The sequence below is a fragment of the Chenopodium album genome, chromosome 8 (genome assembly GCF_948465745.1).
Source record: "Chenopodium album chromosome 8, dcCheAlbu1.1, whole genome shotgun sequence".
Classification (NCBI taxonomy): domain Eukaryota; kingdom Viridiplantae; phylum Streptophyta; class Magnoliopsida; order Caryophyllales; family Amaranthaceae; genus Chenopodium; species Chenopodium album.
The window spans coordinates 26770259-26842347 of record NC_137841.1 but is presented as its reverse complement, the minus strand read 5'-3'; the positions used below and the strand labels follow the sequence as shown (position 1 = coordinate 26842347).

The 72089-nt window shown below is 33.1% G+C and overlaps 2 protein-coding genes across 2 annotated transcripts; both read right to left on the bottom strand.

Moving 5' to 3' along the window:
* Positions 1–21481: 21481 nt before the first annotated feature.
* On the bottom strand, positions 21482–33595 carry LOC145555978 (structural maintenance of chromosomes protein 4-like). The gene is made up of 28 exons (XM_081617679.1): positions 33288–33595; positions 33106–33195; positions 32839–32940; positions 32566–32742; positions 32314–32444; positions 31885–31963; positions 31625–31782; positions 31467–31542; positions 31204–31332; positions 30990–31134; positions 30172–30302; positions 29045–29197; positions 28747–28936; positions 28396–28529; positions 26900–27058; positions 25168–25476; positions 24897–25073; positions 24641–24724; positions 24344–24553; positions 24156–24245; positions 23953–24074; positions 23713–23868; positions 23524–23631; positions 23377–23437; positions 22443–22577; positions 22256–22343; positions 22074–22146; positions 21482–21985 (listed from the first exon to the last, which is right to left on the bottom strand). Exons 1-28 carry the CDS (start codon positions 33453–33455, stop codon positions 21865–21867), a joined length of 3756 nt encoding a protein of 1251 aa, XP_081473805.1. The 5' UTR covers positions 33456–33595; the 3' UTR covers positions 21482–21864.
* Positions 33596–46340: 12745 nt separating this feature from the next.
* Positions 46341–51755, bottom strand: LOC145555977 (uncharacterized). Its single transcript, XM_081617678.1, has 2 exons — positions 51257–51755; positions 46341–47312 (listed from the first exon to the last, which is right to left on the bottom strand). The coding sequence occupies exons 1-2, from the start codon at positions 51753–51755 to the stop codon at positions 46435–46437; spliced, it is 1377 nt and encodes a 458-aa protein (XP_081473804.1). The 3' UTR covers positions 46341–46434.
* Positions 51756–72089: the final 20334 nt, after the last annotated feature.

The window sequence follows — 72089 nt, the reverse complement described above, 5'->3', positions numbered from 1 at the left end:
ATGCATGTTAAAGGGAATTGGTACTTGCAATCATGCTTGATAAGATAATTAACAACCTTGTTTAGGGTTAATTGTGATTATAATTCAAGTGATCGCCAATAATAGTTTATTTGTGCATTAAATTCAACCAACATAGATTAAACAGGTTTAGGGTTAATCTATTGATTGTATGTTAATCAGAAACCGCACATGAATACGAGCAGAATAAAGTAGAGGCCCATTATTAGGGCAGATTCAATCTCTTTTAGGTTGGATTTGTACCATCATCCCCGGACCCTTATTTGGTTCATGACCTTATGGAGTTGACGATCTCTTGGATCGTTAAGGGGTGTAACCTTCATCCTATGAACGGTTTACAAGTTCCTTAAAAACTTGTTGGCGACTCTTTTGCTCTATCTTCTTCCCTTTTGCACGCCACCGTACTTTAGTGTATGATCACAGTGGGGTTCAAGCTAGTGGGATTTTAAAGGCTTGAAATTATTCCCTACACAAGCCTGAAGAATATAATGGATATCTTGGAATACTCTTTGAAAAGGTTTACGGTAGAGAAAGACGATGATCTAAAGGCTACACCAAAGGAAAGCTAGTCTACGATCCAACTTGATTTCAAGAGTAGAGGAAATGTCTAAAAGATTACACCTACAATGCTAATAATGGACAGAGCATGGAAAAAGCGATTATTAGAGGCTATAATTTTGGAAAGAGGAAATAAGCTGATTAACGCGATATGTGCTTAATGAGAAATTAGAAGCAATTTTGTAGGTGTAGTAGGGAATATTTCAAACACCAACTTTGAGTCCCACTGTGATCATGCACTTAAGCATGGTAGGTCCAAGGGGAAGGAACCTAGAGCAAAAGAGTTTCCAACAAGTTTTAGGAAGTTGTAAACCGTCCACATGTGTGATGATTACACCTCATTCACGATCATAGAGATCCTAACTCCATGGTGGTCCGGAACCATGACTGGATATTCGGGGATGATGGTACGAATCCAACCTAAAAGAGATTGAACTCGCCTTTGATGTCTTGTATCTCTTTCTATCAAAACAAAACACATGTTATTAAACTTCAAGAAAGATTAAATAAATCAATGCAAACAATAATTGAAATATAGATTTGGGACCAAACCCTTATAACTATCAACCCTTCACAACGAGGGTGAAGGAAACTACGAGTTTGGCAGGAGTATTTGAATCTCATGAATGAGGTATAGTGTTTGTTTAGAAAATTATCAACGGATATGTGTTTAGGATGCGTGGGATGTGTTTAGGCTAAGGCTAGGCCAGAAGCCAAGAAAAGAGAGTGAAAGAAAGAATAAGCTTCAGCTTAGAGAGAGAAGATGATGATTGTTGGTGATCAAGCTTGTTTATGATTGAAAACAGGGTGATATGACCTCTATTTGTAACAAAAAAAAGAGGGTCAAAGAATCAAGAAAAGATCTGAATTCAAATCGAAACAAAACTCTTGCGATAGGCAGTAGTTTTTGCGGTTTTTGTTTTTATCATAACTTTTGATCCAGAAATCGGAATAAAATAAATAATATGTTGTTGGAAAGATATTGAAGTCTACTTTCTTACCCAATTATAATAAGATAAAAATAACTTTTAGAATAAAATATATGTTCGAAATAGTGGAACGGTATCAGTTTTGAATAGTGTTTGGTATTTCATTCATATCTTTTTCGTTATAGCTCGGAATTGAGATTATCATATATCATTGGAAAGATAATGCCAAGGGCTATCCAGCCATTAAAGATTTGGATAAAATTATTAGGCACGAAAATAATATCTGAGCATCTTTCAATTCAAACGGAATTAGGATTTTCAAAAAGAGGAGTTTTATTCAATGCCAAATCTTTGATCTTTATCTTTTGAAAAGGATATATTAGAACCTTTTATAAACTTCTATATGTTCCTAATGAATCCTAATGAATCATAATTGGTTTAGGATTGAGATTAAGGTAATGGACCCGCTACATGATCCTTGGGTCGTAAGTAAGGTGGGCCTAGGTTCATTTTGGGCTTGCTTTAGTATTTTGGCCATAACTTATTTGTTATAAGTCGGATTTGCAGTAGTTAATGGCTGAGGTCAACCTCATCCAGTACTGGCTGAGGTCACTGCTATTATAATAAAAATAAACATTTTTAATTGAATATGTTTTACAATAATTTTGTATTTCTCTATAATCAAATGTTCATTCTTATAAAATAAATGTTCATTTTCATGTCGTATAATGTTCATTCTTATAAAAATAAATGTTTATTTTATTTTTTAATTTATACAAATTTTTATATTTGTCCAGTTGTATAAAATGTTCATTTTTATAATAAAGGATGTTCAATTAAATTTAGCATTTTGTTCATTATTAAAAACAATATATTGTCGATTTATTTAATTGGTATTAAATCATATAGATCTTTTTTTAAACTAAAAGGGGTACTTAAATTAAATTAATAGAAAACCTAATACATCTTAGTTCCAAGGTTTAGCTAAAGACAAGTAGAGTATCTCTGATTATGTCCTACCAATCACAAATTATCCAAAAGCTCAAGAAAACTAGCAATAATTTAAACCAACAGACATTATATGCTAAATCATCACTCCATAAGAAAAAGATAATATAGAAAAACCAATAACCAGGCTAACGCCACTATTATGTATGAGGTCTCCTTCATAGACATCTCTTGCGGCTTGAGGTTTTCAAGAACAGTTCAATTGCAAGATATTCATTCAAGAGTATAGAACAAATCAAGGTATTTAACTTGAAAAAAAAAATTGATGAACAAACAATAACATCTTAATTTTTATTTACAATTGAAATGTTTGGTTATATAATATTAAAGGTACATTCTTTTTGCCAGTTTATATATAGTCTCTTTATATTACTCTTACATTTTAAATGTTCATTTTTATATAATGCAATGTTCAGAAATAAATGTTATTTTTTTTTGTAAATGTTTTTTTTCTAGTAAATGTTCATTTGCTGGTCGCGACCTCAACTTGCGCTGGTTGAGCGCGATCTCAACTAAAACTTGCATCGGATTTGGGTTATAATACATCGTTAGAAAGCTCTTTTCAAACCCCATCCAATTAAATAATAATTTGAACAGGATTATGGAACAAAATTATTAGATTTGGACGTTATTAAGGTTTGGACACGAAATGAATGATTTTAAAAGACACAAAATGAATGATTTTGGGTTTAAGGGCACGAAATGAATGATTTGGCTTAAAACATTTTAGGTAAGGTTAGGAGTGGTCAACGTTTAAGGAAAATTCACAAGACTCTTCAACTCTTCATCGAATTCGATAATCAAAGACGTTAAAGGTACTCATCACTTGGTTTATTTTGAGGGAGACACAATCAGGTGTCTATAGAAGCCCCCACTTTGACTGAGTTTGGAGAAATTTAGGTTTTGAAAACGCTAGTCAAAGTATATCGGTAGGGACGGAGAATGATTCATAACGTTTTGCGATCCTAAATCATTCTTTATACGCGGATACTTGTAGAAAAACATTAGTTCTACATATAAATAGTCAAGAAGCGAGTATCTAGGGGTGATGACACTCTACTTTAGGAAAAGTTGTCAACAAAACTCTTGAATGATGAGCGACAATCCGATTCAGGTAAAGTTGTCAATGCCACGTAACAATCCATCCTAGGAAATGTTGTCATGATGAAACGACAATCCGCATCTCGAAAAATAAATCAAATTTGGCAAAAGTTACATGTCAATGCTGCGCAACAATCAGTCATAAGAACTTTGCTACGATTGACAATCCATGCCTAGGAACATAACTCTTGAAAGAAATCCACCTTGGAATTTTTCCAATGTTATGCGACAATCCTTTTAGGAAAATATTGCCACAATTGACAATCCACGTCTTGGAACATTTGCAAAAAAAAAGAGTCGATCGAAAATCCGTCTCAAGAAAATTTTCCACTACTAAAATGAATGACAATCCACGTTGGGGAACCTTTGCCGAAATATTAAGGTTAAATAAAGACCTACAAAAATCCTTTGGAAAATTTTTCCATAGGGAACTGGGTGTATGACAATCCAATCTCAGAAAAATTGCAAAGGATTTGATGAATGTATGACAATCCGAACTTTGAAAAATTTGCCAAACGGAAAAGGATTGCGACAATCCACTCTTGGAAACATTGCCAGAGGTGACAATCCAATCTTGGAAAAATTGTCAGTAAAAGAAGATGCGTGACAATCCACTCTTGGAAACATAGATAAAGGAGATGACAATCCAATCTTGGAAAAATTACCAGATGAAGAAGGTGCTCGACAATCCACACTTGGAAACATTGTCAAATTGAGATGACAATCCAATCTTGGAAAAATTGACGTATAGGCGATATGCTTGAGCCCTGGAAAAAAAAGATCAAATTTTGTCAAAGGACCTTGACAGTTGGTTGGCTTGAGGTTGACTTAAGGCTTGGTGTTATTGGACTTATTGTGTAAGACATGATGTACTTAGATCGTCTTGATATGTAACTCAACGTACTCAAATCAACTCGATGTGTATGCTGTGTGTACGACTTGCATGTATAGAGTGTTGACTCAACTTGACTTAGTGACACGACATGACTCAATGTACATGACTCGTATATGCATTGTGTTGTGATTGTGCTCATGTAATTCGAAAATGCAGACAACCAAAAATATTATGTCATTTTTGTGGAGGGTACCGACCTTCTCCCAAAAAGAAATACGTGAAAATGAATGAAGGTAGAGTGTCGGTGAAAAATGAAAAATCAAAACTTCCTCACAAGGAAAAGAGAAGAAAATAATGAATCAAGTTATGGTGCATGTTGAATGAGCTTAATTTAGTTCATACGTTGATGTTGTATCTCATGGTGCAAGGATTGTAGCATCCTAGGCTATCTCGATTGATGACTTGATAATGAAAGTATTTGGTAACTTAGGCGCAAAGGCTAAATGCTTCATACTTTGTGATGCAATGTCGATTATGAGTGATGAATTATTCTAAGATGACAAGGCATGCTCCAAGATTGTATCAAAATTTCATGACATAGGGTTCCTAAGGTAAGGATTATTTGGATATGTATTTATGACGTGTGTGAAAGTGACACTAAGGTTAGGCCGTAAAGGCTAAGGTTGTGGAAAAGAAATTCTAGAAGAGTCAAATTATGGTGACTCTTAGGCTGGGTAGGCTAATGATGTAGGGATCAAGCTCCCAAGTCTAGCTCTAAATGGATAGGGATGAATATTAGAGATCTCTTCCTACGAAATCAGGTCAAACGTAGCTCTAGCCGAACCGCGCACAAGTATGTGTATACCTCAAGGAGGTGTTTTAAGGGTTGTAATGGGTTTAGGCTAAAGCCCCCAATGTTTTTAATCTTGCATTTGAATCTTTGTATTTGTATGCTTGAGGTTTTCCCACTTTTGAACTCTCTTTTATTTGTTTTTTGCATTTGACATTTGTATTTGAATTTTCTTTTGTATAAGTGTGGGCAATCCCGATCATGCGGTTTATCACTCATTTGGCATTCATGTTTCTCGGGCACAGTACCGAGCACTCGATAAGAGACACAATCTGAGACGTGTTCATATCAAAGACATGTTCATATCAAAGACATTGGAACACTTGCCCTTTTGCTCACTTCTATTGCTTTCAAACTTTTAAAATTTTCTTTGGTAAAAATCACTCAAACTTTTGTATTTGGTTTTGAAAATTGCATAAGTTGCACACCATCCCATCCCAAGGTTAGGTAAATGTGGGTGGAAAGAATGAAAGGTCTATTGTTAGACAAGACTCAAAGTGGTTCATCAAGAAAGGATTGTATATTTGAAAGGGGTGAAGGTGATATAATATGGCTTCAAGGGGTGCCTCAAATCATTAGCATACCTTGTACTTAGTTTAGCGTTTTTTTAAATGTAATGTAATGCAATGATCATGTAAAAAAAATGCTCATTTTATTAAAATGGAAAGGATAAAATCAAACTCTAATAAATCTAATGAAAATGAAAGGTGCCTATGCTAAACTTATTAAGGGGAAGGGAAACCAAAAATAAGAGAAGAAATCATGAAATCTTGTCATTGAAGCTTACCTTTTGCTTTGTGCTTATCATCACTTAGTCTTCTTGCCAGCTGGAGGGAATGAAAGTTTGTTTGCATCTATGAGGTTTTGTAACCTATAACATTCATTTGTTGAATAACCATTGCCTCAATGGTACTTGAAATATGATTTGGGATTCCATCTTAAAGATCGCTTTTCTGGCGTTGGATCTTCAGTCGGACCAATAGGTTTTATTAAACCTTGACCATAGAGACGATCAAAAGCGACATCATAAGGTATTCCAATATGTTTAAATTCGCTTTAGGGTTTCTAGAATTTTGAAGTGTCTTTATCAAGGGCCTAAATTTCATCATTGATGTTGTTAATATAGTTGCTATGGGAAGAAGCAAAAGAAATATTGTCGTTCTTCCTACCCTTGCCATTGTTTTCATTGTGACTAGCCTTCAAGAGGTCATTTTTTATGTTAATGTCTATGTCATAAACAACTTTGAAAGTGCTTAAAGGTTGAAATTTTAAATGTTTTTTATATTTGTCTTGAATATTTTTTATGAACATCCTCACGAATTCCTTCTCTTTTGGGACAGTGATCATCTTGGTAAAAACTTTCTTCGTTCTACTATAGAATTTGGTGAAGCCTTCATTGTCTTTTTGCCTCAAGATTTCGAGTTCTTTATAGTAAGTTTCAACTTGAATATTACACTTGTATCTATCAATGAAATCATGTGTGATACCATCCCAAGTAGTAGTTTTCTCGAGGTCCATATAGAAGTACCATTGTTGGCACACTAAAGAAAGAGAGAAAAGTGGGGGGAAGGCCTTCTTATTAACCCCCTTGATTCCCATGATTGTTTGAAAAGCTCTTAGGTGAAAATAGATATTGTTTGTAGCCTTGAATTTAGGTATGTCATTGGCATCGAACTTGTGCAGAAGAAGTTGACTCGAGTGGTGAGTTCCTTGAGCATATCAGCAAGTCCATTGAAAGCTTGTTTAAGTTGGTCAACTTCTTCTTGACTGGCAATTATTTTGAACTTTCTTCTTTTGAATCGGTCTATCAAAGAGTAGTATTTGTATAAAGGTGTTTTCCTTGATTAACCGCCCTTCTCTCCTTAACCAAACGCTGTAAAATTAAACAATTGACTCTCGTTGTCAACTACTATACCCAAACTTGATTCAACATTCATAGAGGAAATATCAAAGTGTATGAGGGGAATGATGTGTATGGGGAAAGCATATGAGACGAAAGTGTGTGAATAGGGAAAGTGTAAGAAGGAAAGTGTGAGACATGTAATGTATGGAAAGGCGATGTAGATGAAAAGATATGGAAGAATTCAAAAATAGAATAGACCCTCACCTCCATTAACGGAAAGTACGAATCATGCAAAAAAGTTTCAGTTGTAGATGTGGGTGAAGAAGAGAAAAATAGTGGAGAATGCAGGGTGTGTCTTGTGTGGTTCACATGAAGAAAATCCGGAACATCTATTTTGGGATTGTGACTTGGTTAGAAAAGTGTGGTTCGTGGCCCATTAGGAATCCCAGGTAGAGGAAAATCCTCCAACTGATGCCTGGACAAAAAAATCTGTTGCAGTACCTCATAAACTACAAAGAGATCAACACTTTTGACAATTGCTACTTTTTAGGCAATCTAGGTTCATAGAAATGACTTTTTCAGGGAGGGGGCGATACCAAGCCTGAAGAATATAATGGCAATCTTGGAATACTCTCTGAAAAGGGTTACGGTGAAGAAAGACGATGATCTAAAGGGTACACCAAAGGAAAGCAAGTCTACGATCCAACTTGAGTTCAGGAGTAGAGGAAATGTACTAAAGATTATACCTACAATTCTAATAATGGACAGAGCATGGAAAAAACAATGATTAGAGGCTATAATTTTGAAAAGAGGAGATAAGCTGATTAACGCGATAAGCGCTTCATGCAAAATTAGAAGCAATTTTGTAGGTATCAGCAAAGCAGTAAGGTATAATTCTAATGTGGAAGTGTGGCAATGAAGTAATCACAACAATCAAGAATCCAGCAAGTTCATCCTAAGAGCTTAGGAATCTAGCTTTGAACATTAATGAGTTTATTAGTGAGTTTGTCTTCTTTTTTTTTTCTTTTTTTTGGCATCTATAATGTCCTTGGAGTCAAGTGGAAATTTCTCATAACCTATAAGTCAAAGCTAAGAGGAAGCAGTTCCAGAGTTTATTCTTGTTTACTTATCCGAATATAAAACAAATTAATCGTTATAATTTTATTTCTTCTTTTCACTGCTAGAGGTGTTAAAACACCATTGCCTCTGAAAAACAATCACCAATGTTGTAATTTTTTTTTTATCCACAACCAATAATCAATGAAAATATATTAACTATATAAAAGTCTAAACTTAAGACATTATTTCTTATGAACAAGTCATTCGTCTTTTGCCCTTATTGCATCACTTTTACACATGTGCCCTTGCTTTACCACTTGTGAAAAGGATGTCCTCTAGAGATGGAAATGAATGCTTATTGGCCATGTCACGAAAAAAAGTGTCAATGTTTTAATAATCATTAGAGTAGTTAAGGTTCATACATATAAAAGTGTTTTTGATACTTGTAGGCGTCGTTTAAAGTGCGCCTACATTAAGCATGTTGTGAATATGCTTGGAACTCATAGGAAGTGGGAATTAACATTATACAATTAGGGACAAGGAATGTAGGGAGCCACCAACAAGTTTTTAAGGAACTTGTAAACCGTTCACGGATCATTTAAGGCAACCACGTTAAGGGACTATAATGTAACAGCGATTGACCCGTGAAGGTTACACCCCCATTCATAATACATGAGAATACTAACTCCATATGGTTTGGAACCACGAAAGGATGATCGGGGGTGATGGTACAATGTAAGTCATGGAGTCAAATGCATTCGCCTATATTGGCCTCTACTCGATTCTTATTAGGGGTGTCCATAATTCGGATTAAAACCGAAATACAATCCAATCCAAACCGAATTATCAATTCGAATTGAATCCGAACTTTAAATCGGATTGGATCGGATTGAGATTTTTTGAAAATTCGGATTTTCGGATTGGATCGGATTGACCCTAATTGGATCCGATCCAAACCGAAAATCGAATTGTAATATTAAGCTGGTATAAATTTGAATTTCTTTGTCTTTTGAAGTTTAGCTCAAATACTTGCTATGACATAAAATAAATTAGGGGGACTTTGTATTAATTAACTAATGACTTGATGTTGAACTACTTATTTTAATCATGATTTTGAAGACTTTTATTTATATTATAGCTTTATTTTTATAATCGTATTAGGCGCTAAAAAATGTCTTATAATTCGGATTTACGATCGAATTCAAATAACCGAATTTTAATTCGGATTAGATCGGATTGGATTGGGAGAGAAATTCGGATCGGATCGGATCGGAAAATTGAAAACCGAATTATAGTTCGGATTGGATCGGATTTGGACTAAATCCAAACCGAAAACCGAACGGACACCCCTAATTCTTATTATGAAAAGTATTTCCTGCGATCTCAAAGACACACAAACAAATATTAGATTTGCTCCAAACTATAATTATGCTAAATTGGTTGAATATATTAATGCACACATAATTCTAAAATATTCGTGGTCACTTGATTAAACAATAAGATTTAAAAGGAACCTAAACTAGTCGTCCAAATTATCTTATTAGGTATGATTTCAAATTACAGGTTCCCTTTAAACATGCAATATGGTGATCAACAATAAACAATAGAAAAAACATCAAAATTGGAAGCAATTTAACAATAATATCGTTAGTCAAATCAAATCATAATAATAACCCTAATCATGATACTAGCAATAACGAATAAAAACAAGAGTACTTTAGTGATTAATTACTCACTTTTCGCTTTTCCTTGAATAGCTACATCATGAATAAATTACTAGTTACTTCAATAAAAATATAAATCAAATTGAAATTAAATTAAATAAAAGTAGAGTTGATTTGCTCCAAACACTTAGTTAACTCTTTCACACCTTGGTTTAAGGACGGAACCTCAAGTCAAGTATAGACTCCTTGGAGTGTTTAAGGGAAGTGTTGTGGAAGAATAGGGTAAGCTAGTGTTTAGGCTAGGGCATAGAAGAGAAAAAAGAGAATGATTTCATTATCCGAACTGAAAAAATCAGCAGGTTATTTATAGAGGAAATGAATAGGAGATTCCACGAAACCCTAGAAGTGATAAGTGCCGCGAAAAAACCCTAATTGAGCACCCCTTCACGGTTTGTGTACTGTGACACGGTATTGGGCACCGTCACGCGGTATTGTTCACCGTGGTACGGTATAGCGCACCGTGACATGGTGTACACTTTTGCCTTAAAAACGTCCAAATTCATTTTTTAAACCTAATTCTTAATAATTAAGTACGGTTTTTTCAGGAGTCTTTTCAGAGTTTCAAGCTTATTTAAGTTTATTATTTATTAATCGGGCTCAATTGATAATAATACAAAATGAATTAAAAAGGTTCGGGCCAAAATATGAATTAGACTATGCTTTGACTAAACATTATGACTAGTCTGTTGACTATATTGTGAGCTTTGTTTGATTGAACATGTACTTTAAGCACTCCCGGGATTAAATACACGACATGTCCAATAACGGCGGTGAAATGTTGTTCATCATCGGGTTTGGTTTTAGAGAGACATTTTTAGATGTCTACAATATTCCGCGAGCCAAAATAAATTTACTACATGATCACATATTCTCACTTATTATCTAAGTGTAATTATTAATACAGTTATGTAACTGAAATATCGAACAACATTTGGGGTTCATAAATATAAAGTTACATAACAAATAAATTTATCGTTTAAAAGTATAAAGTAAAATATTTCACATTATGGGAAAATTCTTCCCGGCTTATTGTGTTCATCGTCAGAAGCACAAATTTAACATTAGGGGGGGCACCATCTTTTTTTTTTAAGTAACCAAATATCTTTTTATTTTTATTTTTTATTTATAACACTTTAAATTTATTATTAGACAATATATAAAAAAAAATTAACGTGATTGGAACCTCATTTCCTAAACTAACTGGGTTGTCAAACATATGCTAACATAACAAGCAAAATTAATTTTTATAAGGAATTGGCCTACACCAGCCTTCCTTGATTCTGCCCCGTACAACGTTTTTAATCTAGTTGTTGGCTTCCTTTGTTGGTGGTTGTCAATTCTTCCTCCACCTTCGAAAATGTAAAATGAAAACTTCATTTAACCAACTATTAATAGACATATACATTCACGATCTTAAATTTGGTTTATGAGCAAGGGATTTCATACTTTTCCTTATGTTGCTTATTATTTTGTAAGATCTTAATGTTGTTTATGAGCAAGTGATTTAATATTGTATGTAATCTTTAAGCGTAAGTCTTGAATATCACACCAAAAACCTAGATACTTGGTACTCCCTCCGTTTCTTAATTAGATGTCTACTTCTGAAATTACACGGGAGTTAAGGAACTTGGAGCATCCTTTAAATCCATGATTTAGGAGCACAAATGGAATATAAAGACCTTTATTGCTGCCTTTGGATAAAATAAAATAGAATGAAATTAAATGCTTGCACATGTCAGCAATCCTTTAAGAAAAAAAGAACCAATGACATTTGTTTCTGAAAAATAAAAGGATCAATCAAATTCATCTAATATGCTCCACATTGATTGCAATTGTTCAAATGGGAGAATGAAAAAGAGATAGAATAAAATGTTTCTGTACAATAATAAAATATTTCTGTACAACCACTAAATGCCAAAAAAAAATTGAGTCAGATCACACTCATTTGAGAACAATTTGGGGTGATTTTCGAGAATAAATTTGGATAATATGGATAATTTGGTAAAATAAATCAGTTACTATAGAAGGAAATACTCATCTAATTTTGAAATCCTTAAAAAGGAAACTGGACATCTAATTAAGGTATTAAGGACGTATAAATTATCATTTAAAAACTAAATTTAAATCATCTTGTTTTACGTAATATGATGTGATTATCACATGTTTGTAATTTTTATCAAAACACTTTGTTTATATTTATATGAGGTAATTAGTAAAATATAATATAGTCTGATTAATTTCTTACAAAAAAATAAAAAAAAATTTAAGGTTGAGTTAAATTTAATTTTTTCAATGCGCAATAAATGTTTGATATTAGTGATTGGAAATATCAACTCTAATGATAAATTTTAAACGTTTTGAGTTAATCAAATTAGAGTTTAATATTGTTAATTCAATTCACATGAAAATGACTTAAAAGTGTTAGTATTATATACTTATTTCATTATCTACCTATAAACTAAGACTCGATAAGTCTAAAATTAAATTAACTGAAAATTAACATGATTTATTATATGTAATTTATTAATTTGTAATGATTTCATGTAATTTGTTATTGCACATATATTCCACATTTATGTGTATATTATTTGACACATATAACTATATATATGTATTTTCAATGCAAAACCACACAATCAATATAATTAAGTAAGATTTTACGATTCTATTTTGACTAATATATATATTTGGAGTTGACATCTTAATAAGATTTTATAATTCAATTATTGTATTCAACATATATATTGATAATGTTAATGCTATTTGTATGCATGTAACAAAATGAATAGCATATATTTCACTTGAATATATATCTTATAAATAAACCTTAAATTAATTGTTTAATATGCAATTTTTGGCTTCATATAATAAAATTATACATTATTTATGTTAATGTGAGTATAGTGAAAAATAATATAGCAAACTTTCTGAATTATTTATTCGGAAATATTCAACCCTATTTCTTCGGTGCGTAAAGAAATGTTGGAACGTCACATTAATCCGGATGTTGTTGACGAGATATCAACTGAGAATTATGATGATAAAATTCATGCACTAAAAAAGTGTCATTCTCCCTCTAGCCACTTTATCACTTCTCTTTCCCACTTTTTCTCATGAATATTTTGTTTTTATAACTTTTCACACACTCATGGGCTTAAAAAAAACCACACCACTTTCTCTCATATACGTGGCAGCGTCATATTGGGTGTGTTGACTATTCTCATTTAGCTATACGCTTCAACTACTCATTTTTTCAAAAATAAAAAATAAAATAAAACCCAAATATCAAGTTTTTCCTTTTTTTTTATTTTAGTTGCATGACCCCATTAACTACAACAAATTACTTTGTAATTGCTATGGGCATTTGAAAACTTCCTCATATAGGCTTTTTTTTACAAGCTCATGAATGGAAAGCCATTATTTCAATTTTTACCATAAAGTTTATGAGTGAGAGTGCACATAGTTCCTCTCTATTGCAATAAAATTAAAAAAAGTTAGCATTCAGAATTGAAACAAATAAATTATCGGTATTGGTAATTACAAGTGAAGCCTATAATTTTGAAAGGGTTAAAGTAAATCATTACATACAATACTGGTGATGGTTGAGAAGATATTGATAGAGTCATTATTCTATATTTTCACCACACTACTTTGAATAAGTTGGCTTTTTTATTTTGCAATTTCACTGCTAGAAAAGTGTTTGAAACATGGTGAATGTCAATTTTGAATGTTTACTTACTAATTTTTTTACTACGTATATTCTTATGAGTTTGATTGCAGTAATACCTATTTGTGATTATAGGTATCGTTTATTTCAAAGTTGATTCATGCTTAATCAATGTGTCCATATGGGTCAAAATCAAAAACAGATTTTTTTTTTCGAGTCAGCTCGGGTCAATTTTTGACACCTCTATATGTGATAGTCATTGCAAAAAAAAAAATGTATCTATGTTTCTAGGAATCTTCATGGCTTTCAACCATTAGTGGGGATGGTCTAACGCGAATCCAAGCCAAAGTAACGGGTAAATGTAAGCTTCGCTTATTAATTAATAAGAGATGTATCTTAAGAGGATATATTAGAAATTTCAACCAACTAATTAGGTTTAATATTGTAATTTGGCTAAGAAATTGAAGAACTGAAAAAGGAGGCTAGAGCTTTACTACGATTATAATAGAGGATGAACAACTTCAATGGAGTAGTTAGAAGCTCACGAATATCTTCAATTGAGAAGGATGACAACACTTCCTTTTGGGGTTAACCTACCCTTTTTTTCTCTACTTTTTGCTTAGGATTTTCGTTTAATTCGCCGCCAGAAACATGGTGGTGAAAAGATGGTTCGAGATCTACTTCAATGGAGGAACAATGTATGAAAAAATGGCGGAGGAGACCAGCTTCAATGGTGATTCACAAAGTAGGACAACAAAGTTGAAGGGAGGGGAAGAAGAATAGGAAAAAAAAATTACAAAATATAGCAAAAAAAATTAAATAAAACAATTTGTTTTATTTTCAATTGTGTAGTTTTAAGAAACAATTTTGTTTATCAATAAGAGAAATTGAGGCTGCCGCAAAGTAACATTGATCCAATTATCGTTGTAAATGGAACATAGAGTGAACGAAAATGACGAAGCCTTTAAAGTAGCATGTGAATCATTTATCCATAAGTAGAAACAATCAAATCGCATATTCAAGCTAAGGTTACACAGATAATCAATGCAAGTGCTTGTCCAGAGCATGTAATCTCAAAACTTCAAGGCATCTTGGGAAACATTAGGACATTCTTCACTACTTTAATCGAAAAAAATAGCAATTTGCTGAAATCAGATTCACACCATCAAGCCGCACCACTCTACATCATCGTATTCCAGCATCAACTCACATTGGGTTCCGTGTCAGGGTCTCCTACACAACACTAACAAAGACTAGTACACACGTCATCAAGTCACCACTCTACACTCGTTTGTTCCAACACCAAGTTATGTTGGGTTATGTGTAAAGTTCTCCCACACAACACTCGCTTGTTCCAACACCAAGTTATGTTGGGTTATGTGTAAAGTTCTCCCACACAACTAACACTACCAAATATTGGTACAGAGGTATCAAATGCATTTTTGCTAAAGATTTTTTTGCTAACTTTGGGAACCAAACGCCTTTATGATTTGTTTCATGAAAAAACCGAATTCGCGAGCAAATAAGCAATCAAATACTTTATTAAATTTGCAAAACTATATGGAACGAGTAAGAATGGGAGTGAAGGGAACTAAGGGATCAAATTGAAAATGACTATAAAAAATTTGTAAAACCGTAAAAGATGAGATAATGTCGTAGAAAAAAAGATGCATTGTCAATTTATCATGTAATTCTTATTTATACAGCCACATGAGTATTCTTAGAGATACACATTTAATCAACCAACTATATTAGAATTTAACTTTACTATTCAAAGACCTATAACTTGTAATTATATTCTAATAGCCATGCATCAAAAACGTTTTTTACTGATTACTTTTTACTAAATAGGGAGCGCGGGCATAGCACGTGCACCTACGACTAGATACAAAAAAGCACATCTTCGACCATCATGGCTTGGTTTGTTGTAAGAAAAGAAGGAAGATATGAAGTAGATAAATTTTTGGTGGGGCATGAATGGGATGGAAAGAACTCCATATGGTAGGATTTTATCTGTAATATTGTTAATTCTTAATACCTACACACACCCCCCCTAGGAAAACTTGCCTAACCCCCCCCCCCCCCTAAACTAAATTACCATTATAGCCCTTCTAGATACCTTCTCTTTCCATTTACTGCATTTTTCTTCATCCTCCATTTTCTCCATTTTTCTTCATCCTCCATTTTCTCCGTCATATATATTTGGAAATTGCACAATAATGAAAAAAAATCTTTAAATTTGTTACAATAATCAACAACAATGTCTGATATACAAGATGAAATTGCACTATCGAAAGAAAAATGTCAAAAAAAAAATAATTGTAAGTTTATTTGTTCATTATTATTATTTTTGTTTTACGATTAAACCCTAAATTTTTTTATTTTTTTTATGATTTTTGTTTATCATAACTAATTAAGTGCAAAATACAAAATATTGTTAAAAAAGATAAACAAAGTAGTAATATGAAATTTCAATAGTAATTCATGATTTCTTATTATTTTTATTATAATAATAATTTCTTATAATTATAGTAGAATGATGTTGGTATACTCTATTGTAAGTTGAATTAACTTGTGGTGTGTGTTATTAGATTATAAAATTGAATGATTTTCGTAAAAATTGCTTAAAGGTAAATTTATTCCCTATATACATCGGTTTAAAAACTTATTCTCACGATGTTGTCCACGTGGGATTGGATCGATAGAGCTTCTTAACTTTTTTCTGTTTCAACATAGAACCGTTAACAGTGATAGCGGTTCTATACATTAAAATTGCTATCATCGTTAGCGGTTCTAATAGAAAAGAGGAAGTGGAAAAGAAATTATATTGTGATGTTATTTAATTATTGGAACCACTAACAATGTTAGCGATTTTAATGTATAGAACCGCTATCACCGTTAGCGGTTCTATGTTTAAATAGAAAAAAAATTACGAAGCTCTAACCAATCTTACGTGGACAATATTGTGGGAATAAGTTTTTAAACCGATGCATATGGGAAATAAATTTAAATTTGAGCAATTTTTAGGGAAATTGTTCTTATAAAATTACTGGACAAAAAAATAAAGAGAGTTTAATTGATGTAATGTTATAGAAAATTTGATTTATTTCGTAGGATTAGAAATGTATATTTAGTTTGTAGCGATTTTTTTTTAAATGTTCATTTTATTTTGATAATGTTCATTTATATATTAGTATATGTTATATGGTCAATCACATATTAATTGATAATCATTAGAATTCTTCTCAAATTAAATATAATAAGAAATTTCAAATGGACTCCATGTTCATTTGTAGTAGGATTAATATTAAGAATTTAATTGCCAAAAAAAATTTAAATAATAATAACTGAAAATAAAGACAAATTATCAATTTGATTTATGAAATTGAAGAATCAATGTTCAATTAATATTACTTATTTAAAAAATTGTCATTAGACGAATTTTGGCTAATGTAAATGTAAATGTTCGTTTTAGATGGAAAAAAGATCACTTTAGATGGAATTCATGTTCACTTTTATCATTTTCAAATTAAAATATATTTATTCTCTTTGCGTTATATGTTCATTCTCAACGTGAAAGATGTTCATTTACATTCTAATATAATATTTATTTTTATATCTAAACATATTCATTTAATAATTTTATACCTTTTCATTCTTTTCTTTTTTTTCTTTTTTTCTTTTTTTTTTATGCGAATGAGGGAAAAACCCAAACAAAGAAAATAAAACACAACACCACCACCATCCGTGGCAAGGCCACCCCAACTAATTCCTCCCAAAGAGTGAGCTTTATTTCGATGGGGGGTCATCGAAATAGACCACTCTCTCTTGAAGGCTAACCCCCAAATTAGCAAGCTAAGCTTATCTGCCACTCTATTCTCCTCCCTATAACAATGGACAAAAGAAAAAGAAAAAAACAGATTACAAAGACGACGACAATTATTGGCGATGTGCATACATTCTCCATGTTGCTGATTTGCATTGTAAATAGATTCCACGCAAGCTTTGTTATCCATCGGAATAATGAGCTTCCTAATGCCTTATTTATTTGCCATTTGCAGGCCTTATATTTTCTCATTCTCACATTAAGGGTCCGCCTGGATTGAGGGGTATTGGGCTGTTAAATTAATGGGGCAATGAGTACGGACTTAATGAGCCCGCCTGGAATGAGGTTAATTAATTAGCTCAGTAAAAGTTCCTCCCATTTAAGGGTTAATACATTACCCACACCCCCTAGGGTAACAAGACTAACAACTCACCTAGGAAAGCCCAACCTATGTTTCATCTCTCTCTTCCACCTGTAATTGTCAGGGCGTTTATCACTTCCATGGAAGTTTACTCCAACCTTCTTTCCTTCACATTAATCTGCATGCAAATTTAAAAATCTAAGTAAATTATAAAATTGTTCATTATTCTTTAATTAGACATTTGACTTTATTTTTAATTTCAATTATACTTCTTTTTTTTATGAAAATATTCAATCATTATCTGATCTTTGACTTGATATCATAGCGTTTTTTTTCCTTCTAGTTTTCGTTTTTGTATTTTTTTTTTCAATGATAAAATAATATCTTAAATCCAATTTTTTTCTTGGATCTTAAATTCAATTTTGATATTATTTAATTTATGAGATATTTTTTGTAAATATATTAAATTATTGTAATTTTATATATTTTATTTTTTCAAAAAAATGATTTGTTGTATGATTTGGGATGAAATTCAATTTTTTTCCACTGTATAATTCTAGCGATTTTAATGTTTTTTCGGTAAAAAAATATAATAAAAAATTTCTTTAATATTTTTTGAGCAAAGTGAATTACGATTGATTTATTACCCTCCTGCCAAACATATGAAAAAATAGATTTCCAAAATATTTCCCCCTTAATCAGATTCTTGGTAATGTGTTCCCATTAAAATCTACCCCTATAATTTTTACACCATATCTAGGCGGGCCCAAACAAATTTATTTCAATTTTTAATACAGCCTGTGTAGGGAATAATTTCAAGCTTTTAAATCCCACTAGCTTGAACCCCACTGTGATCATACACTAAAGTACGGTGGCGTCCAAAAGAGAAGAAGATAGAGCAAAAGAGTCGCCAACAAGTTTTTAAGGAACTTGTAAACCGTTCACGAGGTGAAGGTTACACCTCTTAACGATCCAAGAGATCGTCAACTCCATAAGGTCTAGAACCAAATAAGGGTTCGGGGATGAAGGTACAAATCCAACCTAAAAGAGATTGAACCTGCCCTAATAATAGGCCTCTACTTTATTCTGATCGTATTCATGTGCGATTTCTGACTAACATGCAATCATTAGGATTAACCCTAAACCTGTTTATTCTATGTTGGTTGAATTTAATGCACAAATAAAACTATTATTGGCGATCACTTGAATTTATAATCAAATTAACCTAAACAAGATTATTAATTATCTTATTAAGCGTGATTACAAGTACCAAATTCCCTTTAAACATGCATAAAAAGTGTGATCAAGCAATAAATAAATATCAAGCAACATAATAAATAATCATGACAATAATTATAATTATAATAACTATAATCATCATAAATAAAATAATCATCATACATTATAACAATTATCATCATGTTAATATTAAAGCATAATAATAGCAAGGTCCTAGGCATGATACTAACAAGATTAATAACAAACCCTAGCATGTCACTAAGCAATAAAAATCAAATCTTTAACCCTAACATGATACTAACAATCATAAATATTAGGAAGAACATAGGAAGCATCGTAACAATCATATTTAATATTAAAATTACCCTAGACATGATACTAGGAATATCATAATAACAATATAAACATGATTTCTATATCATAATATCAATTAATCAATTAAAGTACTTACTTTGATGCCTCGTACCTCTTTCTAGTAACAAAATACACACGTTAGTAACTTCAAGGAAAATAATAAACAAACAATCAAATTAAATAATTGAAAGAGAGATTTGGGACCAAACCCTTAGAAATTAAACCTTTCACGTCTAGGGCGAAGGCAACTTCGAATATGACTAGGTGTTTCTAGATCTTGCGAATGCGGAATTTTGTATGAAAAGCAAAGTTTAGAAAAAGAGAGAGAGAGAGAGAGAGAGAGAGAGAGAGAGAATAATCGAGAAAATCTTGATGAGAGTTGGTGAATGATTAAGAGAGAATTAGATAATTAATGATTGCGAATGAAAACTGATTGTAGGTGAGAATTCGTGAGAATTGGTGAATGTAGATGATTGAAAACGGAGTTTTTAATACGTTATTTATAGAGAAAATCAGCCAAAAAGATAAAATAAACAAAACAGAGTTGGCGCAAACCCTGGCTAGCTGGCGCCAGGCACCAACACTGGCGCCAGGCGCCAGACCTGGTTCCAGGCGCCAAAGCCTGGGGTCAGGCGCCAAGCCTATTTTCAACGCGTTTTCGAAAAATCAGATAAGTTTGCCGTACTGGAGGATAAAATCATATAATTTCCTCGAAAATGCTATTTGATTTTAATAAACTCTGAAAAGTCAAAAGTCAATTTATCAATGCTAATTGAATTAGGAATGAAAAGAACCTTTTAGAAGAATCTAGAAGACTAAAACCATTCCTAATTGCATTAGGAATGATAAATCATATTAGGCCCTCCCCGAGATCATTAGGCCGTACATAAAGCTCAAACCGGGCCCAGTTTGGTAAATTGGCCATAACTTCCTCAATATTCATCGGAATTGGGCTTATAATATATCGTTGGAAAGGTCTCTGCAAGCCCCATCCAACTACACTATTATTGGACCCATATCATGGACCAACCATACTGGATTGGCTATTTTCTTAAAATAAGTTTTCAAAAACAGAGAGAAGAGAAAAGAAATTAAAACTATCCGCAACACTAGACTTTCCACACTTTCACTTCATTCGATTATGATTCGACGTGAAAGGTACTCATCACTGGGTTTGGTTTTGGGGAGACACAAATGGGTGTCTACAGCCTGTTTGTTATCATGTTAAAAAATTGATCAATAAACTTTTATGTTTGTTCATTCTAGTATTGAAGATGTTTATTTAAAATATCAATATATGTTCATTTTCATGTTGAAAGATGTTTATTCATATGTTAATACTTGTTCATTCTCGTATTAAACATATTTATTTTTTGACAATGTTCAGATTTGTTTTTGCACTTGTTTATTTCATTATCCTGTTTTGTTTATATTGTATTTTGATTGTTACTAATATTTTACTTTATTATATCTTGATCTCTTATTACACAAGATAATGAAATAAAATAAAATAAATCAAAAAAAATTGAAGACAATTATGTATATATTGAGAAAAAACATATGTATCAAGGAAAGTTGGAAAACGCACAAACATCAAGAAATCAAAAGGGGTTGTACAGCCGCATAGCAAGGGGCCAAGGGCAATTATTCTATGTACTTTTTTTTTTTTATAAATGTTAAATTAAAAGACGGTATCATTTTGTAAGACACGTATATGTAATATTTACATAGTCCATCTTTAAAGTTTAAGATTTGCACTTTTTTATTTTATTGTTTTTAAGTTTATTTTTTAAATTAAATATGTGTACATTAGAAAGTTAAAAGAGTTTCCTTTTATGCTTAACAATTTAGTATGTAATAATTTAAAATGATGTTATAATTGTAATTAAATCAATCAATATCTATATTGTAAGATATTTTTTCAAACAAAGCCTATTAATTTGACTAAACAATAAGTCAAATTGATTTAAAACAACTTTTTAAAAATAAAAAAAAAAATACTAATTTGGGTACAGTAAGTTGTATTAGCAGAATTGAACATTTAATAATACAAAATTGAATATTTACATATAAAAATGAACGATTTATATGTGATTCAAAACCGAAAAATTATAAGATAACGTCATTATGAAGGAAATGAGGTGCATGCAGTGCTACCTGCATAGGGGTGACGGTAAAAAATTGTATGCAGAACAAATCCATATAGCTAATAACTATAACAATATACTTGTATTTCATTTCCAATAGTTTCTAACCATGATCACTAATGTTGCATAAGCAGCAAAAACCTATCAATAAATACATAAATATTAGGCTAAACTAGTATGAACATAAATTTATCATTACCGAGTGTATAATTTACAAGCATGTTTATATGACGTTTAATACATTAGGCCTTCAGTAACCATTAAATATCGCCGCATTCATAAATCAGCCAACCTTATGCAACGACATTATGATTTGTTCCAAATTCAGAACCGCTCCATCCTTCTTCAGGCAGCCTTTTGACAGACCGCAAAACTACCAGGGTTAATTGTTATGCTCTTTGTGCAATTATCAGTTTTATAAATACCAACAAGCCGGTCAGCCAACTCGAACATGTTATTTCTGAGGCTGCAGGATACATAAGAATGAACAGATAAGATTGTAAGGTCAGGAAAATATATAACAATTTGACATAAGAGATTATAAAAATATCAACCTTATGATTACAAACTGTGCATTTTTTGTACGATCCTTTACGTAGTGCCCAACGATTGAAACGTTCTTGAAATCTGCCAAGACGAGATACAGCAAACTCACTTCAGCAGGAATCCACAAATTTAAGGATTTTTTAAAAAAAAAAGTTTAATAAAAGAAGACTTGAATGATTTAAGAAGATACCAAGTGCAGCATCAATTTCATCCATCACATAAAGTGGGGTAGGTTTGTAGTGATGAAGAGCAAAAATAAGCGCTAAAGAGCTGAGAGTCTGAAAGAAAAAAGGTAAACCAGTAAAGGTTAAGACCAGTATCAAGGAAATTAAGAGAGCAGTGTTTGAAACGAAACTGAATAACATTTAGCAATTTACCTTTTCACCACCTGACAAATTTGCAATATTCTTCCAGCTCTTTTTCGGTGGTCTCACGCTGAAGACCACCCCTTCCGAAAAAGGATCTAAAGAATCCACTAACTCCAGCTCTGCGTCTCCGCCAAGTGTAATCATCTGCATCTCAGTCATAAAATCAAAATCACTTTATGATGCACAAATACACTGGCGCTTTATTTGGATAGGAAATAGGAATGAAAGGAAGGGGAGAGAAACAAGAGGAAGGAAGGGAAAAGAAAGAAAGGGATAGGTGGGTTTCATTTTCCCTCCAGATCTTTACAGTTTTGGAGGGATTATGGTTATTAATGAGAGGGAAAATGGATCCCTCCTCCTTTCCCTTCCTTCCTCCAATCCACCCAAACAAGAGAGTTTGTTCCCCTCCCTTTCTCTGCCTTCTATTTCCTACTATCCAAACAAAGTGTGGAAGAGGATGCATGTAGGAGATGCACGATAAAAACTTAACATGTGCCAACTTCCTTAAGAATTTGATCCATGTTATCATCTACTAGATGCATTAGCATGACAGGGTGGCTCACAATTATTAAGTATATGAGCATTATAGCTACACAAATGTGGTACCGATGTACCATAGATATCATTCAAAGAAACAAGCATACACTTTCTAAATTTGAATAAGTACATCATTTTAACTAATTACACTATAATTCTATAAGCATGCTAACATTAACTACATATTATTATTGAGAAACAAAGGAAGCAACACCCTAAAAGATAGATAAAACAGTCAAGCTGAAAAGACAGAAGGCAACTAATATATTCAATACGAAAATCACTCATAAGCATTAAGCAATTTCAGATATCACTCTACTTCATATTCCTTTCCTAAACTATTCCAACAAGCAAGGATAAATAAACATAGATAATGACGAAATATTTACAACCATCCATTACAGACCTGATACATTTCCTTCAACTTCAGAGATATGGTATTAAATCCAGCCATGAACTCGTCTAACCTGAAAACAAGTGTTTCCACATTAGTTCAAAAGCATAAAAGTATGCCAAGGTAAAGACAGGATAAACGAGGAAAGAATAAACTAACCTTTTCTTTCTCCATTCATCATACTGTTTCTTAATGTCATCACGCTCTTGAGTAACTTCATTAAGCTCATCTACCCGTTCATTGTATGATGCCACCTTTTTACGATATCTAAAATGTTGGACAATAAATTAGTAACCTGTATGCAGCGGCATAAATTCAAAGAATTTGAGTCAATAGGGAGAAAAGTACTCAGAGATTGAATCAAGATTGGGATTCATTTCTTTCAGTTGTGCTTCCAGCAAAGCTACCATCTCGAAGGCCTTTTTAAGGTTACAAGGCATGGAAAGAGTCTCGTCTTCCAGTGTTGATTTTAGTTTTTCTTGATCTACAGAGTCTTTTGCAATTCTGAAAACATCAGATTATACATAATGTAATATGTTCAGAATAAGTCTTTGCAAACAAATTAAGTACAAATAAGTGAGTTCATACTGCTCCATATGCTTCATGATAGCATTCTGCAAGTCATCAAGCTTTTTATTGTATCCCCTCTCCTTAACTTCCATCTCTTTGTGAAGTTTCTTCATGTCTTTAAGTTTAAAATCAGCATCAACCTATACCAGCATCACCTGTTACTAAATACAGGAAGATAAAATGAAATTTAAACTAGAAACACTTAAAACAAAAGATTCTACCTCAGTTGCCCGCAGTTCATCCATTTTCCTCTTCAGGCTCTCATAGTCAGATTTTGCTTTGTCCAGAACTTCTCTATGTTCATCAAGCAGCTGATAGTGTAAATTAGCAAGGATTAAAGAGTCTCAATTAGCAACACAAATTATTAACTGAAGTTGAACTCTAATTAACAAGATTGACTGAGAAAAACCTTCTCTGTCTTTTTGTAATTCTCTTGAACAGCGAATGCCTTCTGTTCTATTGCCTTAAATGTTGACTGCATCTTTTCCCTCTCTTGATGAAGAAATTCCTGTTCTTTCTTTGAATCCCCTATCCCTTTAGTCAGCTTTTTTATCATTTTTTCACTAGTCTCTATTTGAACTTTGTGACGATTTATCTCTGTCCCGTGTTTGTCAATATCCTAATGACACAATAGAGCTATCAGTGGCAAATTCTTATTCGGAAATCCTCTTTAAAAATGAACACCAGCACCATGTCAGATACTTACAGACTGGAGTTTGTCGACCTTTGCCTTTTGGTTTTTAAGTATTTCACCGCCAGCATTCTCTATCTTATTTTGAAGCTCTGATGCCTGGAATTCAATGGAAAAAAAAAAAAAAAAAAAAAAAAAAAAAAAAAAAAAAAAAAAAAAAAAACTTTCTACAATTAGTTGCTAAGCACTCATTTCAATTATCAGCCAGTCAACAAACTTCATGATGAAAATGAAGGTAGAAGAAATATTACTTCAAGTGCAATTATCATACCTTCTCCTTCAATTTCTTAGAGCCCTGTGTAAGTTTGGCAATCTCCTTCTCTTCTGCATTTATTATATTTTGGAGCGCAGCAAGCCTGGATACCTCTTCCTTTTTTGGTTTTGCAGCAGACTTCAGAGACTCAAGTTGATTCTTTAGATAATCATTTTGAGTATTCATACTGTCAATCTGTCAAGTCAAAAGTCAACCTGTTGTTAGCGGGAACAATGAAAAAAAAGGTACTTCCATAAAGCTTGTACAAAATTTCAATCGCAGGATTCACCTCTTTCTGACTCTTGGCTAATTCCATCTCTAAGTGTTGGATAGCCTTGTCTAAAGACTGATAACTCTGAATAGAATCAGCAATTTTTCTCCGAATTGCATTTAGTTTATCAACCAACATAGAAAGTTCCTTTTCAGCATCAGCAACAGCTTCTCTAGAAACAGTGTCAGCACGAATAGATGTTCCCATTTTCCCTCCCCGTGGTTTATTCCCACCTCCACTCATAGTCCCGGATTTTTCAAAGAGAGCACCTTCCAGTGTAACCACTCTCCTGAAGTCTCTGCTCTGACCATATGCTATGCGTGATGCCTGCAAAAAGACAGTTAGATAAATCATCATAGGAGCCTCCACAAGCAAGTTAACACTTAAAACAGATTTCACAACAGATTGTTGCTAAGAACTTTCTAATATCTTATTGGGAGTTCCATTAAACAATGAGTCTTGATCTTATTGAACCACCATCAAGCAACTGACATAGAAACAGTGTAACGCTGTAAATTATACTCCAGCTTTCATCACCTCAGCCTTTTGGGTAGACATTTCGCTAGTAAAAAAGGATAAGAACATGCACCAGCCTAATAAAAATGATTAATCTCTCCCTTAGTCATTCTATGGTAAGATATTATTAAACAAAGTATAACTTAAGATAGCATCATCCAGTTACTCATTTAATCCAATTCTTCTACTGATTTGGGACAATCTATTTTATATACTTCCTATTAATCGATAAGCACATTCCTTCTAGAAGTACACATCATTTCCTCTTTTACAATTTTCTGCTTAAAGTGCTTTTCTACTCTAAAATATGAAAAGTACCATTTTCCTATAGAATAATGAAACAAAAAAGGATTCAACTACTATAGGGGGCAACATCATTCCGAAATCTAACAACTTCCATGGGTCTACAAAAACAAAGACAAATAAAGAAGGTTGTCGATAAAAGATAAGCTCAACAATTAACATGTTTTTCTCTTATACAATTTTAGAAATTATAATTATGATATAGAAAGCACGAACTTATTGTAACGTTTGCCAATTGTTACTTGCAGTTAGTTATTTATGTATCTATCTTGATAAGAGTTACGTACAGATATTACTTTAGGAGTATCACTGGAAAGTACAGTATATAGAAGATAAAAATAATAGAAAACAGACGGACTAATTTCTGAGATTTCTTGTAGATAGACTAATTTTGTTCAAATCTAGTTATCAGGATATTAAACTTCAGATGTGCAAATTTAAATCAAAAGTATAAAAATTTAAAGCTAATACTAAAATAAAAATAAACAATATAAGTGCTTAGCTCAGATCAAAGAATAGTACTTAAATTTAAACTAATCAAGGCTTTCAAATAACTCAATATGTATAACCTATTCAACACATGTCAACATTTTTCTTGCTAAGTGCAACATTGACAACCGATAACAATGTATAATTGGCAGATTGTCAATTATATTAGATGGTTCGACTTAGGAGGCAGAACACCAGAAAACTCTTCACACCAATGAGGACATCTGTTTTGTAAAGGTCATCTCTTAATATCATGCAATTCAACGAGTGTAAATCTTTAACTGTAGTCCAACTTATAATCAAGATAGGTCCATCAAAGCTACTTGTAGTAATGTCAGGCATCACCAATGGAAATATCTTCTGGTAGTAGTCAGAGAAAAATTATAGAGCAAAAATATGGGGTCAAAGTAACATACTAAGATCCTTTTGATGAAAACATTACCTGCTCAAGGTCTTTCGCCACAACAGTGTTCTTAAGCAACTCAAAAAATGCAAGTTTTAATCTTTCATTCTTGACTGTTATCAAGTCAAAAAGCCGAGGAACACCCTCCGGGGTATTTACTTTTCTCTTCAACTGATCACCGTGTCTCTCTTGTTTCTCCTGCAAAAAGGAAGAACTAAATTTAATGTTTGTCAACGTAAAACTTGCCTTGTGGAATTCAAACAGCATATCTTGCGGAAACACAGGAATACAGTTGTTAATATATAAACCTGAATGCTGTACCACAGATCCAGGAAATGCTAATACAAAAGGAATACAAGAAATGTGTTCAACAAAATTCATTTCTTTCAAGAATCAAGAGTATGCTATGCGGTCATACCAGTCAAAATCCCAATTAAAGCAAGCATAAACCTAGGTTCTGTAATTATTAAACTAAGAATAACACCATTTTCCAAAGAAGTATTCCACAGGAAAAGGTCATCAAGATATCTGTAAATTCAATTTCTGTGCTAATCTTTTCTAAAGAAGCAGGCTAATGTCAAGTCTACTCATCCTAAATCCTACCACAGTAACATAAACCTGATATACAACAGGCCATTGAACAGTAATAATCCATACAGACTGCTAGAGTGTAGTTTCCCATTTTGAAAGTTTCCAGCTCTTCTTCTTCCATAAGAGAGACCCTTAACATGCTAGAATGATGTCTTATGTCAATTACTTCCTTTGATTTTTGTTTAATTGCACCATTTTCTTTTTTTGGAAATTACTACATTTTATTTGCACCATTTCCCTTTATGTTCTGCTTTCATAAACCTTTTTTTCATGTGTTCACACACCTCTTTATACCCTTGTATAAATTTGATGATATCCTTGAGTAAATTTAATAATATCCATTATTACCCACCTTATTTCTCTTTCCTTTGATTGTAGTTACATGGGCATTCTTGGTATCTTCTCCCAGTGTTTTTCACAACTCCTTAACAAGACAATCCCAACTTACAAGTTGTTTTTCATTCTATTTTTTGGGTACAAAAACACAATGGATGAAATTTCTCTCAACAATAGTGCAAGCCTAATGGTCCCAATTAGATATTATAACCATCACATGTCATGCCCACCAATGTGCTGATTTTATACATCTATCAACCCAATTTTGAAAAAAAAAAATATGAGACGGAAAGAACAGTGACAAACTTTTAAAAATCAATACACAAGTTAAAAAAATTTTCTATTGAAAAGCTTAATTTGCTAAAGGTGTTCCTAATTTAAGGAATCAACTTCAATGAAAGTTGATAAGCTCAAATTTCTTTTGGCGACTATAAAGTCTGAACCTCACTTTGTTACTTTAACTTACTATTTCATTTCTTTAAAAGGATGAGATACATAACTTAGATGTGCTAGCAATTATTATCCTTGGAAATTTTGGACTACTTCTGAGATATAACCGCGTCAACAATAGAACTAGTGATTTCGATGAAAGAATATTTAAAGTGTACCAGTATCATGAAGGTTGCAACACCAAGGTTTTTCTCACGTAGCAAATCAACACATTTTTGGGCTGCTTCAGCTGTCTCTACAAGAATATAGTCAAGGCCAGGGCATGCTGTTGACACAGCAACATCATATTTAGCTGCATTGGAAACAAAAACAAGTGAATAAAGTCAATAAGATAGGAATATAAGAAGCCAAAAGTAGACCATGATACTACACTATGATATATTTTACTCTAAAGATATAAGACATGACAGAATAGAACACAGAAAATAATCCCCATAACTTATTCATACATCATAAAACAGTGTCATAAAAGCAACTATGATCAACTGTTTTTGCATCTACTGACTCACCATCTATAGCACCCAAATCACCCATTCGCCCATGTATTCCCTTTATCTTATCTGTTTCCTTCGCTCTTAGGATCTCTTTCAGCACAGATCCTTGGCTCCTCTCAGATTCCATAACAGATACAAGCTCAGCAACCTTTTGTCTTGCAGCTTGCTCAAGAGGAATCAAAGATTCTTGTTCCTTGACACATTCCTGTCCAGTCACAAAAGGTCAGTCTTCTAGCTGGCTCTGATAAAATTATACGCAAGTTCTCACAAAGTATCAATCATAAACAAAAAGTTGAACCAATAATGCACTTACTTGCTCTACTTTACGAGCATTAACGGCCTCAGACTTTTTTTTCTCCAAATCATTTTTAATGCTTGTGATTGCAGCAGATTTAGAGTTAATCTTATCACTTATATCTTCCAGCTGCTTTCTAGCATCCTCAAAAGCCTTTTGTGCACCTTCATGCTGAAGTAAACAAATAAAACACTTTTAACATATAAAGATCATACTCATGAAAGGCAAGTACATGAGCTCATCATAACAAAACAGAACAGAAAAGCATCATAATTCTTCCAACAATCCAGCCAAATATATTAAAACAACTTTCCAGTTGAGTTATAACCTCTGAATAATCAAAAATGTAGTATATGAAATTTATGCACATTAAATCAAGAATTTAGCATAAGAACGCATCAGTCTTCCTATTCCAAAACCAGAATACTACCAATCTACCTACCAAGTATTTCAAAGTCACAGGGTGTCCAGCATACTTGAAGCAGATGCATAAGACGAGAACCATCTCCAAAGCAAGGCACATATTTCTAGGGTCAATAACTAGGCATTTATTTTTTAAAAAAATAATACAAAAAATCAAGCTAATGAGCTTCAAACATGTTGCATCAAAATACATTATTGCATCCAAAAAAATATTTCATTTCTCACCAAAACTTTGTTCCTAACTAAAAGTCTTATTTTACCTTTATTATTTTGTATTTCACATTTAATTAACCAAACTACACTCTCTTGTTTTATTTATTCCCTTTTAACCAACCAAACCCTACTACCATATTTTCTATTTATCATCCTAAAAACTTGTGAAAAAAGAAAATAGGACTTTAAATTGAGAACGGAGGGAGTACAAAAAACAAGGACTTTTGTAATTTATCAGGCACTACGTAGCACATAACAACTGCAGTAAACCATCTCTCGCAAAAGCTTAACTTCTGTAATTACACATGCTCTACAAGGCACGCGCACGCCTCACCTACAGCTCAATAAATTATCTTCACCACAGCCATGTAGGCACTGCATTTGGTTCATTGATCACATAAGCAATATAGCAATTCAACAATTCAGTTCAAAAATTAGAGTACATTTTATCAAATACATGCATAGCTGAGTGACACCGACATCAAAGTTGCTTATGTTTTTTGAATCACCTTATCATTTAAAAGCTTCCGCTCTGTAGATGCAACTTCCAGTTTCCCTTTATGTTCCATCAATTGATTCTCCCAAGGTTCCAACTCAGTGCGAACCTTGGCCAACTCAGAACGATGAATCTCAGTTTCACCTAATTTCATTTTCAAAGAAAAATGATTCATCAAGATTGACATTTTTCACAAAAAGATGTATAGAATATTAGAATCTGAGATCAAGTTAGGTACAAATTCAAGTTGGAATATAGTTTCTAACTGAATTTTCAAATTTTATGATGAAGACAATACAACCATTGTCCATCACAAAAAATATTCTCAGTACTATAACAAATATAGTTGGCATAAAAAATAGAACAGATTACGCTGTAAAATAATAACAATTTATCAAAGATATTTAGCATGCAGGTTTACCAAAAACCAGCTAACACAACTACACAAGACTGTGAAATATGAATGAAGAAATTTTAAGAGAAACAAAACTCTAATGATCCAATGCACCTTGCTATATTTGGAATAGTGACTGCTCAAAGATTTCAAAATATTTAGACATTAAAATTTGAAAGCTTAAATTTCCAAAGCAATGGAAATAGGTATTTCAGAGATTCAAACTACAAAACTTGCACAAGAATCAAGGCAACAAAGACGAGCAGTATATTCTGACAAACATTTTTTTAAACTAATGTATAGACTTCGGAAGGTTGGGCAGTCCTTTGAGAAATTAGAACATATAGAATAAAAAAGTACTGCAAGAACATTAATAAATCACTCAGGCAGCAGAAAATGACAATGCATCATAAACTTATATAAAAGTGAAAATCCACCTTTAGATTTCTCTTTTATTTCTTCCAAAACCTTCTCTTCTTCCACCAAGCGCTTTTGCAGCTTAGGAATATCTCCCTCTAATTTCGGAATTGCTTGTGTGGCATTCTCACACTCCTTTGTAAAGTCATTGATCTTCGACGAATCCTATTTTGAAACCAACGGTTAGAAATTTGCCAAAATAGTGGTATGTTCAATCAATGACATTAATCCAACCTTATCAATTTTATCTTCAAGCTTTTTTATCTTTTGCTTCATGTGCTTATAATCTTCACGATATTTCACATCTTGCCTTTCAAACTCTTTAAACTCCTCTTTGCAACTCCTGAGGTCATTATCAAGTTCCTGGGATTTTCAACATGCATAACACACAATTGACAAAGCAATCAAGATTTAGCGGAAGTGCTAATATCAGCTTCAACACCTAAAATGTGCAACTATATACGAAATATAAAAGGTTGAAATCAAATGATGCAAACCTCTTGTCTCTTGAGATATTTATTGTGCAAAGTCTCAAGCTCCTTCAAAGTAGATTTATTTCCCTTGATCTCCTCTCTGAGACAAGTGTTTAAAATGACATTAGCATATACACTCATGTAAGAGGAAAATTGTATTAATCGCATATTTCCAAGAACACCTTTTCGACTTCAAATTCTCTTCCAAGCTGGACAAATTATTTTGCAGCTCAGCCATTTTAGCATTGTTGTCCTCAGCAGCAAGTTTTGTAGCTTTCTCTTGCCATTTAAACAGTGAAAGTTCCTTCAGCATATACGATTCTGCCTCGTTCTTCACATCCTGTTAATCATGAGAATACAGATTCAGTAAAAGACTTTCATTTGCCTCTTCAAAGTCCATAACACGCACATAGGCTATAATGAAATATATAATAGTGAATACCTCTAAACTGTCTCTTTCTTTCTCGGCCAACTTGACCATCTGCACAACTCCAGACCTCTTCTCGTTTAGATCTTCTAACCTGATGACACAGATTTTATTAAACAAAATTAATGAATGTGTTGCTGTAATCTTAAACCTGACAGGAGTACAGCACGATGCAAAAGCAGCTCGCAGCTAATATGCTTATACAAGAATACAACCATGAAAGGTCTAATTGCTCTATAAATTGTATTTAAAGATATTTGTTTTAACCGCCTAAATCTATTCAGTTCCCTCCATATTACACAACTTCAAATGTCCTGAGATCAAAAAAAAAAAAAAAAAAATAATTGAACCAACAACTTCACCTAGATTAAATATCATTACCAAAAATACAAAGAAAATCACTTATCATCTTGCAATACTAAAAGCTGAATATAGAAAACTCACTGCTTAGAAGACTCTTCTATCTTCTCCACATATTTATTAGTCCCAATTATATCCTCAAAGTATTCAAGAAACCCTTCATCATGAGGTCCTTGAGCTTTCGGCTTCATTAGTGAAATTTGTTCAACTTCACCCTAGTTAACAACCCAACAACAACAACATCCAACCAACATGAGTTACTTTGTATGAAATACACTGAAATAAACAGAAGAAAATTGAACCAAAAAATTAAATTTCAAAAAAAAACTAATAGACCTGAAGGATCAAAAATCGATTATTATCCAAGTCGACTCCTTTTGCCTTCAATTTAGTTGTAACTTCCGTGAAGTTACTTGTTCTATCATTAATGTAATACTTCGAAGAGTTGTCTCGAAATGCAACCCTTGTAATGACAAATTCACTCCCATCAACAACTTCATATTCTCCATCATCCTACATGACACAATACATCAGAAACCACAAATTCCCCATCATATAACCCCTATTCAGAAACTACTGCAACAGCAAATCAGCGAAAAATAAAATTACCAGATCAATAATCTCTTGAAAATGGACTGATACACCTGCACTATCTAAATTCAGATGATTTGTCGAGTTGTGAATAAGCTCAGAAACTTTGTTCAATCTCATCTGTAAAATTCAAAATCAAAATCATTTCACTTGGACTAATCTAAATACAATTTAACCAAAAATGAATCACAATTTTTGTACAAACAGCATTAATTTATTGTTTATTTTATCAAAATTAAGTTCAATAAACAAGAATTACTCATAAAAATTGGAAATTAAAATCACCTGTTTTGCCCTTTTTCCGAACACAAAGAGCATAGCATCAATCACATTACTTTTTCCACTTCCATTTGGTCCAACAACAGCCGAAAAACTCTACCAAAATTCAACAACATCTAAAAAACTTAGCAATTTTTTGAATAAGAAATCAATTGAAGTGAATTTGATGATATATTATAAACCCTAACCTTGTGAAAAGGGCCAACACGTTGTTCACCGGCATAAGATTTGAAATTTCTCATGACCATTTCTTTAATGAAGAGTCTCGGAGTTCGAGACCCGGACTCAGTCGACTCGTACGCTTTCGTCGTTGTTGTTGTCGCCGAATCGGCGCCGCGGTCCATCTTTTTCCCCATTTTTTTTAAAGGGAGGGAATTTGTAGATGGAATTTGTGATTTGAGTTGTTGTGATTGAAATGAAAGTGAGATTTGAAGATGGAATGAGATTAGAGTGAGTCACGAGTTGCGACTCACGGTGTGATTTCAGTGACGTTTGGTTATTGTTCTTGAGTTTGAAAATAAAGAGTAAGAAGTGGAAACTTTTTGAAAAAGGAATAAATGGAGAATGTGTAGCAGGTTGACTGGTGAGCATTTAGGCGGGAAAACCAAAAATTGAATCGTTATGGGCCTTGAAATCGGACTCTGTGTTGTTGGTCCATCTTTAGGCCTTAATTGCTAAGAGCGCATATACAGCACCTCCAAACGCAGTACATAGTTTTTTTTTTTTTTTTTTTTTTTTTGTTTTGACAAGAAGAAGAATATTATTATTAATAAATAGCCATACGACATTTACAACAATAATAAAGATTTGTAAACCACAGATCTAGAGTAAATAACATAACTTTTACAATCAAAATCATAACTAATTTGCATATCGGGCATAGCTCACACTCCACCGCTTCAAACTTGACGCGAGTAGTGTTTTTCGATGTCTTTGCATCTTTCCAAGTAGAGACCTTCGCAATCTGCGCTGATGTTTTGATCGTAGAGTTGATGACAACCCCTAAACCCATATGAATCCAAATCACCTTCTCGATTATTATTAAAACCCTAAAATTAAAATTCTCATCCATAGATGAGAATCAAAATCCCAAAAAATTGGGAAAAACCCAAAAAAAATTGGGACAGACTCTCACAAACGGAGAGAACAAAACAAAGCAAAACCAATCAAATAACAAAAAGACAAATTAAATTGAAGAAAAGGGTCGGAAATAGTCTAATTTCCGAAGAAATTAGACTATTTCCGGCCTAAACGACCAAGAAAATTAAAACCCTAAAGAGAGGAGAGAGAAGAGAGAAAAGAGAGAAGAGGGAGGCGGCTTTCCCCAATACTTTGATGAAAAGCAGTAATTTTGTAACAAAATACAAGCTTTACTTATCCTCCTCCTTTCTTCCTCAACATTTTTCTTTCAGTTTCTTTGTCAACATTATTTTTCCCGTGTAAAATTTCTTCGTTTATATAAATTTTTGAGTTAGTGATTCGTGTTTTGATGGGTATATTCCTTTCTTCCTAAATCTATGAGTTTCAGATTCAATCAATTGGCTTTATCCAAAAGGAAAGAAAAAAATGGAGGAGAGAGAAAGCTGAAGGTCAAAGAAAACAATGGAGGTTACATTTTATCAATTTGTAATTGTAATTTGTATGATTTTGTTGATCATGCATGATGATTTATTATTGTTTGATTATTTGAAATTATTATGAATTTGTGATGAATATCAATTAAATTGCTTAATTGTTAATGAATATCCTTAAATTGTAGTCATTTTTTCTCTCCTCTCTCTCTATTTTTCTTTTGATTATTTTTTCTTTTGATTTCTAATCATGTTACAAATCAATAATTATTTTCTCTATGATGAATCAAGATTAGATTTAAGGTGTATATTCAATTTTTTAGAGTTTGAATAATTACAATCGATCTTGACTATAATTTCTGTTAAAAAAATGAACACGTAGGAGTTTTAAAATGAACATCTACTACAAAATGAGCATTTTGTACACCGAAAACGAACAATTAATACACAAAAAATGAACATATTTCAACAATTTATTTTATCTTTATTTTTCATTAATAATTATATACAATGAATTCAACCTTTATGAAAATCATGTTCATTATTAATATCCTAAATGTTCATAACTTTTCGTTACATATTCATTTTTTATGTGTTCATTTTTTAATACTAAATGTTCATTTTTTAAAGTGTTCATAGATTTTTTTATGAAATGTTCATTTTTATTCGGTTGAAAGTGGAATATAATACGTTGAAAGTTAAATTATCTGAACATTTAGTATTGAAAATGTAAACAATTTATTATGAATATGTATGTTTTGTTATTTATTATGAACATATCTGTTATTGATTATGAACATATATGACATATAGAGTGATAGTTATTTATATTTTTAACTACTGCATTGATGATTATATTATGAGCATTCTAAATAATTATTATGAACCTATGTTGTGATCATTATGAAAATTCTGATTTTTTGTTGTTGTTTGTTATATTTTAGTGAGTATAGATTATTGTATTTGTGAAAGACAGACTTGGAATTAGTGAAGAAACAAGTAAGAAGTGATGAAGAAGTATATGATATGTACGGAGAATTTCTGAAGTATATGAGCTAGAGGTGATAAAAAATCGGGCCGGGCCTTAACACAATTTCTCGTGCCCAAACCCGTAAAAAAGTAGCGGGCTTATCGGGCCAAAACGGGCTTTTCGGGTCGGGTTCGGGCTTTTAAACTAAAAATGCATTTTTATGCTTACCCAAACCCGCCCTATTTTTGGGCCGGGTCGGGCCAATGTTGATCACCTCTAATATGATCCCAAATTTATGGATGTATGATAAAGGTTTGTTACTAATATACTATATGTTTTTTTTTTTTTTTTTTTTTTTTTGACATGTTCACTTTTTAATACTGAATGTTCATTTTTACGTGTTCACTTTTTATTACTGAATATTCTTTTTTTTTTTTTATGTGTTCATTTTTCTAAGTAAATGTTCAATTTAAGGTCGTGGTCTAGCAAATTTATGATTATATGCTAATCATGTTCATTTTTAATAAATGATCATTTTCTTATAACATGTTCGCTTTTTAGTATTAAATGTTCATTTTTTTACGTGTTCATTTTTTGTTATTAAATGTTCATTTTTTTCATGTTCATATTATTCAAACTAAATGTTCATTTTATAGAGCGTAGTGTTGATTTGGGCGGATCGCGAACATGTTGTTTGGATTATTTGATTTGGACCTTGCGGTTTGGGCCTTCCCTTGTTGTAGCTATCTTAGCTGCACTAGAATGCAGCTAAGACCTATTGTGCTAGGAGCAGCTCCAAATGAAAGATCAGTGGGTCTTAGCTACATTATAGCTGCAACAAGAAAAAAAGGCCCAAACGTCCGGCCCAAATTAAATAACCCAGATAATATATTCGCGATCCGCCTAAATGATCAACTCCACGCTCTTTAAAATAAACATTTAGTTAAAATATATAAAAAATTAAAAAAAAAATACTATATTCAAATAATACCTCAATTTTGGTTTGACAATGACAATTGCAGTTTTAAAAAGCCTTTTAAAAAATTATTGATTGTACGTCTGCAATAATAGCAACCCAGGGCAACGTCTAGGGTCACTCACTAGTCTAATACTAAAAAGTGAATAAGTTATAAAAAAATTGACAATTTATTAAAAATGAACATGATTATCATATAATCATATATTTGCTAAACCACAACTTTAAAAACGAATATTTAGTTAAATAAAATGAACACGTAAAGAAGGAATATTCAGTAATAAAAACTGAACGCGTAAAAAAACGAACGTTTAGTAATAAAAAGCGAACATGTAAAAAAAATGAACATTTATCATACAATCATAAAATAGCTAGACCATGCCAAATAAAATGAACATTTCGTATAAATATATGAACACATTAAATAAATGATAATTTATTATAAAAAAAACGTAAAAAAATGAACACGTCGCGTCAAATAATATTATGAATATTTAATACATTAAAATGAACATGATTTCATATTTTCATATAGGTTTAAATTCGTTGTATATAATAATTTTACGAAGAATAAAGCTAAAATAAATCGTTAAAATATGTTCATTTTTATGTACTGAATGTTCATTTTTAGTGTACTAAATATTCAATTTGTACAAAAATTGTTCAATTTTAAAATACTCGTGTTCATTTTTATTTTAACACAAGTTCAATTGAAATTATTTTAACTCAAAAAATTTGAATTTCCACCTTAAATCTAATCTTGATTCATCATAGAGACAATAATTATTTATCAATAACATAATTGATAGAAATCAACAATTTTACAACATTCACATGCATATTCATAAACACAAAAAAAAAAAAAAAAAAAAAAAAAAAAAAAAAAAAAAATATGTATATATTAAATTAAATTACCTCAAGATTCATGATCGCGACGAATATGATGACGATGGAGAATGCTACAGTGGTGACGAATTAAAGAATATCCGGAGTAGGACAAAGAAGTTTAAAGATTGAAGGGAAGTAATAAAGTAAACTTTTAAGGAAAAGGAAAAAATAGGAGAGAGAAAATCTTGAATTGAGAATAAACCAGAAGAGAGAGAAAATTAATAGAACTAAGAAAGAAGAAGAGAGATAGAGTTAAATATAAGGAAGAGAAAAATACGTATGTTCATTTTTTTATGTAATATATGTTCATATTTAAATTTGTTGCAGCTAGTTTAGCTACACTAGTGTGTAGTTAAGAATTTGTAATGAAAGATACGAGTAAAACGACATGTGTTACAGATTTTGTGAGTAAAAATACAGTATACTCGTACTAGCCTTTCTATATATATAAAAAAAAGGGTCTATATCATATTATTATTAGTTTTAAATAATATTTAAGTATAAAAAATATATGTATAATAAGTCCGCCAATGGATGCATCTAATATGATACTTTCATATTATGTATAGAAAGTAATGCATATAAAAATAACAGAGGCGGCTTAGTATGATTACATATAAATATGAAAATAAAAATAAAAATAATGACATAAACCCTCCACAAACTTGTGCAATCTCAATAATTGATGCATACATTAAGGACTTGTTCTCTTCAACTAATTAGATACTTATTACTTATTCCTTAATAAATTCGTATCAGATCAGACCAAATCAGATCACACCAGACCAGATCAAAACTTTTGATTATCATTTTATTTAATGTTAAATATCGTTAATTGCTTATAATTTTTTTTTTTATGAAAATTACATGTTTAAAAAGTTTATGATGAGGCGAATCTAAAAAGTTTCATTTTGATAATGTTTTTCTTTATAGCTTAGTATTAAAACGCTGTCAAATTTTAGTCAAATTGTTAAATTAGATCAGAAAAATTTAGATCATACCAGATCAGACCTTAAAAAATTCAGACCGGATCTTGTTTCAGGTGAAGAGAACAAGTCCAAAAATGTAGCGAGTACTAGCTAGCGAATGATATAGCTCATTGGCTCAACAGATCAAACCGAGCTACAAGTAGATTTAACTAAAAAAAAAATCATGCAAGTTACAAATCATATAATCATATAACTAATATATAAAGCTAAACTTTTAGCCAGGTCACGAGGCAGCGACACTTGACGTTCCATTTTTTCGCCAAGTGTCACGCCACGTTGGATAGATTTAAATAGACTTGTTAAGATAAAAAAAGTTAGTTTAAAATTCTATTTGAATAGAATTTTAGGATAAAATTGTTAGTTTAGAGTTTTATTTTTGATAAAATACCTATATTCCAGATGTACAAAAAATTGAATTATAATTTTATTCAAAAGAAATGTTAGATTATAATTCAACGAACAATCCGGGCATCGCACGGGGCACCAAACTAGTTTATTATAAAGTTTAGCCAACCATTAGAGAATTTTTATTTGTTACGAAGCAGCAGTAATGATTCAAATTTTATATGATACCAATGGTTGAGGCAGAAAGACTTGCGTGGACCTGGTCCACAATAATGTTATTGTGGACCCGAGGTTTATACACACACAACTTTTGAATATAGTGACTCTTAATTTTTACATAATAACCCTATTTTTAGCATAGTAACCTTTATTAAAACTAGTATAACGTTTAATATTCTTGTGAACTTAAAGTACAACGTTATGACCCTAATTTTAACGTAGTGACTTTTATTATTCACATTAACCGGTATATAAAATATTTTATTAAAAAAATTAACCTCTTATAGCCTATATATTACCAAAATGACTTTTATTTCAACATAGAGACCTTTTTTCTATTATAGTGACCCTTTTTTTACTAATAAAATAACAGTAGTTTTCCTAATGTTAGTGGTCCACAATAAATTAGTGTGAACCAGGTCCATTTAAGAATTTGTATGGTTGAGGCGCACAAGAATATGTTACATAATAATGTCACATAACAATATGGCTAAACTAATTGAGACAAATTATTGTTGATGCTTACAAAATGGTTCTAACATTACTTTAAGGTCGAAGATAAAAACAAGAATTAAATAAACTTGTATAAACACTCAAAACTGAAGCTTACAAAATGGTGTCCTTCCAAGAACAATACGCTAGTAGATCACTCTTATGCAACTCTAATTAAGTGAAATAGAAATAGCATGCAGCACTTAACAAGTGACAATTTGCTTACAAAATTAGAAATTTCTTAAACATTAAACCATGCAAATAAACCACAACGAAATTAAACATAATATACGAAATTCATGGATTTTTATTAGCACTGTCAAAACGGTTTGACAGTTCGGTTTCGGTTCGGTTTGAAATCGGTTCGGTAGTTAATCGGGTCGGTTTGGAATCGGTTTAATTGTCTCGCGGGTCGGTTTTGGTTCGGTTTAAATAGTTATCGGTTCGATTCGGTTTCGGTTTATTCTTAAGCGGTTTTAATTCGGTTCGGGTTGTAAACAGTCCGGGTAGTAAACGGTTTGGTGCAGGCGGGTTGCGGTTTGTTAACGGTGCGGTGTAAACGGTTTTTATCCCGGTTCAAACAGTTTCGGGTTGGAAACGGTTTCGGGTTAGAAACAGTTCGGTTCTTTTTTGGTTCAGTTTATAACTGGTTCGGATCTTTTTCGGTTCAGTTTTTAACTGGTTCGGTTTTTTTTCGGTTCAATTTATAATTGGTTCGGTTCTTCGATGGTTTAACCACTTTAACGTTATTCATATCGGTTCCATTTCAAGTTTACTAAATTACGATTCGGGTCGGTTTTCGATTTCAAAAAATAAATTGTTTATCGAGTTGTTTGGATTCGGGCAGTTAAATGGCTTTCGTTTGAAATTTGATAGTACTTGCTAACCTTTTGCGTTCACAAGTTTTAAATAAAGTCGGCAAGTCGCGAATCATTTCATATTTAGGCAACATATTATAAACAAATTCTCATTTATTTTATAAATACATATTATGTTCTGTTTCAAGTTTAGTCATACTGATTTTACTAGTTTATTACGAAGTAGATTATAAGAGTTAGTGTATTAATGTATTATTGTTATACAATTCGGTTATTATATGCTTCTTATTTAATCATTTATATACTACGCATACAATCATAATCATGACTTGATGAGTTCTTGACTTCTTGTGAAATGGAAATTTGCAATTTGGTAATTCGATACTTGATTAGTCAACAAGACTGATAATTATGACTCGTTTATCATTATATATTTTCATGAAATTATGAAGATATTACAAAGTGCTTTGATTTGTATAATGAAAGAAAACACTAATGACTAATTAACAAGGTCATATTGATTAGTTCAATCGATCATATGTACACATTATTAACACGTGGTATCTAACCATCTCAATATCTCATAGATAAATATTCGTATCATCGTTATTCGTATGTATTAGTACAAAGTTATAGCTCATTAGTGATCTTTTTAAATTAATCTATTTATACATTTTATTAATATAACGTTTTTATAATTTTTACGTGTATGCAAATAAAGATATACTAGTAGATGTTTTAATACGTGTCTTGGGCACTGATCCCGATCAAATGGGGCAAAAAAGTACTAAAGAATTGAGGGAATAATATTTTTGTAGATGAATGTACAACACACAAACACACACGGATCACCACTCTCAACCATAGATTAAAAAATCAATGGTTAGATTCTTTCTCCCACAACACACACAGATCACCATTCTCAACCATAGATTAAAAAAATCAATGGTTAGATTCTTTCTCCCACAACACACACGGATCACCAATCTAAACCATAGATTAAAAAATCAATGGTTAGATTTACATGAAACCACTCTCACCCTTTTGAAACCCTTTCACTCTCACTCTCACTTTACCACTCTCACTTTACCACTCATCCTCACGGCGCCTCTCCTTCTCACGGCTAAGCGCCTCTTCGTCTCATCGCCTCTCCGTCTCACGGCGCCTCTCATTCACGGTGTTTGCTGTCCTGATTCTGAAGCTGTCCTTGCACCTCTCTCTCATTGAGTCATTGGTGTTTGCTGCCCTAAATGCTCCAAATTCAGGTAACCACTCTCTCTCTCTAGATTTTAATTGATATGTTTTGTTGGTATCATGGTATGAATTGGTTTTTATTTTTTATTTTTTTATTATTTATATTTTGTATATATATTTCTTGTAATGCATGGCAATTGAAAATGTAAATTTGGGGATGAATGGATGAATTGACTGAAAGTGTTGAAGAATGGGGTTTTGTTTATAAGGAATTAAGGATATATATCCTTATTTCCTTGCATGGATAAGAGGCATAATCACTACTTGGCATATATTTTTTGATGTACCCTCAGTCAATTTAGTTTCGTTTACTTAGTGGAAGTCTCAATTTATACTGAAATATCAAATTGGTATCCTGTTTTTAGCCTTTTTTAGTGTTTTAATTGATTATTTTGGGTTTTGTCATTGTTATACATGTTTAAATTTATAGGTAGTTTTCTTTGATATTCCGTTATTCATTCACTTTTCAGAAAGTCATGTTATTATGCTATGTATCTTTTGTATGTGCCTATGTTATTGTGGCATGTTTCCTTGCTTTATGTCCTGTTATTCATCTAAATTGTTGATTATTCTAAGTTTAGACCAGTCTTTAGTGCTTGATTATTCTATTTTTCGCTTGATTTTATTTCAGGATTTATGCAATTGGTATTAGGCATTTTTTTATCTGCATTTCAATCTTATTAAGATAGATTGCTGAGTATATCCTGCATTTTAATCTTATTAAGATAGATTGCTGAGTATATCCTGCATTTTAATCTTGCTATGTGCCTGCATATTATTGTTGCTGAATATATGCTGCATTTTATTGTTGCTCAATATATGCTGCATTTTAACTCTAACATGTGCTTCATTTTCATCAAGATAGATTGCTGAATGTGTTGTAAATTTGTAATTCTTTTTAAGATTGCTGAATATGTGGCCTAGTATTGATTTTGTTTCAAATATGGTTTGCTCAACTACATCCACTTATGATGAAATTTGTTGTTTTGTTTCTATTTTTTTAGTAATGGAGCAAGGGTTTGGAAATTATGATGAGCACACTATAGATTCTCAAGACACTGTTCAGAATCAAGATTCTTCTCAACAACAAGTCACTAACACTAGTGGTAGTAAGCGTCAACGAACATCAGATGTGTGGAGGCATTACACCTTTTTTGATAAGTTGGTTGGTGTTGCTCTGATAAGATATGCCCGATGCAATGTTTGCGGTAGTGAATATAAAGCACCAGGTACGGCTGGTACCTCCACTTGTAAAGCTCATACTACCTCATGCATGAAAAAACATCCACATCATCCTGGACATAAAGAAAGTGGTGTTGAGCCTTTGTTTAATCAAACTCGTCATTTACAATTGCTTGCTAAAGCTATAATTTTGCATTCCTATCCTTTAAGTATTGTGGAGCATCATGGCCTTAGGGAAGTTTTTACGAATCTGAATCCTAATGTGAAGCATGTGTGTAGAAACACTATTTTGAAATATTGTATTGTTGAGCATGATAAGTTTAAGTCCTTGTTGTTGCAAACTTTTTCTGGAATTGAAGGTAGAGTTAGCTTCACTTGTGACTTGTGGACAGCATGCACTAATCGAGGTTATCTCACTTTAACTGCACATTATGTTGACAAAAATTGGTGTCTAAGGTCTAAAATTCTGAATTTTAGATATTGTGGTCCTCCTCATACTGGTGTTGAGATAGAAAAATTTGTGTTTAAACTTATTGGGGAGTGGAAGCTTCAGGGTAAAGCTTTTGCAATTACCGTTGATAATGCTCGATCCATGGATGTTATGGTTAATCTTTTGAAGAAAGATTTAATGTTGACTTCTCCTCTTCCTTGTAATGGTAAATTTTTTCATATTCGATGTTCAGCTCATGTGTTGAACATTATTGTTCAAAGAGGTTTGAAAGAAGTTGATAGTAGTGTTCAAAAATTGCGTGAAGTTTGTAATTATATTGATTCTTCGGACTCTAGGCTTACTCAATTTGAGCATGCTTTTTTTGAGGCTAATTGTGTGTTTAATGGCAAGTTACGTCTTGATGTTGTGACTCGTTGGAATGCCACCTATACGATGCTCCGAAAAGCTTTAGAAGCAAAGGAAGCCTTGAAAGTGGTTATCGATAAGTTTATGGGTTATGAATTCAAACTTTCGGATGATGAATGGGATACCCTTGCAAAAATATGTAATTTCCTAAAGCCATTTTATGAAATCACTGTGTTATTTTCTGGTTCAGAATATCCTACTGCAAATTTGTATTTTGCTAGTGTCTTGAAAATTGAGCACACGATAACTAAAGCCCATATAGACCCTAAACTTGCACCCATGGCAAAAGTTATGCTTGAAAAGTTTGAGGGCTATTGGGATGAGTATAGTTTGATCCTTTCAATTGTTATCGTTCTTGATCCTCGCTATAAGCTTATTAAAGTGACAAAGATGTTGAAAGTGCTTTATGTTGAGGAGGCATGTGTTGAAAAGGAAAAGGTGATTAAAGATGCTCTTTTGGAGTTGTATAACTTTTATTCATCTATGTCTTCCGGTTTTAACTCAAGTACAATTGTTCCCCCCTCCATCCCAATTGTGACCCATAAATCAAATGGTGACGATGATGACATATTCAAGGTAATTAATTTCTTTTTAAAAATATTACATAATAATAATTGTATGTTTTAATTTTATTATTTAATAAAAGCATTTTGTTTGAACTTTTCTAGAATATTGATGATGATGATGATGATGATGGCCCATTAAACCGACCATCGATGGAGATTGATAATTATTTGACTACTATTCGTCAACCATATATTGAAGGGGAGAATTATGATGTTCTCAAGTATTGGGAATCTCAAGTTAGGGTGTACCCTATATTAGCTGTTATGGCAAGGGATGTTTTGGCCATTCCTATAACATCGGTAGCCTCTGAGTCTTCTTTTAGCATGGGTGGTCGTATTTTAAACAAGTATAGGAGTGCGCTTTTGCCTAAGAATGTTGAGGCGTTGGTTACCACACAAAATTGGTTACGTGGTTATGATTGTGATATTGAAGAAGACGTCCTTGAAATTGGTAAAGAAGTGATAGATGAAAGTTTTGCATCTAATTCGGAAGGTATTGACGTCCTTAAATCTTTTTTTTTTTAAATAGCTTTTTTTCCTCCTGCCTCCCTCCTGAATTCTGCTCACATATAGCTTTTCTTTTTCCTCAAGCCTAGGCGATGCTACATTGGGGTGAATGTCTGCTGATGCTTATTGCCATGTCTGCTGACTGTTCTTTGCTGTTCTGAAGTATGCTGACTGCTGCTCTTCTATTCCGCTCCTTATTGCTGCTGCTCTTGCATTCTGCTGCTCTTCTGTTCTGCTGTGTCTATTGTTCTGTTGTGTCTGCTGCTGCTGTTCTGTTGTGTCTGCTGTTCTGTTGTGTCTGCTGCTGCTGTTCTGCTGTGTCTTCTCTGCTGTTCTGCTGTGTCTCTGCTGTTCTGCTGTGTTCTGCTGCTCTTCTCTGCTGTTGCTGCTGTCTCTTTATTGAAATCAGAAGTTTTTGTCTCTTGATGTTGCTTTTGTACTTTTATTTACTTGGATAATTTTCAGCTATCTTGAGTTTCATGAAGAGTGAAGGATCATTTTGCAGCTTAGGAGTTCCTTTTAGATGATAATCACTTTATCAGTATAACCCTCTGTAGAATAATAATTAACTTGTCTGGTGTCCTGTGGAACTAAATTTTGAATGAGCAAAAGGAATATTGAATTTTACTTGTGGAATTGATTATTTACTTCAACTTGAATACATGAGAGATTCTTGGTCTATGCAGCTGATCCTATCCTTTTGGGAATAAGGTTTTGGTTTTGTTTGTTTGTTTGAATTTGGGATATACTGTTGTGCTGCTAGATAAAATATGCTGATATAAGTAGGTTTTGGTTGATGACTGGATGTCATGATTCATGATTCTTGAAGTTTGTTCATAAAATGTAGGAAATGCTTCAGGAAGGTCACCAGATTGGATTTCGCTTGAACAGGAATGTGCTGATATTTTGTACAATTCTGTATTCTTCAAAAGAAATTATGTGCAATGTAAGGTATGGCTCTGCCTTTGGGCATGAATTGCTAAAGCCTTATTAATTTATTATGCCAACTTTATCTTATTTTGGTACGAAGTATGCTAACAGTTTGAGACACTTGAATTTGTCCTGTCCAAGTTCCAAAATTTCCATCTTTGACTGTTCTTGAGAAACCGGTAGTCTGCAGGTTTAATGATAAGTTTGGAATATTGTGTGTGGCTCTTTAGAAAAATTGATAAGTTTGGAATATATGCTAAATATATTCTAAGATTTCTAATATTTAATCCATTTAATTATATAAAAAAGTTTGTACTATTCAAAATAAAAAAATAAAATAAAACGGTTTGTAAACGGTTCGGTTTATAACCAGTTCGGTTTATAACCAGTTCGGTTTACAATCAGTTCGGTTTTTAAATGGTTCGGTGCAAACGGGTAGCAGTTTGCTAACGGTTCGGTGTAAGCGGTTTTTTTGCCAGTTTAAACGGTTTCGGGTTGGAACCGGTTTCGGGTTAGATACGGTTCGGTTTTTTTTCGGTTCGGTTTTCTTTCAGTTCGGTTTATATTTGGTTCGGTTTGTTAACGGGTTCGGTTCTTAAACGGTTTACCATTACTCGGGTCGATTCGGTTTCGGGTTTACTAAAATACGGTTCAGGTCGGTTTTCGGTTTCAAAAAAATCGGTTTTTAATCGGTTCGGTTCTCATTTGGGTCGGTTGGTTTCGGACAGTTAAACGGTTTCGGTTTGAAATTTGACAACACTAATTTTAATCCTTACTTCAGCAATGATACAAAAGCCATGAATTCTTGGTCTGATTCGAGAGCATTCATCGAATCAGGTGGCAAACATATCTCGAGATCGACAGCTCCGCCCCCTTCGTGTCCTGGACAAGCATATATCACCCCAATAGCTTTGTTCGCATACCCACTACGAGCAGCTACTGCTTTCCCTAGACCAAATTCATTGCCATACATGTCAAATCTTGGCGATCTCTCTATTGTTATCGTGCTACAATCATGGAGGTCTGCATGATGGAAACAACAACGAGATTCCATCCATTCATTCACAAAGTCACGCACGAGTTTATTATTGAGATTCGCCACTGAGTGGTGCAACAATGATGCAACCGAGCCTAGACTGTTTTCAAGTAATTCGCCGGATGTAGTACTCGTGTCGAGTGCTTTGATAGAGTTTCCAAAATAGAATTCGGGCAAGGGTGGATCTATCCTATGCCTGGTATTAGCTAGTAAGTAGTTATGGATAACTTGATCATTAGGTAAGCGGTTTGCTCGAACCATTGACTTCCAAACAAGTGCACACAAGGCTTGAAAGGAAGAGATTTTGGTGTTATTACTTTCCTCGATGGCTTTGGTTTTTAGTTTTGCTATAGATTCCGATGAGAAATGGAAGATCCGATCTCTAAGTTGAGGAGCTTCAAATCGACTTATGAATTCGTCTGAATGGGTAAAGGGTAGGGCAATTGGCGGAGTATAATCATTAGGGAACCAACGGTTGTGGATTGGTAGACGACTTGAATCATCATAATTTTGATTATTTTGAATTATTGCTCTATGTATTTCGGACCATTTGTTCCAAAAATGCCAATATGAAGTTCCATCCGCGATACAATGATTTACAGAACACGAAATAATGATAAAATAGAGAGAATTAGAAAATATTAGAATGGAATTGCTTGCCTTTCATTGATTTTCCTTGGGAAATATATAGAGATACAATACCAAACCTAGTCCTAGTATCATAAGATATCTTAGGATCTTTGGAAAATAACTAAAATAGAAAAGATAAATATATGGTAAATATTCTAAATATTCTACCAAATCACACAAAGATATGATATGATCTCAATACCCCCCCTCAAGTTGGAGCGCTCGGATCGTAAGTGCCCAACTTGGAAAGAAGATAATCAAATTGTGCTTTCCCAAGAGCTTTTGTAAAAATATCCGCAAGCTGTGAAGATGTCGGAACATGAGATATAGAAATCCACCCCTCTGTAATCGCATCACGAACAAAGTGACAATCAATCTCAATGTGCTTTGTCCGTTCATGAAAAACCAGATTCTTTGCAATGTGCAGAGCTGCTTCATTATCACAAAATAACTTAATTGCCTTTGGATGTTGTACTCCAAGACTCAAAAACAAAGCCTTCACCCATTTTAGCTCTTTAGAACACGAAGACATGGACCTATACTCGGCCTCTGAAGAAGAGAAAGAAACAGTAGGTTGCTTCTTAATTTTCCAAGAAATAGGAGATTTTCCAAGAAAAACAAGCCAACCAGATAAAGAACGACGAGTCAGAGGGCAAGCAGCCCAATCTGAATCACACCAACCCTGCAGATTTAAATCACAATCAGAGCTCAATAAAATACCTTGTCCGGAAGTCCCTTTCAAGTATCGAACCACCCTCATTGCAACATCCCAATGTTCACTACGAGGTTGTTGCATAAACTGAGACAAAATATGAACCGAATACGCCAAGTCAGGGCGTGTGACAGTAAGATAAATCAGACGACAAACAAGCCGTCTATAAGGCTCTGGATCAGAAAGAAAATCGCCTGATGCCAATCCCAATTTGTGATTTTGCTCCATGGGAAAACCACTAGGCTTCGCTCCTAATAAACCTGTCTCAGAAATAATATCCAGAGTATATTTTCGCTGACATAAGAATAAACCTGCAGAGCTACGAGCCACTTCAATCCCCAAAAAATATTTCAAAGGACCTAGATCCTTCATCTTAAAACAGTCACACAAATAGGCCTTAAAAACAGCCAATGCAGCGGAATCGTTCCTAGAAATAATCAAATCATCAACATACACTAAAACTGTAATCTGAGCATCACGAGTAGTATGAGTGAATAAAGAATAATCAGAGTAAGATTGTTTGAAACCATACTGTTTTAAGGCTGTGGTAAGTTTAGCAAACCAACATCTAGGAGCTTGCTTCTAACCATAGAGTGACTTCCTTAATCTGCAAACCAATGAAGGATCCGAACTCTAAAAACCAGGCGAAAGTTTCATATAGACTTCTTCATCTAAGTCACCGTGAAGAAACGCATTGTGAACATCCATTTGGTGAATTTCCCAATTCTTTGTGGCCGCAATAGCAAGAACTGTGTGAACCGTTGTCATCTTAGCAACCGGAGCAAATGTCTCATCATAATCTACACCTGCTTTCTGATGGTTCCCATATACCACTAAACGAGATTTGAGACGCTCAACTTCACCATTAGAAAGAAACTTCGTCTTATAGACCCATTGACTTCCTAGAGCCTTTTTACCCGGGGGAAGAGGCTCCAAAGTCCAAGTACCATTGTTCTCTAAAGCTCGGATTTCTTCATTCATGGACTTACGCCAACCTTCATATTTCATAGCTTCTTTGAAATTTGTCGGATCTTTAGTGTGAACAACAGCTGAAATAAACTTCCGATAATTCACAGAAAATTTATCACAATGTATATAATGTGCTAAAGGATACGGGGTACCTGAAGACTGATTGGAAGACGGAGATGGACTTTTAGCAAAAACCGAGTGAGTAACGTAATCACGGAGCTTGACAGAAGGGAATTTTTCCCTAAATCCACGACCCATATCTGAAGGTTGAGCGTCGGGATCTGTGGTGTCAGGGTGTTGTGGTGTCGAAGGCTGCTGCGTTGGGGAGGCAGCAGGGCTGCTGTGAGTGCCTCGCTGCTGCGTTGTGGAGGCAGCAGTGCTGTTGGGCGTGACTGTCGAGCCAGACCCATCCCCCGCAGCATATCCAGCGGGCAGAACAGGGCTGGAATGCTGGGGAGTGGGGTTAGTACCTGCGGCAGCAGGCTGGGAGGAATCTAAAACCCCCCCTGCCGTGGGTATTACCTCACCCTCATCAATATTATCAGAATTTTCATCACCCAATGCATAACCCGCAAAATCATCATGTATTTCAGTCGATAAATCATGCACACCCAAATCAATGTTAACATCATCCGAACACCCAAACGGAAAAATATCTTCCACAAATTTGACATCACGTGACACAAAAAATTCCTTAGTCTCAAGATCATATAACCGCCAACCCTTCTTCCCAAAAGGATACCCCAAGAAAACACACTTGCGACTTCGACTAGCAAATTTATCCCCCCGACTCTTTTGGTTATGGGCAAAACACAAGCAACCAAAAGTACGAATAGCATCAAAATTAGGGGATTTATTGAAAAGAATTTCGAAAGGGGTTTTATTTTGTAGAAGAGGTGTTGGAGTTCTATTAATTAAGTGAGCAGCAGCTAAAATACACTCACCCAAAAAAAAAAAATAGGCAATTTGGCTTGGAATCTCAAGGCCCTACCAACATTAAGAATATGTTTATGTTTTCGTTCTACTCTTCCATTTTGTTGAGGGTTTCCCACACATGATGTCTGAAATATGATGCCAGTAGCAAGGAAAAAATCTTTCAAACAATTAAATTCGGTTCCATTATCACTTTGAACAATTTTAATTGTTTGATTAATTTGCCTTTCAACCATAGCGACAAAAGCCATAAACATCTGAAAAACTTCGGTTTTATCAATCAACAAATAAATCCACATAGCTCTTGAATAATCATCAACAATTGTTAAAAAATAACGAGCCCCACATGATGAAACATGTCGATACGGAACCCATAAATCACAATGTACTTTCTCAAAAATTCTAGATGTTTTATTTTCACTCAATGGAAATTTATCTCTAGGATGCTTAGCACGAAAACATACTTCACAACCTTTATTTAAACTACTTTTATTGCTAATGTGCGGAAGTAACTTAACTATTTTCTCCGAAGGATGCCCTATTCTTCTATGCCAAAGCTCCAAATCTGACGTTGCTTCAACCACAGACACCCGTTGCACCATATCCGGCTTTCCAAAGAAATAATATAGTCCATCTCGCCTAATGCCCGTTCCAATCAGCTGCTTCAGTCGGTCCTGTATAGCACACATATATGAGTTAAATTGGACAACAACATTTAATTGATCACTGAGTTGTGTAACGGAAAGTAAATTGCAATTAATATGTGGAACAAAAAGAACTCCAGAGATAGTTATTTGATCGGATAATTTGACCGATCCTTCCAAAGTTGCAAAAACACTGTCACCATTCGGCAATCCAACGGGGCATTCAATATAACGAGTGTCAAATAACCAAGATTTATTGCCGGTAACATGATGAGTAGCTCCGGTATCTATAATCCAACAATTATCATCAAATTGACGATATAGATTATTTTCATGAATTTTTGCATTACCCACAATTATAGGTAAAAGGGACGAAGATGTTGTCTCACCACCGACCATGTTTGTGATTTTTGAAGGAAAAATTTTTTTTAACCTACTCTTGATACCATGATAAAATAGAGAGAATTAGAAAATATTAGAATGGAATTGCTTGCCTTTCATTGATTTTCCTTGGGAAATATATAGAGATACAATACCAAACCTAGTCCTAGTATCATAAGATATCTTAGGATCTTTGGAAAATAACTAAAATAGAAAAGATAAATATATGGTAAATATTCTAAATATTCTACCAAATCACACAAAGATATGATATGATCTCAATAAATAAACACCCCATCTAAGAGCTCAGTAACTTGTACCGATAACAAAGGTTTTGTGTGACCGTCATAGTTCACAACCTCTTCATTAAGGTTAAAAAATGACCGTACAACCAAAGGTACGTCCTTTGGAAAAAGAATGTCATGATTAACCATGCCTAAGGCGGCATGGATGAATCTGACCCCAGGGCCCTTGTTACAATCTACATAGACGCGACATTGGTGGTTATCCTCATCTACCTCCGAGACAAGTTGACCTGCTAATGGGTAGAAATGGACGAGGGTGATAGAGAGTGATTCCTTAAGTCCGTCAAGGAACGAAAGGATTGAAAACTCTTGATGATCACTTAGATGGGAAGGTTTGGTGAACAAGAGACCGGCTTGGATGTGATGAAAAGAAAGCATGCTTAAATCCGTGGGAGAAAGGTGGTATGGAAATTTTGATTCTTCAACCACATATTTTGGCTTCACAAAGCATTCGGAGATTTGCTTAATGGTAGATGAATTCATCAATTCAATTTGGTATGTTTGAATTAGTGGTTTTAAGTTTCAAACGTTTAAGGTTTAAAGGTATATTGTCCAATATTTTTAGGGAGTATGGCTGATTTATATTATCATGCATTGAGCTTATAAGGGGTTTTATAGTTTACTTGGTTTATATATATATATATATATAGTGTTGTCAAATTTCAAACCAAAACTGTTTAACTGCCCGAAACCGACCGACCCAAATGTGAACCGAACCGATTAAAAACCGATTTTGTAAAACCGAAAACCGACCCGAACCGTATTTAAGTAAACCCGAAACCGAACCGATCCGAATAATGTCAAACCGTATAAGAACCAAACCCGTTAACAAACCGAACCAGTTCTAAACCGAACTGTAATCAAACCGAACCGAAAAGGAACCGAACTGTTTCTAACCCGAAACTGTTTCCAACCCGAAACCGTTTGAACCGAGGTAAAAACCGTTTACACCGAACCGTTAACAAACTGCAACCCGTTTGCACCGAACCGTTTATAAACCGAACCACTTACAAACCGAACCGTCTATAAATCAAACTGTAATTTCGACATCACAATAACTCATCAAATCATGATTATGACACATTGTGGGGAATAGTTTCAAGCCTTAAAAATCCCACTAGCTTGAACCCCACTGTGATCATACACTAAAGTACAGTGGCGTCCAAAAGGGAAGAAGATAGAGCAATAGAGTCGCCAACAAGTTTTTAAGGAACTTGTAAACCGTTCACGAGGTGAAAGTTACACCCCTTAACGATCCAAGAGATCGTCAACTCCATAAGGTCATGAACCAAATAAGGGTCCGGGGATGAAGGTACAAATCCAACCTAAAAGAGATTGAACCTGCCCTAATAATAGGCCTCTACTTTATTCTGCTCGTATTCATGTGCGCTTTCTGACTAACATACAATCAATAGGATTAACCCTAAACCTGTTTAATCTATGTTGGTTAAATATAATGCACAAATAAACTATTATTGGCGATCACTTGAATTATAATCACATTAACCCTAACAAGATTATTAATATCTTATTAAGCGTGGTTACAAGTACCAATTCCCTTTAACATGCAATAAAAGGTGATCAAGCAATAAATAATAAGCATCAAGCAACATAATAAATAATCAATATCATGAATAATAATAATAATAAATAATCACAATCACCATGAAAATAATGATAAATTAAAATTATAATCATGTTAAAGCATAATAAACATAGCAAGATCCTAGGCATGATACTAACAAGATTAATAACAAACCCTAGCATGTCACTAAGCAGTAAAAATCAAATCTTTAGCCCTAACATGATACTAACAATCATAAATATTAGGAAGAGAATAAAAGGCATCATAGCAATCATATTTAATATTAAAGTTACCCTAGACATGATACTAGGAATCAAAACAACAATATAAACATGATATCTACATCGTAAAATCAATAAATCAATAAAGTACTTACTTGGATGCCTCGTACCTCTTTCTAATAACAAAATACACACGTTAGTAAATTCAAGGAAAATAATTAAAAACAATTAAATTAAATAATTGAAAGAGAGATTTGGAACCAAACCCTCAGAAATTAAACCTTTCACGTCTAGGGCGAAGGCAACTTCGAATATGGCTAAGTGTTTCTAGATCTCGTGAATGCGGAATTTTGTATTAAAACAAAGTTTAAGAAAAGAAAGAATGAAAGAAATGAGTGAAAGAAATTGAATGAAAAGAATTGATGGACAATTCGATTGTAGATGAATATTTGTGAATGATTTGTGAATGAATGAAGAAGAGAATTGAAGATTCTTGGTGAATGAAAACGGAGTTTTTGATACGATATTTATAGAGAAAATCATCCAAAAAAGATAATTTATCAAAACAGAGTCTGAAGACTGCAAAACCATCTTGGCGCCAGCCCTGGCTAATTGGCGCCAGGACCAGTGGCTAGCGCCAGGCGCCAATGGCTGGCGTCTGGCGCCAATCCTGGTTCCAGGCGCCAAGGCCTGGGGTTGGACGCCAAATTGGATTTCAACGCGTTTTCGAAAATCTGATCAGTTTACCGTACTGGAAGATAAAATAATATAATTTCAATCGAAAATGCTATTTGATCTTGATTAAAACTCTGAAGAGTCCTAATTGAATTAGGAATGAAAAGAACCTTCTAGAATGTTCTAGAAGAATAAAACCATTCCTAATTACATTAGGAATGATAAACTATATTAGGCCCTCCCCTAGATCATTGGGCCGTACTTAAAGCTCAAACCGGGCCCAGTTTAGTAAATTGGCCATAAATTCCTCAATATTCATCGGAATCGGGCTTATAATATATCGTTGGAAAGGTCTTTGCAAGCCCCATCCAACTACACCACTATTTGACCCATATCATGGACCAACAAAACTGGATCGACTGTTTTCTTAAAATAAAGTTTTCAAAATCAGGGAGAAGAGAAAAGAAATAAAATTTTCCGCAACACTAGACCTTTCCACACTTTCGCTTCATTCGATTATGATTCGACGTGAAAGGTACTCATCACCGGGTTTGGTTTTGGGGAGACAAAAATTGGTGTCTACACACATCAATTAGTTTATTGAGTAAGAAGCAGCTAATAATGTGATAGTAAAACAATAATAATTCATTAATACACTAAACTTTATTTTATAATCTACGTTACTTCGTAATAAACTAGTAAGATCAGTATGACTAAACTTGAAATAACATGATATGTATTTTTGTAATCGATGAGAATTTGTATATAATATAATGCTTAATGCCTAAATATGAAGTGATGAAGTCTCGGCTTGATATAAAACTTGTTAACCAGCAAAAGGTTAGCAAGTACTATGAAACTTCAAACCAAAATCGTTTAACTGCCCGAATCCAAACGACCCGATTAAAAACCGACTTTTTGAAATAAAAAACCGTTCCGAACCATAATTAATAAATGTGAAATGGAACTGATCCGGATAACTTTAAATCGTATAAAAGGCAAACCCGTTAACAAACCGAACCAAAATAAAACTGAATCGAAAAAGAACCGAACCGTTTCTAACTTGAAACCGTTTCCAACCCGAAACTGTTTGAACCAGTATAAAAACCGCTTACACCGAACCGTTAACAAACTGCAACTCGGCTGCACCGAACCGTTTACTTTCCGAACCATTTACAACCCGAACCGAATTAAAACCGCTCAAGAATAAACCGAAACCGAATCGAACCGATAACTATTTAAATCGAACCGAAACCGACCCGCGAGACACTTACACCGATTTCAAACCGACCCGATTTAATACCGAACCGATTTCAAACCAAACCGAATCCGAACTGTCAAACCGTTTTGACAGTGCTATATATATATATATATATATATAATCCTTAATATGCTGTTTAGATTCTTAGTAATTTATTTCCAAACCTAATATATTTTGGAATTGGATTGAATTTACCGTCTAATATGTCATATGTGTATATTTTATACTTTTATTTATATATAAAAAGTATTGTATATAAATAAAAGTATTGTATGTTGTCCCTACATACAATACTATTAGAAATTTGACACTTCAATAGAAAATGGGAGAAAATTAGGAGGCAAATATAAATTGAATTTAATGAAACGTGTGCCTATTATTTTAGCCAATAGAAACATGACAAATGAGAGTTGTATGTAGGGACTACATACAACAATTGTATGTGTAGCCTTTACCTAAAAAAAGTGTTACACTGTCATCAGACATGCATATCAGGACACGACTTTAACTATCAATTAATTAAACTTTATGCTAATGGAATTGTAAGAAATTTAATATTATGAATTTATACATTATTATGATGAATCGAACAATGTATTATATATTAATACTTTTTTTTTTTTTTTTTTGAATTAGTGAAATAGTCAAAATCATTATGTTGAGTAATAAATTCAAAGTATAGCACTTAAAAAAAAAAAAAAAAAAAAAAAAGAGTAAATATCCTTATAAAACGATATTATAATGAAAAACTACATCACATTTGTTAATTATTCCATAATAATTGATAAATACACAATCACAAATGTTGATGTTTTGCGATGGTTTTGAAGGAAATGTGTCTTCAATCATTTGTGTGGTTAATAACTACTATGGAGATATTCGAGTATAACATAGATTATTTAGGGATAATAAGTTCGTTTAAATAAGTGAAACTGAAGTTTTACAAGTGACCAATAATGATAAGTGGAGCCTATAATGTCATAATATAAGTACTCATATTGCATCAAATAAAAAAATATACTACCTCCGTTTCATATTCACTACAAGATATTATATCAAAGAGGGCGATTTAAATAAATTCGCCATGTTTGCTTTGAATACAAAGACGAAAGTAAAATTCGCCAATTTCGCCCTCCGTAATAGAAACTAACAAGGAAAAGTACAACTCGCCCTCCTTGATCGATTTATGTCGCCCTCTTTGTCCTTTTTTCTTGTAGTGATTATTTGCAACGATTAGACATTTTCCCCCTCTAGTTTATGTCAAATCGTTGCAAATAATATGAAACGAAGGTAGTATATAAGTACTTATATTGGATCGAAGGCCGTAGCCCATATTTTATCAAACTAGTGCCCCTCTCCCCAGATTGAGGAAAAATCAATATTCTTTCTTCCGAACCAACTGTAGGCATGAAAAATTTATAAAAGTACCACATCGGATATTATATGGGTCAAAAGTCAAAGTATTGACTCCTATTTATTTGACTATTAATTAAACTTAATTATTTTGGGTGAAATAAATTAAATTAGCCCATTTTAATTATTTTTAATTAATTTGTTTATTTAATAGTGAAAACTTATTAAAATGGATTAAATTATTGTAAATGAGTCCTGATTACTTCAAAAGCCCAATACATATCAAACCCTAAGCTAATTAACCCTAAGGTGTCTCTCTCTATAAATAGAGGTTCTCTGTTTCATTTTAGGGAGGAGGAAAAAACTAAAAGGGAGAAGAAAACCTAGAGAGGAAAACAAAATGACTACACCATAATACAGAGCAAGCCTCTCAAAATCCTAAACCTCTCCAAGGAAAACCTCTCAAATATTATAAACCTCTCATAGAAAACCTCTCATCAAATACTCTAAACCTCTCTAGAGAAAACCTCTCAAACCTAGAAGAACAACAAGCATTCGACGTGCCGTTCTACTCTAGAACATCACCTGTGGAAGAGATCAAGCCTCAACGGCCCTCGATGCGAAGGAAAGAAGAACCTCAAATCATCAAGAACACCAGTTCAACTTCTACGTCAAATAGTCATTGATCGAGATCAAGCCTCGTCGGCCCTCAATCAAAAATTCAAGTCAAAGGTCTACATCAACATAAGCCAAAGTTCTGCATCAAATCTTCGATCGAGATCAAGCTTCGACGCCATCGACGACCCTCGTTCGAGAATCAAGTCAATCCGTGAATTACGTCGAAATCAAAATGGAGATCAAATCAGAGGATCAAATTAGATATTGTACCCATAAATTATCAAATTAATAAAATCAACATTTTGTTGCATTTGTTTTGAATCTATATTTTACAGATTTAAAATTTGTGCTTACACCAACATTCATGGAGATTCAATCCAAGCTTGTGGGCCAACACTAGAGGAACAACGTTTGATTCAGGTTCTGTTTTCCAAGCAAGAAATCGATGGTAGCATTGGAATCACACGTTACATGTCTCGTTCTATGTGTTAAAAAATGTCTCAATTTAAGGGTTAAAATGACTTTTCAAATCGAACAATATTCTACACGCAAATCGAAATATCGGGTATTTAAGAGGATAACTTAATATTTTCCTTAATTAGGTATACCAACGAAAAGACAAAAATTCAACAACGTACCAATGGTAAAAAACCAATTCTTGAATACTATTTTGTTTTTTTACAAGCGCCCACATGATATGGCCAACCGCACATAAACGCACAGAAAATATAATGCACTCTAAATTCGTTTTTATTTAAGTGCCCTATTATGACTTGGCAACATTTACGTGCACTGTTTTGACCAAAGTTTTTGCTTTATAAACAAGATTTAATATAATCATGTGGGTCGAGGTGGCAATTCGGGTCAATTGGTCGGATTTGATTGGTTTCGAGTTGTGCTTAAAAACTATCAAAACTAATGTAAAACTTAATGTTATTAAAAAAAATATGATATTTGGGTCAAATCAGGTTGATTCTGGTTGTTTGGGCTCGGGTTTCTCTCATTAACTTCGGGTCGGGTTAGGGAATGTTAGTCCATCATGTGGGTATTTGTAAGAATCGTCGAAATGCGTACTTTTCAAATACTCCATCAACTTTTTATAAGTTAAACTAATCGATAATTAAAGATATATATTATTACTCAAAGTTATGATTTGACAAATATACCGATTAAATTGAGGCATTTAAATAAAAATAGAGGGAGTAATAATTGAAATTATAGAAAAATAAGACGGAATACTTGTATAGTTGTATGCTTCTTTTTAATCATATATCGTTGCCAGTACAAACAACAAAGGATTGTTTTGTTCTTTCATATCTTGACTTTGAGTTTAATAATTAGTCTTTCTCCTGGTATTGTTCCTCGTATATACTCATTCAATGATAGATCCACTAATTAAGTTTTTTTTCGTTAAGGAATTGGTGTTTTGCATCAACTACCAAGGAAGAGGCAAGCATTTCCTCACGTTGTGACCTATGAAGCTAGACAAGTACACATCACGCTAACAACTTTTTCTCTTTTTTTTTTCCCTTGAAAAGAACCTTATTGTTACTTAAATTGTAGTCAAAACTCAAAAGTATCAAATTTTTGAAGGCATTCAAAGGGAGAATTGTTATCCACTAACAATTGCATAATGAGAGACAAGGGGGTGTAATTACACATTTACACGTAAATGTATATTCTAAATATAGGGTACTACTATTGGGTGATCAAATAGTTTCACAGAATATCGATCAGTGTTATTATATATGTATATTGTGGTACTATATATACATTTAGGGTCTGTTCATATTTACTGAAATGAGCTGAACTGAACTGAACTGATTGGAGCTGAACTGAACTGAACTGAACTGAAAAATTAAAATGCATAAAAATATATGAAAATGTTTATGAAAATTAATGATAATATATATAGTGGATTGTGAAAAATATAAAAGTGTTTTAAAAATAACTCTATATTTTAAATTATTATATTTTAAATTATTAAATTTTTGTGTATTATATTTTAAATATATATATAAAAATAAAAAGCATTCTTAATATTTTACTGTAGTCAATCGTTGCTTGTTGTACTCTACACAATTTTGTTCGTTTACATGAACTAGGGATTCCAGTCATGCACCAAGTTGAAGTCATGGGACCAACAAAAGATCATACTATGTACGATGATAACAGCTAGAAAAGCAGCTATGGATATTGTACGAAACCAAATAACTGATCAGATATGGGAGTCAATTCAGAGGAATGCCGAGGTAATAGAGCAACTTAATGAAGAAGAAGAAGACGAAGAACTAACCGATTATGAAAGCTAGTAACTGTTGTGTAGTACTCTCATTTTGTCAATGAGTTCAACTATAAAAAAACATGTGACCATTTTGAACGACGAATATAATTTAAAATAATAATAATAATTATAATTGTTATTATTATTATTGTTATTATTATTATTGTCGTTGTTGTAATATGCTAAAACACCTAAAACAAAAAAATTAACAACTGAGCTGAACCGAACTGATTAGAGCTGAATTGAATTGAACTGAACTGAACTGATCGGAGCTGAAATGAACTGAACTGAACTGAAAATAATTAAATATGAACAGGCCCTACATGCTGGTATAATATCACTAAATAACTAACGCCGATGTCCATCTCTTTCCCATTATTAAAAAGGAAGGAATTTCTAATTTGAATTGTTGTGATTTAATTGAGGAATTTGAATTGAAATGAAAAGTGAGATTTGAAGATGGGAGGAGAGTGCGACTCGGTATGATTTCGGTGGCGTTTGGTTCGTTAATGTTCTTCGGTTTGAAAATAAGAATAGAGTAGTGGAAAATTTTGAAAAAGGAAGAAATTGAGAATGTTTAGAAGGTTGTCTGGTGAGCGTTTTGGCGGAAAACACAAAAATTAAATCGTTTTGGGCCTTAGGCTTGATGCTTGGGGCTTTGGGGTTGCTGCTTTGGGCCAGACAAATTGAGATATGGTGTTGTTGTGGTCTATCTTTGAGCTGCCAGCTGGAGTGCTAAGAGGTTAGAACAATGAGGTTAAATAAACGGAGGGTTGAGAGAGATGTAGAAGTGTCTCACAGAGGCAAATTGGTTATTTCATGCGAGATTTAAATTTTGCCCTTTTAGATTCAGTGGTACAAAATACACTCTCAGTGGTACAAAATATAATTTTAGTGGTATTTAAAAAAAAGGTTCAAATGTCTAATTAGAATGTCAAATAATACCATTACAGCTCAGTGGTACAAAATACACTCCCAGTGATACTCAATGCGGTTTTAGTGGTACTTATAAAAATCCTCAGTGGTACAAAATATACTCTCAGTAGTTGTGGTCCCAATTTTTTTTTGTCGTTTTTGCACGTGAAACCGTTTCTAAAAAGTTTTGGTGAAAGTTTTAATGGGACCCACACCACCTTTTTCACTCTTCCTATCTCTCTCCCTCTTTCTCTCTCTTCTTTTTACTTTTATGTTATTTTAATGGTTGTGAGATATTTACATTTGTCTCACAGCCCTCCATTTGTACTTCCTCCAGAACAATTGAACAAGTCCAAATGACAAATTTTTATTGTATACTACACTAGGATACACTGTGTAATCAAGGTTTTTTTTTTTTTTTTTTTTTTTTTTTTTTTTATGATAAAAAAAATGATGAATATCATCAAATAAGCAAAAAAATAATCATGATTTATTTTTGGAAAAATAGAAAAGAAAAATCCAGCCTTTGCACTTTTTCCTTACAAAAATCCAACCTTCATTTTATTCCTCAAAAATCCAACCTTTATACCCCACCTTCTCCAACAGATCCATTTAACCTGTGACATGATAAACAGGTTAAAAAAGATATATATATTTTTTTCTCTACTTTTCCCTTCTCACTTCTCTTCTTTTCCTCTCCTCTCTCCTCAAACACTGAAACCACCAATCCCACCTCCGCCACCACCACCACCACTCTTCACCGCCGTTTCACCTCTCCTCCCCTCCCTCACTCTCATTCTCCCTCTTTATCTCTCTCTCACCTCCTCCTCCATGGATCAACCTTCACACTCGGCTCTAACGATATCGAAGAAATAAAAAAAATTGGGTCGTGTTTCAAGCACGTCAGGGAGGTTTTTAGGGGCTAGGTTCAGGTAGTGAGGGTTTCGGGGGGTTAGGGGATTCGACGGTGGTTGACGTGACGAAAAAGGGGAGGTGCAGTGACGGGAATTAAGGGGAGATTTCTGATTTGGAGTTGCGGGGCTGGGCGATTTGCGGGGTCTGGGTTTGGAGTTGGTGGCGGGGCGGTGGATTTGGTGGCTGGGCGTGTGTGTTGGTGGCGGGGCAGTGGAGTTGGTGGATGGGCGTTTTTATTGGTGGTTGGGCGTGTATGTTGGTGGCAGGGGAAGGTGGTGGTGGTGTGCGTTGGGTTCCGGTGGGCGGTGGGCGCGCAGGGGAGGGAGGGGGAGAGGGAGTGGTGGCAGGGGAGGGAGGGGGAGAAGGAGTGGTGGCAGGGGAAGGTGGTGGTGTCGTGGTGGTGGTGGAAAAGGGGTTTCTTAATTTTTTTGTTTTTTTTTTTCATTTTCTTTTAATTAATTTTGTTTTTTAATAATTAAAAAAAATAATTAACCTATTAGTAGCTGACACGTGTCATACAACTTAGAAAAACCGATTATCAACAGGTAATGAATCTGTTGGAGAAGATGGGGTATAAAGGTTGGATTATTGAGGAATAAAATAAAGGTTGGATTTTTGTAAGGAAAAAGTGCAAAGGTTGAATTTTTCTTTTCCATTTTTCTTTTATTTTTTACTTGGGCGTATATTAAAATTTTCAATACTCTTAAAAACTTGATAATTCATTATTTAAAAAGTATAGCTATCCCTTTTGTTCTAACTTAAGTGCACAACTTGGTTTGTACGGTCACTAGTTCACTACAATTTGGCTGTTAAAGTATATATGCATTGCTTTTTAGACCTTGCTTGCTCATTATTGATGAGTAATGGTTGATAAGCGTCATAAGACAATATAAGAGTTTATTGCATTAGTTTGTTCTATCTATTCACAATGGCAGAGTTTATTGCATTAGTTTGTTCTATCTATTCACAATGGCGGATCCAGGAATTGTACTTAGGGGTTCGAACTTCATCACACACCCAATGTTCGAATGCACGGATGTAAATCGGATATTCAAATGGTTAAAATAAAGTGTTCAAATAAATACCAATATACAAGTACACAACACTACAATATTTTAAAAAAATTGATGATTTTTGAGATTTGTTCCAAAAATGCTCCAAACTTTTCATGAGGTCACACACTACAATAATTAAAACAAAAAAAATTAATCAAGAGTACTACACCACTCTACTGCCCAATTATCAGTTAACAATAGGGGTGTTCAAATCCGGGTACCCGAAAACACGGGTACCCGGATTTTCGGGTAGTTCAAAACTCGATCCATGTCCCGACCCGAGAAATCGGGTACCCGAATTTCTCGGGTCGGGTCAAGGGTACCCGAATTTATTTACTTAACATTTTTGTAAAAAAAATAAAAATAATAATCAATCAAAACAAAATAATTTACAACAGAATAACAAGATTAATTAACAATTTACACTCTTCTACTTTAACCCACAATTATCAAGTATGCTAAAATCCAAAATTTACAATCAAGTACTATAGTAACTATACCACTAATTATCAGGAGATAGATTTATGAGCAAAGTTCTTTTTGATTTCTTAACCATCTATCATATCCTCACATACAATTGCATAAATTTCCATATCCTAATTCTACAGTTGCCTATTCAAGTTCTAAACTTTAATGGCCAAAATCAAGAATTATAATTCCAAATTATGGGTAAATTGTATGAAAGCTCTCAGACCCATCTTCAAGAACCTGAATTGTCGGCCACCCTCAAGCTTTCTTCTCCACCACAATCGCCGGCCACCATCTTCTTCATCGTGCGGTCTCCCACTCGGCCGTAGGGTATATAATTTTGATTTGATTTTGTTGTTGATTTAGGATTTTTTTTTATAGATTACGAGAGGAAAAGAAGTTTGCTCATAAGGAGATTAGAAATTAGATATTAAGAGGAAGAAGGAAGTCAGATCCGTGAACTCGTGAATGAAGAACAAGGCAGGAAGAGAGAGAGAGAGAGAGAGAGAGAGAGGCGGAGAGAGAGTGAGGAAGAGCGAATTTTTTTTTAACCCTAATCTCCAAACTGATATAGGGGTATGGGCTGGGCCTTTGAGGAGTTTGAGGTTTTTTTTTTTTTTTTTTTTTTAAATATTAATTTTTTTTTCGGGAAACGGGTACCTGGGTATTAAAATATGCGACCCATGTCCCGACCCGGATAACATGCAATTTTCTCGGGTCGGGTACCCGTCCCGAAAAAACAGCTTTTTTCTCCAAATTTCCCATCGGGTATTTGCCGAGTCATCGGGAAATCGGATCGGGACAATCGGGTCGGGTTTTTTTGAACACCCCTAGTTAACAATACAACAAAACAATCAACATATTAACAATTAAGAAATTGAAAAACTCACAAACAGATTGTTCAGTATTAGGCGGTGACGCTGCAGCAGGGACGTGGATTCGCGCCGTAGCGGCCAGAGATTCAGAGAAGAGTGATTGAGTGAAGAGGATGGCTAGGGTTCTTAATTTTGTTGATTTCTATCTAAGAGCTGCTGCTGGCAAGGCAGATTTTCGATTGGAAAAAAATTCAAAAGATGGAAATTGAGAAATTTGAAGAAAAATTGGAGAAATTAAGACATGATTTTGTAGATTTGAGGATGAATCGAAATGGGTTGGTCTTGTTTTTCTCATAAGAAAAAAAAATAAAACCTTAGATTGCGCATCTGAAGTCTCGAACACCAGACCTTTTGTCCAAAACTTAATAGCCTATCCAACTGAGCTGAGTGCTTAACATTGTGTTTATTTGTTTCGAATATTATTTATATAGTTTTTCTGTTTGTTTTAAAAAAAAAAAAAAATACCCATTTTTTCCCCGGATCTAACGGGGTTTAGTTGAACCCCCTGAACCCCCGCTAGATCCGCCACTACCTATTCAGATATATATCAACTGTTTGTACAAAAGTGATCTAATAACTTGTGGTTATATTGCGTAAATTAATCGGTTGAAGGAGAAATTTGTCTTGCTAAATTCAATTGTATGGGATATTAGATATTCTGGTTCTCCCATTTTTCTTTCATTAGTACTTAATTCATTTATATATTGTGATAGATATTATATTTATAATAATATTTGTCACAGATTAGGATATATTTTATGTATATTTTATATCCTTATTGTATTAGGTTTCCTAACGTGATTAAGACTAGTTTTGTAAACTCTATATATATTGATGAGCAATCGCACACACTTCAATTTGAGTAGTTTTCTCAAAATCTAACATGGTATCACCACTTTAGATTTTATGTATATTTTGTATCTTTATCGTACCAGATTTCCTACTCTATATATATTGATCAATGTTATACACTCCAATTTGAGGAGTTTTCCCGATATTTAACATATCTAATATTTAAAATGAGTTAGCTAGGTGAATTCATAACAACTCAATTTTTAAAGGGTTAATACAAGTTAATCTTCATGATTGACAAAATGTGTTAATCATAAGGGTAAAAATGACATTTTCATGAATTATAATTTGGGATAATTTTGTAAATTTACTAGGATGTCCTTTAGTTTTCGCATTTTCCTTCGTCTTTCCTACTGCTTTCTCCTCTCTCCCCTCACTCCCCTAACTCAATAATATAATGGAGCTTCAACAATAAAGTTTTCAACCTCACTTCTTCACCACGACAACCATTATCACAATCACTGTCATTTGTTATCTCTTCCCCTTTGCCGCTGACATCACTTCTTTTATCATTTTCAAAAATCAAGCTCAATTGAGGGAGCTTCAATGGAAGACATGGTCACCCCTACCCTTTGGAGTTGACCATGCCCCTAATTTCACCCTTCATTCATAAGTTTTCATTTAAGACCGGGCCGGGGAAGGCTGGTAGACATCGGGGAATCTCATGTTGGTGTCAAGGAAGCTTCATTGGTGTTGGTGTCGGGGAAGCTTCTTTGGTGGTCAAGGTCGGGGAAGCTTTTCAATGGAGAGAGTTTTAATGGTGGTGTCGGTGGAGTAATGGCAAAGCAACTGTTAAATTAGTGTTATCTTCGCTCATGTGGTGGCATCAATTATTGTTCTCTATTATTACAATAATGCCATTAGATTAACAAATTTCGTCAATCATACAGATTAACTGGGACTGGCTCATGATTAAACCAATTTATATGTAATAGACGATGACTTACCATAAAACTGTGGAAGATTAATTTGGTTTAAGAAAAGTGTGCAGCCGCTTATCAATATATATGTATATATGTTTGTACATATACAAAAATTGTAGAATACCAAGCAAGGTTTGATGTCATTGGTGAGGAATTCACCTTGTAATTTTGAGGTCATAAGGTTAAATCCTCCTAATTGTGGTACTTGGGGATGAATCACTTACCCTTCCCCCTTAATTCCTTCTCATGTACTAAGGACCTGTTCTCTTCAACTTAATTTCATTTCATTTCAGTTCAGTCCATTTTCTAATTTCCTTCTCTCATAAATAATTTAGTTCAATTTAATATATCAGAACAGACCCTAATCCTGCAGATACTGAATTGAAAAACCAGGTTGAGGTATGATAAGAGTGGTAAAATTGGTTGTTTGCAAAATATTTGCCTGAGTGACCTTAAGATCCCAATTGACATAATGGCGAAGGTATATATAAAGGTCTCCTTTGTTATCAGTTACTCCAACCGGTCTCCCATACTTTGATAAAGAGCGTGGATAGACTCATACAGTCATACTTATTCATTGTTGCTAATTAATGATTTTCTTCCTCCATTTTTTGGGGCATAAGATATCTGATTTCATCCCCTGCTTCACGCTGATTTTTCAACCTTTGTGCACAGTGCAATTCACTCATTGTTGCTTGTTAAAGAGCCTTCTCATAAAATAGTAACATTAGCATATTAATATATGGGGCTGCCCCAGTTGATCTTCTTGATTGATTTACTATGTCAATCTTTTACTCCATGTCAGCAATTGAAGTAAGAGCATGTTGAGTCAGCTGCTGGAAGCTACACGTTGACAAACGAAATTTTAACGCTCCTTATAGTATGTTGAGGCAGCTGTTCCGTACTCCGTTAGTCAGTGTGTAGGTAGTTGGTGGATAGTAATTACAAGTATATGAATTTATTGGTAGGTGGGTTGGAGACCATTCAAAGGTTAGTCATTAGTGGTTGTTAAAAACTAATTAGATACTGTCGTATTGATGCTATTCATTTTCAATATTAGCCGTACTATCAATTTTCAAGGCCAATTTTTCTCTTCAAAAATATAGCAAAATTTATTTTCACAAAATTTTCAGCAACTTAATTGTGTTTAAAAAAACACTATCAACCATTCCACGAAAAAAAAATCTATCAATTAAATTTAGGCAAAATTGGCCTCAACACTCTGAACTTTGGCTTGGGTGCACTCAGCACCTTGAACTAAGAAAAATAGCCAAAACACCCTGAAGTATTGGCATGGGTGCACTTAGCACCATACAAGAAATTTTCCGGCCAAAAGTGGCCGGATTCCGGCGACTTTTCTTTTTTAATAAAAATATGTTTTTATTATTTTCTTATTATTATTATTATTATTATTATTATTATTATTATTATTATTATTATTATTATCATCATCATTATTATTATTATTTAATATTTTTATTGTTATTATTATTATTATTACAAAAATACCTCGATTTGCGTGTTGTTATTTATTTTTTTTACGAAAATTGTTCGGGTAAGGTTTCGGGGGTCATTTTTACCCTTTATGGAGCCAAATTAAGCTCGGAATATACAAAAAAGTAATGGAAATACCTCGTTTTGCGTGTCGAGGAATATCTCGATTCGCGTATTGTTATTTTTTGTGACGGAAATTGTTCGGGTAAGGTTTCGAGGGTCATTTTTACCCTTAATGGATCCAAATTAAGCTCGGAATTCGCAAAAAAATAATGGAAATACCTCGTTTTACGTGTCAAAAAATATCTCGATTTGCGTGTCTTAGCTACTTAGATATTTCTCGACACGCAAAACGAGGTATTTTCGTTTTTTTTTGCAAAATCTGAGCTAAATTTGGACCCATTAGGGCAAATCGAGGTATTTTCGTAATAATAATAATAATAATAATAATAATAATAATAATAATAATAATAATAAGAAGAAGAAGAAGAAGAAGAAGAAGAAGAAGAAGAAGAAGAAGAAGAAAAAAAAACATTTTTTATAAAAAAAAAAAACATTTTTTATTAAAAAAAAAACATTTTTTATTAAAAAAAAAAAGTCGCCGAAATTCGGCCACTTTTGGCCGGAAAATTTCTTGTATGGTGCTAAGTGCACCCATGCTAATACTTCATGATGTTTTGGCTATTTTTCTTAGTTCAGGGTGCTGAGTGCACCCAAGTCAAAGTTCAGAGAGTTGAGGCCAATTTTGCCTTAAATTTATATTTATAGAGAATATTTTTCAACTATACCATTGAATTTGAGAAATAGAAAATTAAGCGTAATTTTGTGTAAGAAATTATGAAAAATAAAGAGATTGGTGTAACACCCTAGAAATTCCTTTCCTTTAAATACCCACTTTACTTTTTAAAATACGATTTAGGAATATCTAAGACATTACTGCCACCGTGAAAACGGCTAAGACAACTATTAAAGATACACATCGGAAGACTTAAAATTAAAAACCGCTTAAACAAGTCAACTCAAAAGTCTACCAAACGAAAGTAAAGTTTAAAACCGAAACAAACAAAGTCAAATAAAATCAAACTACAACTTGGAACCATTATAGGCCCTTATTCAAAACCGTTCCAAAACCAAACCTTTGCGTTAGTCCACACAAAATACGTCATAAATAAATAAAGCATAAAACACATCGTAAACTAATGGAAACTAGCATGATTAACTTTTCATTCATGCCCCGTCATGAATATGCTTCAATACCTGAAAAGTTTATCTCTACTTGTCCCCACTACTCTCCATTAAAAATGGGTCATCATAGGGCCAAGATAAAGACATGGCCAAACACACACAATCAGCAAAGCTGAGTACATAAGCGTAATTAAACACACTAACATACTTTCACCTATCAACACACACTTACCTCAATGCACCTGTTTAGAAGCACACTCAAAAATCAACAAGACACTTTAACTAGACACTAAATAATTCATTTAGCGTTGATTACGCATCGAAAGGGTTTCCAACTATACCTCCCCCAAATAAATTAAGGTTAACTGACACGGGAGCTAACCATGCCAGCGACAAAACCACTCAAAGGTGGCGGAATTCCTTCGCACAATAATAAATAAAAAGGAATGTACAACGTCCTGTACTCCATTAGAAGTTATGGTTAAATATAAAACCCCATAACTCCCCCCATTGTTCATACTCAAGATATATACGTTCCAAGAGTTCTGGTGCGTAATCTCTTTCACTTTACGTTATTTACATGTTATTGGACTTGGTGATGACTCTCAAGCATAATAAATCAATCAACAATAATTATTCAATCAACCAAACATACCAATTTAATTCTTGAATAATTAGTGACCACATATTATTTAATGTTGAACCCTTTTTAATTCTACCTCAGTGTCAAAGACACCTTAAACGCATAAAGCGCCAAAAATCCTATCCCTTGGTGTTAAAAATACCTTAAGTGCACAAAGGCACCAACATACAATTTATCCCTTATGTACATAGACACTTATATAGTTTAATCCTCATGCTTAAAGCATCAATAAAAATTATTTGAACCATGATAAAATTCCTTTTCAATATTCCAAACATAATTAAACATGTAGTTTAATTAATCATGCATTCTAACATGCCATAAATAAAAGTGTGGTTCAAACACAACATGCCCAAAATATAATTTTCAAATCCATAAACTATCACAAATAACCCATGTTTCACAATTCAATCACCAACACTATTAATTCACAATTCCATACATAAACCTTAGCATGATACTACTTGTAATTAACTGAAATCAAGCATAGCATGATTCTACATCATCAAAATATGCTAAGTACGCGAACGTACCTTGAGTACGATTTTAAAATTGTCATGACCAGTAGAAATTGCTTACTTCAAAGTCTCATACACATTAAAATCATAATAGAGTATTAAAATCCACTCTAAACAAATTACGTCAAAGATAGTGGGGTTAATAGTTTATTAAAAAGTAATAAATGTGAGAGGAGAGATATAATAAAAAAAAAAAGTAGTATTGGGTTTGGGTGGGGACCATGAGAGGGGAGAGATATAATATTTTAATGTAGCTTTTTGCCAAAAAGGAAGTGTAACACTTATTAAAACACGGGCGAATTTGGTAAGTGTAACACTTAAAAAAACAAGGAGGGAGTAATTAATATGAATAAATAGGAAAACCCATGGATGAATTTTTCTCTTATTTATCCGTTAGTGTTTTTTTTTTTAAAATCAAATTATATAAAAATGTGTAATTTTTTTTTAACAATGATAAAGATGTGTTTTGATGATACTAATACGAAGTACTCTCTCCGTTTTTAAATACTTGCTCCACATTCCATTTTCGGCCGTTTTTAAATACTTGCTCCATTTCCTTTTTTGGCAAGCTTTAACAATATTTAATTCATTTCTCACACCTAGTGGATCCAACATTATACTCTCTCTCCTCATATTCTTCAACTACTTTTACTGTTTACAATTTTTTATTCTCCCAATTACCCCAATACCTCTATATTTTATTATTTTCTCCAATTTCTCCTAAAACTCCGCACATGAAGAAATGGAGCAAGTATTTAAAAACGGAGGGAGTATTACATAAGTCAGAAAATTGTTATTAATGTTTTTTTTAAATTTTTTTTTAAAATAATGTTATTAATGTATTGTTATACACTTATACTCAAGTATTACCTCTGTTTCTTTTACTTGACATGTTTCTTTTATCACGCTTGCCAATGTCAGAATTTAATGATCAATAATTTAATGCTCAACTAGTTTTGTGCCAGTGCGATGCCCGGGTTGCTTATTGAATTTTAAGATGAATTTTTAATCTATATGTCAAATTTTAAAACATATCATTGATACAAAATTAATTTGGAATTGATATGTTTTTGTGACGATTTAAACTATGTAGTAAGCATGTAATGACTAATAATAATATTGGGGAAAAACATTTCTTGACCCGTAACCTGAAATAATAACTCTGCCCGAAAGGACTCGTGGCCCGACCCGATTGACAGGTCTACGTAGAGTAATAAAATTATATCAGATTGTGAAGTATATATTATTTAAATTGATTAGAATATATTAATGTATAAATAATGGATGTGGCACATTTTGAACTAAGTCCTTCACTTCTAAAAAATATTATGATACAAAAAATAAATTTATATGATAATTTATGAGAGTTATAATCTAATTATTTTTTGACTAAAATTATAAATTAATTTGTACATATGAACTATTAGTACTTGTCTTAAAAAAAAAAAAATGAAATATTAGTACTTTATCGAAAATAAAACTTTAAATTAACAAATTTATCCTAAAATTCTATCCAAATTTAATTAAAAATAGAATACTAAACTAACTTTTTTATCCTACAAATTGAATTCTATATAACTTTATCCTATATGGTGCGACACTTGGCGAAAAGCTGACTCTTCTCCTGACTAAAAGTTTAGCTTTATATATTAGTTACTAGTTTTGTGCCCGTGCAATGTCCGGGTTGTTTATCGAAGTTTAAATAATTTTTTTTTATCTAAAATACATTTGCTAGTTGAATTTTTGTACTCATGGATTAATAATCACATGTCCGTTTATGGTTATCAATGATATACAAACAAAAAGAATGGTGATCTAAACGCTAAAGTTGTGATCTCTTTTCATTTTATCCGAATATCTAAGAAAAGGTTGGTTGCATGTTAAGACTTAAGAGAATGTTTATATGTAGAATATTGGTATTTTATTGAAAATAAAATTCTAAACCAAAAGTTTTATTAAAAACAAAACTCTAAAATAACTTTTTTTATCCTATTAATCTATTCAAATTTTATTGAAAATAAAACTCTAAAATAACTTTTTTATTCTACAGAATCTATCCAACTTTTTTTTTTAATTTTTTTAATTTTATTTTTTTTATCCTATTCTATAAACAATATATTCTAATAAATCCTATGTGTAATTTTAATATTTAATTATCGTCTACGTGACGTGACACTTGACGAAAAATTGGGACGCCAAGTGTCGATGTCTCGTATCTTGGCTAAAAATTTAGGTTTATATATTAGTTATATGATATGATAAATAAAAAACTTATTGAAACGAATTAAAAAAGATCTCACAGGAATATGTTTGTCCTTATATATTATTCACAAAAGACGGGCAAAGAAGAGGTAATGAATAGTGTAAAAGTCAAAGCGGATCAGTAAAAAACCAGATGAAGTATATATTATCCTAAACGTAGTAATAAACATTTTCCAAACCTTTATAATTATTTTTACAATTTGGTAAATTTTGAGCGAGGTTGACTTTTAATGGACCTCACAATGAATTTCTCAAATGAATACTCCGTATAAGGTGGAATGATGGGCCCCAAAATAAATTTCCCCAAGTCTTTTTTAGTTTCCTTTGTTTTCTCCGTTCCAACATTAATAAGCTGAAACTCTAGCTTTAATGGAGCTTGGCCGCTTGAACCTCTGTGATCAACGCGAGGCCCATCAAAAGGGTGGCCCTAAGCGGCTAAGCCGTAAAACGATCTTTACAGAAGCCTTGGTAAGTCTCTTTATCTATAACTAAACTCCTAGCCAACAACTTCAAAATTCGCGATACGGAGGTTTTGTTCAGGGTCTGAACTGCAGCTGACAGAGATGATTAGTAATTTAGTATTGAGCTTCTTATACGACTACATACACAATTTTTACAGTGGGTAAATTTTTCTATTTCACTAGGACAATTCGTCAAACTTTAGTGATATTTGGGTAAATTGACCATTTCCAGCTACAACACACTTGATTTTACC

Bases quoted from the DNA above. Each gene is read 5' to 3' on its own strand.
- LOC145555978 (XM_081617679.1), bottom strand. From the start codon at position 33,455: ATGGGGAAAAAGATGGACCGCGGCGCCGATTCGGCGACAACAACAACG. The intron at 33,196-33,287 runs GTTAGGGTTTAT...GAATTTTGGTAG, and splicing joins GTGTTGGCCCTTTTCACAAG to AGTTTTTCGGCTGTTGTTGG. The intron at 22,578-23,376 runs GTCTGTAATGGA...ACTGAGATGCAG, and splicing joins AGTTGAAGGAAATGTATCAG to ATGATTACACTTGGCGGAGA.
- LOC145555977 (XM_081617678.1), bottom strand. From the start codon at position 51,755: ATGAATTCATCTACCATTAAGCAAATCTCCGAATGCTTTGTGAAGCCA. The intron at 47,313-51,256 runs TTATTTATTGAG...TCTATTTTATCA, and splicing joins TGAGCTCTTAGATGGGGTGT to TTATTTCGTGTTCTGTAAAT.